Below are 72,089 nucleotides of genomic sequence, written 5' to 3'. Positions count from 1 at the left end.
AAAGTGACAAAGAAGAAATATTTGAGAGTCAGAGGAGTTTGATGAACTCATTACGTAACTCAGGTAATTTACAGAATGCCTCAGCGGGTCTGAGAGAATCTATTATCCTGGCTATGCGTAACTCGTCCAATTCTGATGATGGTGTCTGCCAGTCTCTCCCCGAGGACGACGTAAGTCAGTCCTTGGAGGAAGATAAGGGAGCAGATGGAGATATAGACAGCGACCCAGAGTATAGCGATGCAGCCTGGACTAAGGGGACTATAGAGTTTGACACAGAAGATTCCAATCAAGGTTTATCTTATGTTAGATTCAAAGCTGTTCTTCTTGAGATTGGCTAACATCATATCACTTCCTTCAAAGCATCACAATCTTTCTTTATTATGTAGCACTCGTAATCTCATTTTGTCTATACTCAAGTAGTGCTATGCTGATGCTAGCAGTATTTTCGGAATTTTTCTGAGATCTTGCTGCTGTAAGTAATTACATTGCTGGCTGGCCACAAACAGGCCGTTACAAGATTAAAGAAACAAGCTTCTATTGCAGCTACATGACTATAGAGGTGTATTGCTACTTGTTTGAGTGATATTTGTCAAATGAATCATTGTAGAAAACTACTTAATGTCACACACTTTGTGCTAAAGTAGGTTACTGGGTCAAGTGAGACAATGTTTAGTTTGATTAGAATCTAAACATTAGACTGTTATATAAAGTTTGGAAGGAATTTCAGTACTTGACTAATGTTATAATTGTCCTTACAGAAAGAAGACAATTAAATTGACAAATAACTTTTAAAATAATATACTTTGTTTCATGAGAAAAAAATGAATGTATAATGCACTAATGTTTCTGTGTTAACAAATGGCTAAACATTTGAATTTTGATGCTAACATTTAAAGAAAAAAAAAATTAGTACAAATGTATATTGACTATGCAAGCAGATTTACATCTAAAGTACTTAACACGTTTCTTTTTGCATGGAAACATGGAAATGTGCAATTATATATATTCTAATTGTTTACATATTACAGTGACATGAATTTTTTTACTCACTGGAATCTTATTAATCATTTTCAACAAAATATTTACATTTGTGCTGTAGTGATATTTAATCTTTGAAGAGTAATAAGCCTTATTTCATCATGAATTTAACTGTATTTACTGAAATATACTTGTATTTGAGATCCAGAATTCATTGATTTTTTTTTTTTTTTTTTTTTTTTTGGCAATTTAAGATAAATTTTTGATTTAAAGTCCTGTCATCATACAGAAACAATACTGCACTATTAATACACGTGCTTCATTTTTAAACACAATGGGCAATTATTTTGGTGAGTATGGTGTAAAATTAATGTATAACATGTGAAGTCACCAGTGAAATGATATTAAGAAGCTGTTACGTTTTACAGAGGGTGTTGGTTTGGAGATTCGTAGAGGAAGACATCGTACCAATTCCGATTCTAGTGGCAGTGAACCCGACACAACTGGTGACGAGGACTTTGTGGCGGAAGATTTCTTTGTTAACAATAAAAAGCTACAGAAATCTCCAGCAGTTCATAGACGATTTAGAGACGATTTGGGGATAAAGAAAAGGCCCACACCACAACCAGTGCGTCCCCTCTCCATGATTAACTATCCACCATCACAAAACATTTATGAAAATGAAAATCTCGATTTCGTGTTGGATCCAAGGCTGCAGGACCAGTTTCATGGAGATGTCGTCAGAAATAAAGAAATACCGCCAGCTCAACCACTTACGAAAGACAATAACTACAGCTTTGTACGTCGACAAAGGCTGTGCAGCGGCGATACATCCTCCAAACCAGAAACTGATGGCGATAACTATGAACTTGCAAGAAATCCATTTACTGAAGAATTTAGAATTCCCGAGAGACCACCTAGTGATCCATATTTAGACATGTGTGACGCGGACAGAAGTAGGACTCTTACCAAACCTTCATCTAACGTACATCAGCTAGATGACGGTTATCAAGTGATTAGATCTGAAGATGGTGAATCAAAGTTGGTTGATTATGAAGATATGACTGCTGATATGAAGGATTTACGAGTGTTTTTGCCCCCTTGTGATGAGAAGAAACGCCAAAGTGGTCTTAGTGATGCAAGTACACCTACTAGTAAAGAGAGTGGAAGTGTGTTCCTAGGATCAAGAGATTCATCCTCCAAAGAGGACAACTTATATGCTCCATTCCCAGTGTCACTTGATTCCCAGGGTTCCACAGCTAATGTGGAAGACATTCCTAGTGTGCCCCCTCCACGGACTAGTGGCACTGAATCACCCAAATGTTCTAGTCCAGACAAACCACCACGCCACAAAAAAGGCTCTAGTGTGGTATCCCCTCCACACTCAAACAGAAATTCGCGAGAATCTGACTCTCCACGAGTGGCCAGTCCTGTTCCTCCTCCATTAGATTCTATACCAAGCAGAAAAACTCCACAAGACATACCAATGCCAGATAACATGCCGAGCAGTGTCCTCCCTCTCAGATTTGGAGAATTCGTACCAGGTCTATCCAATTTTTCACGCCCGGATGATCCGGATAAAGGCAATTTCTACTCTGTACAACCTGTTCCACCTAAACGGAGAAATGTTCCTCCTCCAACTGATTATGCATACGTGACCCCAAAACCTGAGGACAAAGGCTTAATTCCCGAACTCCCTCCTCCCCGCAGACAACCATCCAACATTCCGGTGGGTAAAGGGCTAAATTCTCCACCACAACAATCGTTTAAATTCAAACCAGGCCTTTCAGAACCAGGGCTAGAGAACCACAGTGACAGCAATGATGAATATGAAGATGCGACAATGATGAATGGTCAGCCCCCAAGACCCCCACCTAGGAGGTCCAACCTAAAAAATTCTAAAAGTTATACTTCTGAGGAAAAGACAAATGTTACAAGAGATGACATGCCAATAAGACCAAAGAGTATGTATTTGCTTAATTATACTCCCATAAACAAAGTGTGTTGGGGGGGGGGGGTGTATAATGAAATACCCATGTCTATCTGTCTGTCCATTTGTCTGCTAACATATTTTGTTTTGAATTTATCTCTGAATGTCAAACTTTGTAGATTTAATATATACATTATAGACTTGTACATCTGATATTTTCAGATTAATTTGTCAAGTTTAAAAATAATAATATGAATATTTTAAGATTTTATTCTATATAATTCATTGACAGTATAATTAGGAGTGAAATTTCTGTCTGCACACGACTTTGAAACCAAGAAGTTTTAGATCTAGAGCCTCATATTTGATACAAAGGTAGCTTGTGACCAGAGGTGTGTCTTGACTCTGTACTGAGGTCATTTTGGCAAGGTCATGGGTGCAGAAGTTTTAAATTATTGTTCTAGCCACAAAGCATTTGAAGGTGATACTTGAGACAAAGATTGTTTGTGACTCAAGTATATATCTTGACCTTAACCCAATGTAATTTGTACAAGGTCAAGGTCACTGGCTTTAGAAATGTATAATTCTTGTTTCGGCCATAACTTTGAAGTGGAGATTAACATTAGTGGATTACATGTAAACTAGGCACAAAGGTTGCTTGAGATAGAGGATGTGTAACAACCATGGTTATTTGGAAAAGGTCAAAGTTATTGGATGTTAAGTGTAAATTTCTTGTCCTTAACATAATTTTGTAAGGAAATAACTTAAGAAGATCATACCTGACCACAAGGTTAATTATGATCATAGGATATGTCATGGGCCTGAACATGGTCATTTAGACAGGGTCACAGAATTCAGAAGTGACATTTTAATCCTTGGACTGTGGATGGTAACATTTTTTGCACTCAACATAGATAGGTGTTATCACATTTTTGTCAATCAATACATCTCGGCAAGATTCAGGCCATGAGGATTTGCAGTACCTATAATGTTTTAGTCAGATGGCAGAGTTTTTCTCTAAGCTATTTTAACTGAGCCCCATGGGGGTAGTAGTCCTATTAGGACAGATCTAGTTACACTTGCTCTATTTAAATGCACTAGCAAAACAAGAACTCTTAGATTTGGCTTGTTGATTGCTGATCTTTTTAATTAAAACTAAATATCTATTAACTATTAAGAAGTTTTAGCAAAAATGACCACAGGCATAATTATGATCATAGGATATGTTATGTCATATGACAAAATGTAGTTAAGAAATAATTTTTTTGTCTTGTACATATATAAGTAATATAAAGTCACAGTTAATTTATGGAAATTGATAAGCATTTTACGAGTTTACTTCATTCTAGGTTCAGTGGTGAGACAGCAGTCCCTACAGGAACGCCAGAGGATCAGTCAGACAGTGGGGGTTATCAATGTGGTCCCCCTCAAACAGAGCCAGGTGGAGCTCCTACAACAGGAGCAGAGACACCCCTTCATCAACATTACCATCAACAGGGCCTGGGGAACAAAGATTGGACTTGTTGACTGCTTTGACAAAGTCTGGTTGGTACTAGCAATTTTTTTTCAGTAAACTTTGTAGAATTTACATTATTTCATAGAATCAAATTTTAAAATTTAAAGAAAATATTATATCAAAAACTTAATCCATCAAATAATGTCAAAATTACAGAAATTATAATTGATCAATGTTGTTGACTTAATCTGTGCCATCCCTTAAATAAATGATTTTCTAGTGACCTTGGCTTTTAAGATATATAACCTTGAATCAAGATGGACAGAATCCATTATGTTGCCCTCTTTTAGGGGAGATATAATTTTTGCTAATTTTCATAAAAAGGGTTGCAGGATGGGACATGAAGACATGTCCTCGATTAAGTGACAAATTACACATAGGAGACCAGTTACTGAAAATAAATGACAAAAAAGTCAAAAACAGTGCAGATGCCCAGCGGATGTACAAGAGTGGTGAGGAAACTGTTGTTCTGACAGTCCATAGATTGCCCTATGCACAGGTTATAGCCATTCATCGACAGGAAAACAAACAACCGATTGGAATCCAGAGAGAGGGGGGAACATCGAAGGTAACCAATCAAAATCTAGCTAACTCTCTTGTTAACATCAAGGAAACTTTCGTTAAAAAATAAACGTTTTTACTATGGTTTAAATGTAAATGGAAAATCTTTACGCATTCTATGCTTCATTAATTTTCAATTTTTAATTTTAATAATTAACACCTTTGCAAAATATAATGTATTTTAGCTTTCTTCAAATTTAAGTCAGTCATGTGTGTTTCATTTGCATCATGGTCCATGGAGATATAAATCTCAAAGTTCTAATTTATTTCAATGTGCTGAAAACATTGATACAAATATAAATGAAGGTTAAAGTTGTGATTTCGTTGCCTCTTGTTTTTTGACTCTATAAATGGCTACTTGTTTTGGACTGACAATCTGTGTTGATTTCTTTTTTGTTACTCATTGAGAGATTGACTTTATTTAGATAGTGTATGTGGATCCTAATGGTTTAGCAGCACACCATGGACTCCAGCAACGGGCACGCTCTGTGCTCGTGGGCAGCGATTTTTGCTACTGGTGCCTGACGGAGATCAACAGCCGTCCCCTTGATTTGTCCTTTAAGGGGAATGAGGTCGGTCAATCGGGAGAGGGCCTGGTGAATTGATTTTGATTTTTAGAGTGCATGAAATCAGAAGCAAGGAATGCATGCACTTTAAAACAAATAATTTTTTTTTAAATGTTATGAATCAGACTTAGCACAATTATCCATAAGAATAGAAAATAAAGAATATAGATAATAAAAAAGAGAGAACTGTATGAATGACATTGTATTACATTTTGCAGTTCAGGTCATATTTCAGTACATGTATAAGCATGATTGTTTGAAATGGCATCAGACAAGTTTCAGTAATTTTTAAAAAGAAACAAAAAACTTATTTTAATGAAGATAAAATAAATTTTAATGACATGTTTGTAGATTGATCATTTGTTGAATGCTGTGGGAAGGGATATCTCCATTGTTGTCCAGCCGGAAGATTTTGTCAAAGAATTAAAGAAGCAGTTGAAGAAGCTTAAAAACTACAAAGATCTGTTAATGAAGTATTAGGTCTACTGAAAGTTTGAATTCCAAAGACAATGTTTATCTGTAATTTGCCATTGCTTTCCATATTAATATTTGTCATATGTGATATGACTGTGTGTATTAATTAACTATCTTAGTGCTACTCCTGTAATGAAAATTTTGGTTGCAATGTTTCTTATGAAATGTTCTGTTCTTTTTCATTCTGTATTAGTGCTGAAAGACATGTGATGTAGATTTTTAATGTAGATGTACTATTTATAAATAGCTTAGACTTTAGTTATTAGAATAGAAAGACTAAAATAGAATAGATACATTGACCATAGAGATTTAGATGGCTTGTGCACAATAATTCTGATTCATAGTGTATGTAGTACATATTTTTGTATTGTTTATTGAGAACTTGACAAAGATAATTCCAAGTAGCAAAGAAAATACTTTTCTTTATGTTTTTGTCCATTAAAAATGATTCCAGAATTACCATATGATTGCTATATTGGTGAGTTAATATGATACAGTGTAAAAATAAAATCAGATATTGTTTGATGATGTGTGATTCAAGGCAAGGTGATCTACAATTTTAGCCATAACTTTTGTAACTCTACAAATTTACTGTAAGTGTTTTAATGTTAACCATGGGTGCTATAGATGTTTCTTTAGTCTAACAAATTACAATGTAATATTGATCTATATTGTAATGCAGCCATAATATTTCTGAGTTACATTTTTTTCACTTTTTTGTGACCAATCATGACATATTTCATTATTACGTGCTCCACACTGCACTGCTTAGATATGCTGAACACCAGTATTGTACATGTATGTAGAATAATTGAAAGAATAAGATCTGCTATATGCTTTTTTGTCTCAATTGTTTTTTATTTATTTGTTTTACATTCTGTTCATCTGAATAAGAGTTGTTCACAATCGGTATAGAACCAGTATAAATTGTCTCACAGTTCTGCTGTGTTTAATAAAAAGCTGTCAACTGCTGATTTTTGTTTATGTGTATTTATACTTGTTTTCAATCACATTTCTCTGTATAACTGCTGAAAGTTAATAACCTGGATGTTTATGCCTGTATCCTTAAGTTTTTATGAATCTGTCTACACGATTCATTATGTCTGTCTGTCTGTGTATGAGTTCATTTATGTGTTCTTTTACAAATACCATCATACTTCACACATTCACTCTTACTTGAATGGATTGCATCATCTCTATAATCAAAATATTTTATCACAAAAGATCATTTTAAGCTGACATTTTGTCTGGACCATATACATATACATGTACGTTAATGTAAAAAAGAAAAATAGAGTGATACATACTACACTAATTTATTGCTCTTGTTCACATTTGCTGTGACATGACCATGGATTTCAAGGTCAATTGTTTCTTCTCTTTTTGTACATAGACTGCAATGCCTTAAAATAATTATAATGAATGAGAAGGGAATTTTGTGTTCTTCATTTGATGACAACTTTTTTTATCTCCAACATTTATTCTACATTTAATTTATAGGTAGATCTCAGATCTTTTTTTTAGAAGGGTCTAAACAGTTGGAGCCAATATTACCGTATATTTTCGCCTATAAGTCAGCTTTTTGGGAGTTAAACTTTGGTCCAAATCTCTTTATCCGACTTATACGCGAGTTATAACAAGATTGGTATTTTAGCAGGTCAATTCCTCTAATTTAAGCTTAAAAAATACAACTGACTTATTGGCGGACCAACTTGCAGGCGAGTATATACAGTGAATAAATGCAAGGTTTTTATGTTTAAATAATAATAAAATTGAAAGATTTTTGCACCTTAATAAATACACTCTAGTGTTTGATGGTTACCATTCCAACAGCCAATGTATACTGAATATTGCTATGTTATCAGCTGTACAGTCAGTGTTTAACTGACCATGCTTATGTCTACTCAACAGAACCATCACTTCATTTGACTTCATTCAACTGAGCGTTTTTTTTTTTTCTGTAACTTCTAACCTGGTTTATTGTTTACATGTATGTATGGAAGCTGACTATCCATTTTGCCAGAATCCCATTTGTAATCACCAATGTACATTGTAATGTAGGCATCCTATACTGATATGCTATATGCTGGTCATCTAGCAGTGAAATTCAGAATTGTTTCCAGTCATTTAGTGACTAATGCATTATATAAACAGAATTCATTTTTGTACACTAACAAGTTGATGGTTGATAGATTCAAGTAATGAATCAGTCTGTGCGCTTGTTGAAGAAGAGCAACTTTTTGAAGATTAATATAATAAATATGCATGTATTTGTATGCCACTTTATCATGCCAATGATCAATAGAAAAATTTCTAAGACCTCTCAGTTCTTTAGGCTCATATTAATATTCTGTATGTATAAGAAATTGATTGAAATGATAAATTAGAAATGTAGAATAGTGAATAGTATGTATGGTGTATTGAGGAAAGGATTTTTTTGTCAATTTTTTAAAGATTTGATTTTCAGCACATCATATATATTCAGAGCTTACTACGTGTATATTGAATGTTTGTAAAATTAAGATAACTTTAAAAATATTTTCTTTTGAAAACATTTAACAGGGTTTGTTTGTATGGATAGAAAATACATCATTTTTCATCATGACTCAATCATTAATTGATTAAAATGTACATTGGTATTAATAATAATGATTACATCATAAAACCAACCAGAATACATTCTGTTTGTTGTATCAATTAACTTCAACTTGCTAGGATTATGCTCTTAAGATCTTTTGTATTCTATACACATTTTTTTATTAGTTAAATAACTAAATGATACCAAATGCTTACAAATTCTGTAAATGTGTTACGTTTGGCTCTGTATTCTATTTAGTGCCTTTGGCAGAAAGCAGCTTCCCTTAAATAAAGTACATGCCGCTAAATGCTTTGTTAATGTACCCTTTTTATCTAGCTTATTCAGGAACCAACCAGTACAAATCTACAATAACTTGTTGAAAAATCAGTATCTAGCAAGTATCCTACATGCTTAGTATAATAAATTTATAGAAGCTTATTTAGTTTTTTCGGAATTTTCTCCTGTGATAAGTATATACTAGTCAATGATTGAATCACTTACTTGTATCTGAAATTAAATTTGAAATCAGCATTGAAAGACACTTTCAATGATACTTTAATATTTATTTGGAATTAAAAAAAAAGAAAATAGATTAGTTCTCAATTTATTGTTAAAAAAAAAGACAGATTAAAAACTAGTCATGAAACTTACCTGGTAACTATGGAAGCCTGAAGAGCACCAGGTTCCTAGAATTACTGTTACTTGTTGATTAATATATACAAATCTGAAATCCAGGTACTATTCTTGATTTTAGAATTGATCAAGTTACTTGTTCATACTTAGCTTTTTTTCTATTATGATGTATTATGCTTAATTGATGGTGTTTGAACTTGTATCAGATTTTACAAGTTGTAACATGTATAAATTAGTCTCGAACAACCAAGCTCTTCTGGCCGCAACTTAACTAATGTCTCATCTCTTTGATGTACAGTAAGTCATGGTCAGGATAGTCCAATTGATCGTGACTAGTTATAAACATGTTCTAAATAAAATCTATCAACATGGCAGACTGTATTGCATGAAGATTTGGCAGAGAGAATGTACTCACAATGTGTTATTTTATAATTAATTGAAACATTAAAATGTTTTTAATCATCTATTTTTTTTATTTTTTTTTTTTTGAAAAAACAGATTTGCAATTCTAATTGTTGAGTAAAGAGATCAGTAATGAATTTCCCTTTTTAGAATTACTGACACTATGAATTGACCTATATTTCCAATGTGAACTCTTTCTTTTTTTTTTATACGCCTGTCTTAAGATGGGATATATTATGGTATGGTGTTCATGTCCATCTGTCTGTCTGTTAGCCTTTTCATGTCCAGCTCAGGCCTAGAATAATCAAACTGATACATCTTGGGTAGAAGGTGTAACACACATTAATAGTAAGTTGACCTTTAATTAAAATGATATGGCCAAATAAGGCAAAAAATCATGTCCACTTATAGTTGGAAAACCATTGGACCTAGAATCATCAAACTTGGTCACCTAATGCATCTTAGGTGGAAGATGTGTCACATTCTACTTGAAGATCACTGTGACTATTAATTAAGGTGAAATTTAAAAAAAAAGAAAAAGGGAAAAATATGTTTGGGAATTGTGCAGAGGAGTCTGGCCTCTCTATTGCAATTGATAGCATCTGTCAAGTTAAAATAGTTCTTATCGGCTAGCCATTACTTTCAAAATGAACTTGGTGTAAAGTTTTGTTTTTAGTTTGATAATGTATAATATAATATTTTTATTTTAATTCTTTATATCTCAACAACTTTGCAGAGTGTCATATCTCACTAAGATGACAGTTTTACAGTCTATGTATAAACAGAATTATAAGGTTTTTGATATTTTTTTAGGCTGTAGCATTGTTCTTAATTCATAAAAAATACAATGAACAATGCTGCAGATGGGCATTTGTAAATATCTTAAACAACCAATTGAGAAATACATATACGTATGATTTATTCTTTGTTCTTGGTAATTAATAAAACTACACCATACGAGATGTACATCAAACTTTAGGAATGGAAGAATCATTGAAATCTTTCTACCAATGGTGACATGATTTTCTTCTTTGTACTCTAATCTGTTTATGATAATTGAACAATATTTGACGGGCGTATCATGTACTGTGGCAGTCCACTTTATTTTTAAATGATCTTTGGTAAAGATAGTAGGGGGAGGGGGTAAAATGAGACTTCTGCCTGTGCTGATTGCAATAGGGCCTCATTTCACTGTCCTGTGTCATGCACTGTGCATTGTTTGAACACTCTCAGATTATATGAAATGACTGAACCATTTTTAATCAATTTATTCACATACATGTATACCATATAGTCTCTGGGGAACAAAAATTTTGAACTCTGTATAATCTCAGCATCTAGCAGCCCTGATGAATCATTTATATGTATATTTATCTAATCAAAACATGTCTCCTATACATCATATATAGACAAACAATAATTATACCCCACGCAACAAGTTGCCTGAGGTATAATGTTTTTGACCTGTCCGTCCGTCCGTCAGTCAGTCAGTGTGTCAGTCAGTCCTTTTTTTTTTTTTTTTTTTTTTTTTTTTTTTTTTTTTTTTTTTTGTCAGCGCAACTTCTCATAAACCGCTGCACAGAATTTCGTCAAACTTTGCAGATATTTAGCACACAATGTGTAGATGTGCATATTACCAGGAAATTCCGATTCCTTAATTTTTTCTGGGAATTTCGGCACTTTTCATCTTAGATTTTTGGCAATATCTTGAATATAGAGATGAACAGTTTGTCAGCGCAACTCCTCATAAAAAGCTGCCTAGAATTTCATCAAACTTTGCAGATATTTAGCACACAATGTGTAGATGTGCATATTACCAGGGAATTCCGATTCCTTTATTTTTCTGGAAATTTCGGCACTTTTCATCTTAGATTTTTGGCCATATCTTGAATATAGAGATGAACAGTTTGTCAGCGCAACTCCTCTTAAACCGCTGCACAGAATTTCGTCAAACTTTGCAGATATTTAGGACACAATGTGTAGATGTGCATATTACCAGGAAATTCCGATTCCATTATTTATCTGGGAATTTCGGCACTTTTCATCTTAGATTTTTGGCCATATCTTGAATATAGAGATGAACAGTTTGTAACTCCTCTTAAACCGCTGCACAGAATTTCGTCAAACTTTGCAGATATTTAGCACACAATGTGTAGATGTGCATATTACCAGGAAATTCCGATTCCTTTCTTTTTCTGGGAATTTCGGCACTTTTCATCTTAGGTTTTTGGCCATATCTTGAATATAGAGATGAAAGTTTGTTAGTGCAACTCCTCTTAAACCGCTGCACAGAATTTGGTTAAACTTTACATACATTAAGTACACAGTGTGTAGATGTGCATATTACCAGGAAATTCCGATTCCATTATTTTTGCCTTAAGAGTTTTTGCCTATTATTGAAGAAACTTTCCAGCTAGGTAATAAGGAAATCCACTGGAATCAGCTTTTGTAATGAAATTTTATGTGAAATATTTTATGACCTTAAAAGACCCCTATTGATTTTGAGATCAAAATATTAATGATTTAACACACACACAAAATCTTGGATAGTTCTTTCTCACCCCCCCCCCCCCCCTCAAATTGGTGCTTTGCCTTAAATAATTTCATAAGTACAGTATATAAACAAATTCATATGACTACTTTATAATTTTGTTTCCATCAATTATTTAAATGTGTAAATTGTCATGTGTTGGACATGGACTTACACTCATTAACAAATCGAAATCACTGAGGAATTTAAATAACAGTTTGTCAGCATAACTCCTGCACTGAATTTCCTGAAACTTTGTAGGTATTTAAGACATAATGTATAGATTTGTATATTACCAAGAAATTTTGATTCCATTATTTATCTAGAAATTTCAGCCCAATTAAATTTGTAACATACAAAGATTTGAATGTCCTTATATGCAAGAAGTTTTGATGTGATGATGTTTTGCAAGTAATGCCCCTTTTTGAATTATACTGTGTATTAAAAATGCACTGTGCCATTCATTACGTGTTGTATTGTCGAGTTTTGGGGGAGCGTGGAGTATGTGAGCTTGCTCACTTTTTCTTTCATTTAAAAGGACATTTAAAGCAGTGGAATTTAAGTGGTTAATATTCTCGTTCCTTTCCATTCAGCCTCGACCCTAATGGATGGAGCTAAAACCATCAAAATTAATCCAATCATCTTCAAAAATCAACTTGCAGGCAAGCTGTTTAACCTAGTTTTAATAAAATGTTTCCCCTCTACCAAAACTATAAAGTTTTCGACATTGGATCAAGGCCTTTGGGTAGGAGGGAGCTAGGTTGGTCCATGTATTGCTTATGTATTATTACTTTGAAAAACCATTACGAGCAGGCAAGTTCCTGAAAATTATTTGCACGGTAAGCCCTCTCCCATTGAAATGAAAATCTGGATCCATGGTCTAGGGTCCAAGAATGGTTCATACTTGATCAAATATTGATGAATCAAAAAATCTCTAACAAGAATCTTTGCGTTGTGCTTTCGAGTAGTTTTTAGTAATCTACAAAATTGAGGAATTTCATGACCACCTTTATCAATGGTTCAGACTCTAGGATAAGGCTTAGTTGGTGACACATATTGAGGATGCTCTATATCTTTGAAAATCCTTTACTTTACATATATGCCTGTAAAATAAACAGGCAAACAATCTTATCGATTATAATGAGCAGTTGGTCATCTATCAAAGTTTTGAGGTTAGTTTCACCAGGGGTTATCGAAGGATTCAAGTTAGTGCTAAGTTGGTCATATTTTAAAAATGCATGCACACTACCTGATATTTAAAAATCTTCATCTTTACCTCTAGGCATTTGTGAAGCAAACTCTTGAAAAATTATTGTGAGTAGTTAGTCCTCAACCAAAATTGTGACATTCATGACTAGGCTTTAAGCCTCATTGTGATGCTAAGTTAGTCATGTAATGGTTTGGGCGGTGGATCTCGGCCTTGGTAGCTCAGTCGGTAGAGCACCTGACTAGTGATGCTGGGGTCCTGGGTTTGATTCCCGGTCCAGCCATATATTTTCTCCTTTCCTGTTACAGTCATAGATTGAAAACTCATTATACACTTGAAATTCTTTATTCCCAGACATCAATCCATTTGCATGATTGTTATTCTTAACAAAATTGTGAAATCAGAAAGGAGGGGCACTGAACCTTCAAAATATTAATAAGAATCATTTTTTGAGTTTTTACAATTTTTCAACATACCTCTCCCCCCCCCCCCATCTTTCCCCCTCTTCTTTTCTATCTTTTCTTAATCCCCCCAAAAATAAAATTCTTTCACACATTTTTTTCCTTATATATATGGCGTGTAAAACGTTGCTTTATTCGATAATCTTGTGATGTATATTCAAAATCTTGTGATGAATGTTCAAAATCTTGTGATGTATATTCAAAATCTTGTGATGTATGTTCAAAATCTTGTGATGTATATTCAATATCTTGTGATGTATATTCAAAATCTTGTGATGTATGTGCTATATCTTGTTATGTATATTCAAAATCTTGTGATGTATGTTCTATAATCTTGTGATGTATATGCAAAATCTTGTTATGTATATTCAAAATCTTGTGATGTATGTTCTATAATCTTGTGATGTATGTGCTATATCTTGTTATGTATATTCAAAATCTTGTGATGTATATTCAAAATCTTGTGATGTATATTCAAAATCTTGTGATGTATGTTCTATAATCTTGTGATGTATATGCAATATCTTGTGATGTATATTCAAAATCTTGTGATGTATGTTCTATAATCTTGTGATGTATGTGCAAAATCTTGTGATGTATATTCAAAATCTTGTGATGTATGTACAAAATTTTGTGATGTATATGCAAAATCTTGTGATGTATTTTCTATAATCTTGTGATGTATATTCAATAATCTTGTGATGTATATGCAATAATCTTGTGATGTATGTGCAATAATTGCATTTTGGGTAATATGACGCAATAGTGTTCTAGTTAAGTAAGGACAATTTTCATTGGTTGAAAATAACGCAAGTAGTGGGATGATGCATACGTAGATCAGTTGGACTTTCATTTTCGGTTTGATCGCCGAAAACAATAATTATCAATCAGTCTCTCGTTTTGATACAAAGAAAAGAGACATAAGATATGGATTATATATGCAGGTATATCAGTGAGGAAGATATAAATGTAATTAACATGATAAATAGAGTGAAGTCCTCAAATCAATAGCTGTTCATCAAGTTTTTTCTTCTCCTGTAAAAGAGCTGATCGGTAGCCTAGTAATAATGAAAACACAAAAAAGATTATCTTCTTGTCATATTAATCAGGGTGATTACTTCCAGCATAAATTTATATTTGGAATATACTCATGATAAAGAAGAGTATATATAGAAGTTTAAGGCTTATCTATAATTACAGTGTCAACTACACTTTATCTTTTGTATGTTTTTTTCTTCAGTTCGCAGTTACTGCATACATCACTGTCATATGATTTTCTCAGTGTATTACACATGTAGTGGGACAGCTGATTAGGTTTGACATGAGATATGGTGATTGGTCACCTACAATCATGATCGCTAAAACTGATGACCAACTTGATGCAACCCAGTGTTTAATTAAACCTATATGACCTAAACTTATCTCACAGATTTTTTGTAAGCCTTCCAGTCATTTTTAAATATACAATGTACATGCATGCTTCACATGGAGAGTTGTAACTTGTTAGAGGAAGTCAGATAAAACCCCTGATTTTCCCCTGTCAATTGAAAAGCAAAATATCACTGTCTAAATCTTCTGCAGAGTTGTATCAGCTACAGCCTTGATAGATGCTATTAAAATGACACAAGACATTCCATCACATATAGATATGCTTGCAATGGCTTACATCTCTTACATAAATCATCATACTTCATAACATTTTGCTCAAAGCTAATATATCCTGGCTCAACATCAGATGTTTGTCATAGTCCTACATAGTGAGGTTCAAATTCTAAAATCAGTGCAGGAGTCCTTAATTATCTTACATGTATCTGATGAAAGATTCATCATTCACTGAATCAGGACTGTGTCTAAATATACCTGCTTTTCTTTTTTTCAGAGGTCAGTTCACTTAACTAGAGGCTGCATTGTGCTTTAAAATTGCCAGTGCACAACATCACTGCCACGTGCCAATGAAAGGATCAAAAACTGAAATATTTCATTTTTTGTTTATTTTCACAGATATTTCAACTATGTTCATCTTGTTAACTTGCAAGTCCCTCTTTTGAAAGAAGTTGCATACCCGGGTAATTTAACTTCAATGTTATCCTTTTGTCACCTGTTCAACAATTATATACATGTACTTAAGTCAATGTTCTCAAAATGTTTCTGATGGAAGTTTTGTATTTTGTAGATTCGTTAAGAGTGAAATTGACCATTTTCTGTGTTTTAAAAAATTCTTACACTCATCAGGTTGCCCGCATGGCACAGTGCTTAGAGCATCTGCTCTAGATTTGCGTGGCGCAGTGGTTAGAGCATCTGCTCTAGAGTCCCGAAGTAAGGAGTTGATCCTTATGTTGTGGGTTCGAATCCCACTGTGGGACATGGAGACAGGTCCTGCGGATGAGACCGTACAAACCGAGGTCCCGTGTCACAGTAGGTGCTGGTATGAAAAAGATCCCTCCCTGCTCAATGGCCCTAAGTGCCGAGCATAGGACAAAATTTGCAGCTCTCCATTGGCAAGTGTTGGCACCTCCATATGAGTGAAAAATACTCGAGAGGGACATTAAACAACATACAAACAAAGACACTTATCAGTTGGACAGCAATCAATGGCAAGGAGTACTTCACTTATTCCTTTGACAATATAAGTATTTTAAATACACAGGTTACTTGTTGCAATATTTAAATGATCATGTTTTACAAATGAATGATTAAAAATTAGACATTATGCAGAAAGTGTATTTTTACACGTCACTGAACTACATGTGTATGGAATTTACTACCAAATTTTGTATGTCCATGCACTAAAAAGGTACTGAATTGAAATTTTATTTTATTTTTATTTTTTTATTTTTTTACAAAATCTCCTTCACTTTATTAATCTCAGATTTACATTGTCATATCAATTACTGAACAGTACAGAGACCAACATAGTTTGTCAAAGTTTCTAGTTTTCTCCTGGTGCTGGAATAAAGGTACTGTAGTAAAAATTTATAGCAGTGCAATGTTTTTAGTACATTCCTTATCCTACACAATTCTTATAATAATGACACTGTTGACCAGGGTCCCAACCAAGAAGATGCAACATGTCTTGTTACACATGTGTTGACCTTGAATCTGGTGGTAGTAGGCAAGGTCAGTTTTCAGATGTAAAGAATCTTCTTTATTCTGAAATATGAAAATATAATTAGAATTTATGTAAACTAAGGTAAATTTTTTACACATAAATTTCGCCAAGTAGTCGGTGATAGCCCAAAGGAGCACTGGAGTAATAAATCTTTTTATAATATTATAAACAATAACATGTACCTAAGTATAAGTCTTTCAGGTAATGGACTGCATCTTCAGCTCTTAATAGTGCAGAAGAGTAGGTACACTTGACTTTCACAAACTTGGAAATTGCTGTCCTAGCATACAGAGTCTGGTAAGACACTTCACAGAGAGGATGATGCAGAACTAAATTATGTGAAACACCTTCAGCACCCAATCAATTTATCGAGCCAAATTCCTGAAAAGTAAACCAAAATATTTCAATCATTGAAAACTAAAACCATGTCCATAGTACCTACATGAATGCCCTGCCCAGTGTTCATTGTAATGTAACATGAAAAGAAATGTGCTTTGCTTCTTTGTTAAAGACGAGGTAAATGAGAGATATTGAGGTCAAGGTCACAGTGAAAGTTAAGTCAGAAAGATGTGACACAGTTGAATAGCTGTGACCAATTTGTGTTAGTGAATGAGGTTTAAAGAAATTCTTGAAAATAGTTTCTTTCAAACTAATATTAAAACAAGACTATTAGTAAAGTCAAAATGTCATGGGGAAGGACAAGGTAAAAAATAATGGACAGAGTTGATAAGTTTTCACCAATAAGTTTTATTATATGTGATAAAGATAAAAATATCTTTAATGGTTTCTTTTAAATTGAGTTTAAAATAGTAAGGTAAAAAAGAAGGTAAAACATAGCTAGTCTGTAATTAATTAGTTTTTGCATAAAACAAAACAGTTTTATCTGATTTAATTCATTGATTTTTTTATAAACATTTAAATATATAACATTACACTAAAATTTAAATTTCATTGCATTAAGGACCCTCTATACACTAAAGGAAAAGTTTTTTTGGACATTGAGAAAATTATAGTGTGTAAAGGTGTAAATGTTGAGCTTATCTATTACATGTTCAACATAGTGTACCTTGCATTTACCCCCCAAGAAAATGTTCATAGACAATGAAGTACTGATGAACAAAAATCACTGTTGTTTACTTAAATGGGCAAAATACCAGCAAATTAAAGTGTTCAATCTATTTATCTTAGCCTATTAAAATGTTATAAATGCTTTATTTGATCACAAATTAAGAAATAAACTGTACACATCAATTTATCTTATTCTAGATCAAAGGGCAGATTACTCTATCTGCATAAAAATACCACAAATCAGAACTCTTTAGTGTGCAGTGTATAGAGGAATCTTAAATTGTTTGGACATGGCTACACATACTTTTTCTACACAAGTTCAGACACCCATTTGCAGATGTGCACGTGCATTACCTTTTTCACTTAAAATTAAGCACAGCTTCAAAGGTGGAGACGGTTATCCTTTGTGACAGTCCTCATGACTTTCCCCATAAGATTTGTTCAATACCCTTTTGGTGCCTCTGTAGTATTTGGACAGAATCATTGCATAGCATAACCAGACAAATGGAGCATCTGCTTCAGTAAATTTCAGACAAGTCAAGGATCCTCTGTCATAGGAGCAAGAAGGATCTGGTGCTCATGTGTCTCTGGCTGCTGAATCCAATCCATAGCTGAAAATATTAAAAAACATTTAGTTGATGGTGCCAATTAATATTTTAACTCTATAACCTGTGGTTCATAATCTAAAACAAGAGGCCCTGGGGCCACATCGCTCACCTGAGCACTGTGGTTAGGAAAAAAGCAAAAATCAATTTAGTATTGCAATGCTTAAATGCATTTATAAGTGGTCCCGACCTACCCCTAAAAAGGAAGGGGGGGGATGATTTGAACAAAATTGAATCTTCACTAACTAAGGATGCTTACATATTTTTTTTTTTGACTAACTGTGACTTTTTTCCTACAAGTTTAAAATCTCATTGTGGCACCTTCCTACCCCTGAGGGTCACGATTTGATCAAACTTGAATCTAAACTATCTGAGGATGCTTCCATATAAATATGACCAATCATGGCTTTGCTGTTCTTGAGAAGAAGATATTTTAAGATTTCTCCTATATATTCCTATGTAAAACTTTTATCGTCCATTGTGGCCCCACCCTACCCTGGGGGTCATGATTTGATCAAATTTGAATCTACACCACCTGACGATGCTTCCATATAAATATGACCAATCATAGCTTTGTTGTTTTTGAGAAGATTTCTTGAAATTTTTCTTATATACTCCTATGTAAAACTTTGATTGCGCACTGTGACCCCACCCTATCCCAAGGGGTTAAGATTTGAACAAACTTGAATCAACACTACCTGAGGATGCTTCCATATAAATATAACCAATCAAGGCTTTGCTGTTCTTGAGAAGAAGATTTTAAAAGATTTTCCCTATGTATTCCTATGTAAAACTTTGATCGCCCACTGTGTCCGCACCCTACCCCTGGGGGTCATGATTTGAACAAACTTGAATCTATTCTACCTGAGGATGCTTCCACATAAGTTTAATATTTTCTAACACAGTGGTTCTTGAGAAGAAGATTTTTGAAAGATGCCATAAATTTTTCATGAATTCGCAATTATCTCCCCTTGGATGAAGGCATGGCCCTTGATTTGAACAAACTTGAATCCCTTCACCCAAGGATTCTCTGTGCCAAGTTTGGTTGAAATTGGCCCAGTAGTTCTGGAGAAGAAGATGAAAATGTGAAAAGTTTACGACAACAACGACGCCGTCGACGACAGACAACGGACAAATTTTGATCAGAAAAGCTCACTTGAGCCTTTGGCTCAGGTGAGCTAAAAAGTATAAAAATTGGGAATGTTTGCAAATTAATGGTTCTAATGTGTTACTTTTCATTCAAAAAAAATCTTACATAGTTCCATGCAAAACTTTGATCCCCTGTTATGGACCAACCCTACCCCTAGAAGCAACAAGTTATTAAAACAGATTAGAATCTACACTACCTCAGGAAGCTTTCTATAAAGTTTCATTTTTTTTTCATAGTAAGTTGTTCAGTAGAAGATTTTTAAAGACTTTTATCCCCAATTGAAAGGCCCCATCTTACCATCCAGGGGTCATGATTTGTACAGTTTAGAAATTTCAAAACCTCATCACAATACATGAGATGCTTAGTTAAGCTTTCAGGTCAGGTGAGCTAAAAAAAATTAATCATTCATACAATGTTCCAAATTTTAACAATAAACCTGACAAGCCTTGCCAATATCTTTCTAAGGAAAATCCTGTACTTATTATCAAATGACATATCTAATGCTCTTTTATTTTAATTTAAAATATACAGAATACTATAATTAGAGTGTTTCAAAGAAGTGTAACCTTCCCTATATTGCATCATTAAAAGTGTAAATAATCTTAAGAGTGGTCAGCTATTTATTTCCTACTAGAATTATAGTTCTTATTGCCTGCTAAGAAAAAAAAATCCATGAATAGTAAAGTGTGTAAGACTTTGATAGAAATATATGAGTATTTAAATTTCAATGTGTGTGGTAACTGTACATAATCCAGCAAGTACAGTGTCATGAGCTCATAAACATGTATAAATGCTAATTAATTATCGATACCCTACCTCTAAAAACTAAAAAGGCACACATGTATGTTGAATTAAATGTCTGGAGTATTTTTTGCGAGTAGGTCAAAGATCAAGGACATGTAGACTGTTCACATAATGTTGGTATTGACAACAATCAGTGCACATACTAAATAGCATAGACTTACCTCTTAAATATCAAAAGCCTAACTGGATACATTCATTATGAACTATTTAAAAAAAGTAGTCAAAGGTCACATTCAATGGTCTCAAAGTTTGTAACTATGGTATTTTACAAAAGTCATTGTGCGATGCAAATAATTTGTGCAAAATATCAAATCCAATGTGTGACAGACAGACACCGGGTAAAGTGATCCCTAAGTGTCACTCTGCTTTGCAGGCGAGACAAAAATAGCAAGGATGATTTGTTTGTTTGTTGAAAAGTGATTGAAGGATACTTAAAAGTAGAAATTTTTGTTCATTAATGTACTGTAATTTTTACCTGTATTTTAAAGGACTTGTTTGACATAACTTATGCACCATGGTTTTTGTGTTCTTTCTCATTGATGTCTTCAGATTTTTAAGCCACCAACACTTTACATATGTTTTACATACACAGCATGCATCTATATCTGAAAATGAAAATAAAAATAAACAAGAGGTACTGTGAGCACTGAGATCACAAAATGATACCCCTGCCTCCCATATTATTATATTGGCAAAGTCCATATTTTGCTATGGGAAACCTGAAATATGTGTCCGATTAAAAGTAAAATAGGGGTTGCAAAATGGCACTATGTAACAAAGATTTTGTAAAACTCTCATCAAATTTCATTAAGTGGTATAAGAGGAGATGCTGATAAGAAATGGGTACCCCAAAGTATATATTGATGGTTGTACAGAAAGATGGACAGCTAGACGGACGGACAGACGGACGGACACTCCCATCATTAAAGATCCCCCCCCCCCACTTTTCAACCAGGGAGTATAATAATTATAATTAATTTCATTAAAACAAATTAGTACAGAATACACAAGAATAATTAACTGATTCAGTTAATTTATACAGTTTCCATTTTAACCTCTTAACTGATCGAGGGAAAAAAAATCAAAATAATTTCACTTTACAACAGAAGTAGGTGTTCATTTAAATTATAAGTACTTTACATGTAAATCTTAATGCATATTTTATAATTACCCATACAACAGAGAGGTACAGATGTTGTTTCAAATTGATGTCATATGAAGTTATCCAATGGGCATTCACAGTACAAGCAGATACTGCGTAACTAGAGTTGACTGGAATAAAAAAAAATATAAAAATCATAGTGAAAATTTGGAAGTACTGTAAAGTCCTGTCTTGATCCACCCACCTCCGGGGGGGGGGGGGGAGGGGGGGTAAAATATATCAAGAAATGAATGTAATATTTTTTTCTTTGACCAGTATCAAACAAAAATTTGGACAGAAAACGTCATCAATGCGCGTAGGATGAAAAAGTTTTCCATCCAAATTTTTGTTTGAAACTTCGGTCAAAGAAAAAATATTAGGCTACATTCATTTCTTCGATGAAAAAGTCATGGAAAAGTAAATTTACAATTTAAAAGGGTTAATCTAAAACGCGAAATCATGTACGCATACAATCACTTTCTCATAAAAAAAAATGTTTATGATCGTGATGATTCCTTTTTTATCAAAAGTGCACTCCTATATACGTACCTACCTACAGTGACTTTGTACAACTTTCTTTTCATCTACGCCTGGATGGACATGCAGAATTTCCTCGTTGTATAAAAACTTTAGGACATGTTCACTGTGTAACAGGACTCTCAGATTTGCACTAAAGTTATCGACTTTATCAGTGTAAAATAAAGTTACAGACCCCAAGCCCAGACTGAGGACTCTCCTTTTCACAGCGTTTCTATTTTCACTTTGGAGACCAATGAAAAAAGTCCTTACAAAGGTTATCGAAATTAAGTCGAATATTACCCACAATGCAATTATTGCACATACATCACAAGATTATAGAACATACATCACAAGATTTTGCATATACATCACAAGATTATTGAACATACATCACAAGATTATAGAACATACATCACAAGATTTTGAATATACATAACAAGATTTTGCACATACATCACAAGATTATAAACATACATCACAAGATTTTGAATATACATCACAAGATATTGCACATACATCACAAGATTATAGAACATACATCACAAGATTTTGAATATACATCACAAGATATTGCACATACATCACAAGATTATAGAACATACATCACAAGATTTTGAATATACATAATAAGATTTTGCACATACATCACAAGATTATAGAACATACATCACAAGATTTTGAATATACATCACAAGATTTTGCACATACATCACAAGATTATAGAACATACATCACAAGATTTTGAATATACATCACAAGATTTTGCACATACATCACAAGATTATAGAACATACATCACAAGATTTTGAATATACATCACAAGATATTGCACATACATCACAAGATTTTGAATATACATCACAAGATATTGCACATACATCACAAGATTTTGAATATACATCACAAGATATTGAATATACATCACAAGATTTTGAACATACATCACAAGATTTTGAATATACATCACAAGATTTTGAACATACATCACAAGATTTTGAATATACATCACAAGATTATCGAATAAAGCAACGTTTTACACGCCATATATATAACTGTGACTGTTTGTATTTATAATTTGTGTGATTGAAGAATAATAAAAAAAAATTGTGAAATCAATGTCCTCCTTAATATGCAGGAACATAAGGCATCAGAATTGAAGTATTGGCAGAAACCAAATGAATAAAGGATAATGCACAAGTAACTATGGAGTACATCAGGTCAATAACAAACAACTTCCTTTTCAAAAATCTTGCGGTGGTCCCTATTGAGACATTTTCTGAGAAAGAAAGAGAGTGAGAGAATTAAAAAGCTTTAAGATTTTTTTGACAAAGAAACAATTGCTTTTTTGTGGGATAAGTATGGAAACAAGACACCTGTTTAACCACACTTGAAAAAGCAGGAGTTCTTCACGTTCTTCAGCGTAAAAGAAATTAAAAAATAATTATCCTTGTTCTCTTAATGTAAAATATTGTATTTTTTATCGGACAATGTCCAGAACGACAAATAATTGATATAACGTGGGAGACTCAAATGTTTACAATTATTTGAAAAATTATTCAATAAACATGATTGCCTTTGATGTATTCAGGACTTCAACTAGCTAATTGGTATTTTAAAAAGAAAACTGGTTTCATTTGCATGAAAAATTACTTTCAGCAAGACCGTTGAACGACTAGTTTTAGAATGATTGTGTTCTCTGTTATCCTATCTTGTAAGTAGACACTCTAAATATCATGACAGTTCTCTGCGTTGAATTTTTTCTTCATAACACCCTATAAGCAGAAAGTGATTTATACAAAAACAATTATGTATATATAAATTGCCAAAGCTTTAATTCTAATTTCAGTTTTACGGACCTCTTTTGGTGAGTACACACACTGTATTGCCTTTGTCAGGCACATCTTTGGAGAGTTTCTTAGTCTTTATAAATTCAACTAGTGCTGCTTGAATTAAGTTACAATTCAAAGTCTGATATATTACATAAACCTATTTCTATTCTAGGTATGAAGTGTCTTAATGTCGGCCTTCAAACAGGGGGGAGTTTTCTGGGATGTGTCTTTTACGCTAATAGCGACGCTTTGATGGACTTCCAAGAGGCGTCGTCTGCGTGTTCTGCGTACGGGGGATCCCTCCAAACATTGTACAGCGACCACGACATGGAATTACTGGTCCATACTCCCATATCTAACTGGAAGGGAGGGTGGGTCACCTATTTCATCAAACTGGTCAAGTGATATATTGGAATATTGATGTATTTCCCGCTGAGAAGAGCTAAATATGTGGTTTTATATTCAATCTGAATTGTCTCACTCTGCAAAAGGGAACCAGACACAGTAGCCTAGTGGTAGGGCGTCCGCTTTTCGACCTCCGCTCCGCGTCAAACCTAAGACGTTTACATATACATTGAGGTAGCAACTGTTCCTTCGCTAAGCGCCCAGCACTAGAAGTGAAAGTCACGGATCTTTCGGACGCGACCTTAAAAACCGGGGCCCCGTGTCACGGTAGGCGTTGGCACGATAAAGAACCCTCACTGCTCAATGACCCTGGTTGCCGATTATAGGTCTAAAGAAGTCCTTCACCGGTATATGGTGACGTCTCTATCTGAGTGAAAATTTTTCGAATGGGACGTAAAACAACATACTATCAAGTATCAATCAATCTATAAAAAGTTAGGATCATGTTATTGATTGAGGATATAATTATATACAACAATCTGTTTAAGATAAAACTCACATTCTATTGAAAAAACAAATCTAATGCAGACAAGCTTTCTTCGATTTTCAATGTCATGGATATTGTCTTGAATATACAGGAACCAGAAGTCTCTGATGAGACTGTAGCTCTACTGGTTGTATTTATAAAGGAAGATAAAAGTAGCACTTGGACTTGAAACTTTGCAACAGCAATAAATAGAATAATTATCCTTGGTTTAGTCTCTTTTTGGCAAGATTTATTATTATATCAGACTAAAACTGTAGGAGTAGCCTTTTAAAACAATTTTACTGAAATTTTGATTTAAGTAACCATGGCAACATCATTCAACAAAATCAAAAAACAATAACACCAATTATGTATCTCTGTAGTCTACTTGTATGCCACATTATTCTGATATCAGACAAAAAGTGTAGGAGGAGTAGCATTTTGAAAGTATTTCAAGAAAATTTCTATTTTTAGTAACCATGGCAACACCATTCATCAAAATCCGAAACTGGTACAGAGAATTATGTATCTTAGTGTAGTTTACTTGTATGCTAAGTAATACTAAAATCAGACCAAAACTGTAGGGGTAGCATTTTGAAGGTATTTCAAGGAATTTCTATTTTTAGTAACCATGGCAACAATGTTCATCGAAATCAAAAACCGATATACAGAATTATGTATCTTAGTGTAGTCTACTTGTTTGCCAAGTTATATTGAAATCAGACCAAAACTGTAAGAGGAGTAGCATTTTGAAAGTATTTCACAGAAATTTCTATTTTTAGTTACCATGGCAACACCGTTCATCGAAATCAAAAACCGATACACAGAATTATGCATCTTAGTATAGTCTACTTGTGTGCCAAGTTATATTGAAATCAGATCAAAACTGTAGGAGGAGTAGCATTTTGAATGTTTTTAACAGAAATTTCTATTTTTAGTAACCATGGCAACACCGTTCATCGAAATCAAAAACCGATACACAGAATTATGTATCTTAGTGTAGTCTACTTGTGTGCCAAGTTATATTGAAATCAGACCAAAACTGTAGGAGGAGTAGCATTTTGAAAAATTGTTTACAGACGGACGGACAGACAGACAGACAGACAGACAGACAGACAGACGGACGGACGACGGACACATTACTATCGCATAAGCTCTTCTGGTCTCTGACCAGTAGAGCTAAAAATGAGTGGTGAGGAATAAAATTTAAAAACAAAATAAACAAACCCCTCCAAAAATACTAAATTAACTGAGACAAAGATAGGGGTCTTAAATGGCCATCTTGGTCAGGGATTATGGCTCAGTGATGATGACACCCGCTTACATATCATGAATGTGGGCCAAAAGGAAAATTTGTTAGACAAGAGTTCATTATTCGACACTCAACTATTTAGGTACTAGTATTGTGATCGACTTAAGGCCCCATTACACATATTGCGATTGCTGAGTAACCCATGGGCAATGTAAAACTTATTCAATCTCTCAGTGATTTCTGAAAGCCTTGAAAAGTTTTTCTCTTTATTAATGCTATAGAGAGATACAAAGACGCTTGTTGTGTGCGATACAAAGTCAGGATATTGTCATTTTCATGGCGATCTGTCGAGATTAAAGAATGGTCTAGCCTTCAAGGAGCGCAAATTGAAAGATCCTTCAGAGATCAATGTTTACATTGCCTATCGTAATAAGAGTTTGCTGAGTGATTGCTTTGCGACTATTCCAGGTAACTGAGAGGTCTCTAAAGATTGCTGAGAGATCAGGTAAAATTAAAAGCGATCACTTAAAGACTAAGAGGCCACTGAGGCATTTCTAGGCATTCAAAACCTTCAGCGTTCTTTAAACGACCTCTGATTGGGAGATTGAAAAGATCTTTCAGCGATCTTTGGGCGTTCTTGAAGAGATTGATGACCTTTGCAATTGTTAAAACCTCCTTTACACAGAGGTAGCGACCTTTGAGAGATTGCTCAACGTTGCAAAATTGGCCAGATCTCTCAAAAATCTTTCAATGGTCGCCTAATCATCGCCATGATCTCTCAGGATCTCCAAGTCTTCACAGTCTCAATTGTTTCTTCAAAGCTTTGACTCTACCCAAAACAGTTTATTGACGATCGCGTAGGTCATTACTCTCCCAAAGAACGCCAAAAGAGAGCAGAAAGATCGCACAACGATCTCTCACAATGATCTTTCAATGAAATATGGAGATTACGAACAGTACTCTAGCTCAAAGTCCATTAAAGCAATACGAATCGAAAGCAGAGCAATCATGGACCTCCAAAAACATCAGAGGTGGGATCAGGTGCCATGGAGGAGTGAGCATCCCCTGCCGACCGGTCACACCCGCCGTGTGCTCCTTGTCATGATCTGTAAATAACGGAAATATCCGTCGACAATTCAGTGTGTAAATAATGGCCTAACAATTAGTATGAAAAACGACAGTCAGCATATGACTTAATGATAGATTGTATTTGCTGACAAGGTCATTGTATCGACCATAGAACTTACGAAATGATGACTGTAAACGAGACTGTTGATATTCTTGTTTCATCAACTTGTTTGTCAATAATTTACCTCGTTTTAGAAATTGTTCATACGTAGAGCGTATCGAATCAAGTGAGAGATATACGACCCATATGCAGGTAAAAGGGTATATTGCTGCGTAAGTAAGGGAAGTTGACAATTGAAAAGTAAGTCATAAAGCTTGATTGTTACATTGTCATTAACGTCTTTTTCTAGTAAAATATCCAAATATAAAACATGTGTGTCAGACTCTGTGGTATCTCAAAGAAAACAACATGTTTTGAACACATAAGGATGTCTACCGGTATGTTGTTAGACGGGAGTTGTGTATCCGATACATACAATTTTTAAATTCACAATGTGAACTACTTTCAAGGGGCATGTGCAATATTTTTTTCTCAAAATATTTGGTGTAATATCACTCACAGGTTGCAGAAGCGTTTCAGACCGACATAATATAAAAGCATTTTTAAAACTCCATTTATCTTATAGTTATCATAAATAAATTTTGGGCGTGTTTGATTGCCATACTTCCTTGCACTTTTAGCCTTAGTCTTTAAGAAAAGTGGAAAATCTCTTGTGTATTATAATGAATGTCGATCGTTGTCATTGAATTTCAAGAATTTCTATGTAAAATCAAATAATAAAAATGAAGTTATTAGACAAGAATGATACGATACTTCAAGATACTTCAAGTATATATATCGTGATTTACAGAGCTCTATTAGACAAGAGTTATATGTCCTTATTGTGGTTTAAGAAGCACCAATGATTGTATAATTATGCAATAATTGTGTATGAAATATGGAGATAACAAACAGTATTTAAGTTTAAAGTCCATTTAGACAATACAAATCGGGAGCAAATACGGACCTCCAAAAACATCAGAGGTGGGATCAGGTGCCATGGAGGAGAGAGCATCCCCTGCCGACCGGTCACACCTGCCGTGTACTCCTTGTCATGATCGGGAAAAACGGAAAAAATGGTCTAACAATTAGTATGAAACCTGTATCTTATACTTAAGACAATTTAAGTATACATTGAAGTTTGTTGACTGTAAATTGGACACTGAAAATCAGTATTTTGTCATTTTAGCAATGATTTGTAAATCTTACTGTATATTGAAGTCATTTGTTATTTTGTTTCTTCAATATTTAACTTCATATTATATAGTAGAGTGCAAGCGTAGAATGTTTTCTTACAGAAATGTTGCAGATTATATCTGGTTACGATCTTTCAATAAAAGCAACACCGACTGTGTCGCCATGAACAGTAGCTCACACTTTTGGGAAAAGAGAGATTGTTCCGAAAAGATCGCCAGAGGAATAGTTTGTAAAACTCAGTTCAAGGGTGCGTTTTGTACTTTAGTCACTATTTAAAAAATAATAAGATTGTGATTTTGAAATAGCCCCAACTGAGCCCAACACAGGGTCCTGATCTCCGACTCTGGGGCATAAATTCTATGATTTTAGGTCACCTGTGTCACTCATTTGAATATTTTCAGCTTCTTCTCTGGAACTGCTAAACCAATTTCAACCAATTTTGGCATACAATATCTATGAGTGAAGGGGAACAAAAATTGTGATCCCTGTCTCCCTATGGCTTTAGGGGTGAGGCTAAAACCATCAAAATTTTTAAGAATCTTCTTCATAACTCCTGGATCTCAAGCAGTCAAACTTTTGCCTGATTGTTATGAGCATTTAGCTCTCTACCAAAAATTTGAAATTCATGGCCTCAGGGTCAGGGGTTCTGGAGTTAGGGTGGGGCCCTTACATGTATGACCAACTTAGCCTCATCGTTGCCTCTGAATTTTACAATTTTGGTAGAAGTGTAAGTTTTTACCATAATCATGAAATAGTTTGTCTTTTAGATGTGGATCAGAAAGGAATATTTTACGAAGATGTAGTTCTAAATATATGTCCAAGTTACCCACACCCTTGGGATGAAAGCTAGATTCAGAGGACATGAATTTATCAGTTTTAGAACTTTATGTCCTTTACAGAGGATTTTCAAAGACATAATGATCATGATTATATTTTCAATTCATGACAAAATTAATCTCACCTGGAACCTTGAAGCCAATGAGTAGAGAAGATTTAAGTTGTAAAACAACTAAGCCCAGGTGGGGCCATGGATTTCACAATTTCGGTGAAAGGTCGAGAATTTATTATTTAATCATCCAAACAGTTACTTGCCAGATATCTATGAGTAAAGTATAGCTTTTATAATACATAATGCATTATCAATTCATCACCAAATTAGCCCCGCCCTGGAACCTGAACCCATGGGCCATGAATTTTAGGTCTTTGTTAGGGTTCATTGCTTAAATCATAATTAACGAAACACTACGCCAGCTATATATCCAAAAGTAAAGAAGAAGGCTATCGAAGATTGCAATAACCTCAGGAATGGAGGCAGAGCTAAAAGATGAAAATTGATGTTGTATAACAAGACTGATTGACTCAGATTGACCTAAAGTTACTTATACAACCATATCCCTATTTTTCTCTTCCTATCACCCAAACCCCCAGAATATAGATGTAGTCAAAACATTATCTTGCATTTCAACTTCATTTTATTTCATATTTTATAAATTAACATTTTTACTATCAATAGGTTTAGAAAGTGCGAGGAGGCAAGGCTTCGATGAGCGGTATTTTCAACGACATGTCTCATTAAATGGATATGTGTTTTCAGGTGTAATGTTCAGCCTTGATCTCAGAGCTTTAGAGAACTGTATAATCTTTTGTCAGGCCAGGACTGAATGCAAGACAGTAGTGTGGACTTCAGATAACTTTTGTCACGGATACAACCGAGTTATTACTAACACTGAAATCAAAATACCGTGTCCTGAAGCCCGATTGTTTAGTTTTGAGTGAATGTGGTCTTTTTTCCCCCTTTAACATTAAGTACAAAGAAACCTGTCTAATCCGACATGCATTAGAAGACAAATGTTTTGTCGGAATAGAAAGGGTGTCGGACTACACGCTGTTAAAAACATAGAAAACATTAAATTGTGAATTTAGATAGTGTCGGAATCCACAGTGAAGCGGATTGCATGGGTGTTGGATTATACAGTTTTCACTATAGTAACATGAATTCCCTACATCTCAAGCTAGAGGAACTACAGGTTTTATCTCAGTCAGTCTAGTTGTCCATATCTCTCTAATAGTTAAGAGATGCAGAGCTGTAGTTGAAGTTTAAACATTGTGAGGATTATGACGTGTTTTTTGGACAGATTTGCAGACCATTATCAAGCCTTTAACATTGAAGAATGTATTCTTTCTTTTTAGGATTTTTTTTTTTTTGAATTTGACTGCATTTTGTTAAAATACTGGACACTGCACGACTGTGTTTCATCTGATCGTGTGATTTTCAAATATAATAACCTTATTCTCTTATACTTTATTCTGTCCACGTGGATATAGATTCTTTTATGTATTTAATTTTGGCAATTTTACAAAATGTTCTATTAGGAGAAGACTATCTAAGTTTTTGAACTTGCTAATCCTTTTGACTCTTTGTCAGTAAAAATATGTTCAATTCAATAGATTCTTTTAGACTGTGTCCTGCAACTCTAACGATGACTTTTTCCCCATACATTCTAATAAGGAAATTGTTAATATTATCCTCTCTGAGTGCGATTTAAAGATTATTGGGTTTGTTAGGGGACTTGAATGGCCTCCTCAGTCTTCTCAGAATAATTGTTTAATAATTAGTTTATAAGTAGATAGCTTTTGTTCTTTATTTGTAAATAGTTCATAAATTGTCATAATTTTCACACAAAGCAGTTAATTGTTTATTCTATTTGATAGCCTTATGTTAACCATGAATGTGCTGGTAATATGTAAATCTTTTAATGGGAAAGAAATATATACGATACATTTTTATACCAGATTAATTTTTGAACAATTTATATTTGAAATATCTTTATAATATTTAAGGAACAATTTAAACTTAAGTTGGATTTCTTTAAATAGAATATGTTTGTTAAATTAAAATACCTTGTCTGCCTTACTAAATTAAAACCATTTTTGAGATGCTTAATCAATTTTAATTCTCTGTAAGATTGGAATTTTTATCTTAAAAATGAAGCTTATCAATGACAATTTATCAACATTTAGGAAATGTAACTTTCTGAGTATGCTGTTTTAACCAAGGCAAAACCACTTACTTTAAACTTTTAATTTGTATGAATGTGAATATGAAGAGCTTGTTAGTATTTTGAAAGAATATATGACCACAGAAGAATTGAAAAACTAACAAGCTGTACCCAGTAATTGATTTCTGCAAATTTTGCGTTTAAGTATTTGTATTCATTTATTTATGCAAGTACATTTTCTTTTGTGCCGTTTATCCTTTTTTTCATTTGCAATATAAACATTTCACGCATAATTTTTTTTTTTCAATGAGCAATGCAAAGCTTCATTAACGTTATGGAAAAGAGACTAGTAAGTCAGACCACAGGCGCCTGAAGTGTGGATCGATAGCCTTCCCCCCCCCCCCCTTTAATTAAAAAAAATGTAAGAGCTTATAATTTCTCAAAAATATAAAATCACATCCATATGTCGCTCTATGCAAGTAGGTTGTACTTTTTCTTACGTTAGAGAATGACCTTGTACGGTATATAATAAAAATACACAACGTACAAGGCTACCCTATTGTGTAGGAGCACTGAGTTTTACAGAACTCGGAAAATGGTGGCCGAAGAATTACATAACAAAATTTAATTTTAAAAATATTTAAAAACAAATGAAACAAGTTAAATTGATGCAAAGCATCAAATCGCCCGCAAAATTATTATTAATCAGTTTTAAGTATTTCCACAAGAAAGAGCCCCCCCCCCCCCCAAAAAAAAAAAAAAAAACGAGTAGAAAAAGTATATGAAACAATCTTTATACTTGCTGTACTTTGTGCAATTTTTGAGCTTTAATGTTCAGTGATCAATTGTTATCTATTAAAATGTTCATGAATGTCTGAATGCTGACAAAAAAGAAAACTGACAAACTTCACGTGCTGATACCCTGGATTTGTCACGTGATAATGCCGATCAGTGTTGTGAAAGATATGAATGTGTGAAGTAAAAAAAAAAAAAAAAAAAAAAAAAAAAAAAAATCATTTCACTTGCAAATTCAGTGTATTCAAAACAAAACTCAGTTCTTATTCCAATTTATTAATTATTTTAAGCACTGTGATTCATATCCGGAAACTCAATACGTTTTATTTTTACATCTTACGCACGCCCATATTGGGGAGCAGTTCATGAAACAACTGTAAAATCATTAAATTAATGAATACTTGACGAGAATGGACATAATAACAACCATTTAAACTTAGTATTAAGCAAATTTTAAAAAATTTATTCTTAACTTTTATATATGTTGTCAATAAGGAATTATTCCACCGAAGCAATGGGAAGAATAATAACTCCTCATTTACACATTCTAATACAACAACAAATAGATTGGCCGCTGCTGCGGCCGATAATAATAGTATTTCTGAAAAAATGATTGTCATCGACGTATATGTTTTTTACATCATAGACAACTGCTTCCTCAATATACAAGCAATAACATGCTCCACGTACGACCAATTTTTTAAAACGAGGCAAGCTATTAGCCAACAAGCTGATGAAACAAGGATGTCAACAGTCTCGTTTGAAATCATCATTTCGCAAGTTCTGTGGTCGATACAATGACCTTATCAGCGAATACCATCTATCATTAGGTCAAATGCTGACTGAAGTTTTTCATTCTAATTGTCAGGCCATTATTTATACACTGGAATTTCTACGGATTTTTTCTGCTTACTCGATCATGACAAGGGGGCACATGGCTGGTGTGGCCGGTTGACAGGGGATGCTTACTCTTCCATTGCACCTGATCCCGCCTATGATGTTTTTGGAGGTCCGTGTTGCTATGCTCCTAATTGTTTTAATAGACTATGAGCTTAATACTGTTTGTTATCTCTACATTTCATCTAAAACTTTATATTTCCAAGTATTCCCCAGTTTTGAGAAATTCTGTACCGGGACGGGAAATTTATCTTAACAAAAAAAATCCATAGTAAAGTATTTTCAAAGTTTTGACTATATAAATCAAAGTATTTTTACTCTGAATTTCAAATTATTATCTTTCATTTTCCCCAAGTCTTACATGCATGCAATTTTTTAATTTTAAAAGAAAGTATAACGTATTAATTCTAACATTTACTTCATTGATGTGTAATTAAAGAAATATTAAGACTCTTATAATCTTTTTTTTTAAGTTCGAGTGTGAAGTTTCATGGTAAATCAAAGTATTTACTAAAGTTAATTACACTAAACTATAGTTAACTGTAACATTTTTTTGTTAGGGTACTTTCACTGGTATTTCCCATCCAACCCTGTTCTGAATCCCGAAAAGTGAATTAAGAAATGAATCTTATAATTTTTACTTTGATCTATGTATCAAAGAAATTTGGATGGAAATTCATCAATGCGAGTAGCTGACCAGTTCAAGAAAAGCGATGGAAATGGATGGACCATGTCTTAATAATGAAAAATATCAGATATACCTAGGGTAGCCTTAAGATGGACTTCATCAGGAAAGCGAAGCAGAAGGCGACCAAAGGGAACACAGCGGCGATCCATAGAAAAAGAAATGAAAGACCGGGGATTCATCATTGAATTGGGGAATGATACAGCATATGTCCGCTGACAGAGGTAGTGGTCCCCGGTGCAAGCCTTTTGTGCTCCAAACACAAAGAGGACTAAGTCTAATATTCATGTAATATGTATTTATTTTATTTTAGTCCATATATGTCGACCGGTATATCCCTATGAATTCAAAGTAAAAGAAACCACAGGGCTTACCACACATTTTTATGCATGGTCATAAGACTTAATTAAGTACCCTTTATGTTACATGTACGACCCACTGGTTCACAAAACTCCTCTTACATTTTATGCAGTAGTCAAATCAACATTTAGAACGTGATTGGTGGTTTCCTGTAGATATACAACATGGTTTGGAATTTTCTTTTCCACACAGGATCGAAATTTTTTTTTTTTAAACAAAACTTTCTTTCCCTAACTTATGGAATTCCATATACGACAGCCAACTGCTTACTGTCAACTGCTCACTGCTTACTGCCAACTGCTAACTGCTTACTCCCAACTGCCGCACATATTTGAATAAATTTTCATATTTATATTGATATTTATGTGAATTTTCATAAAACCAGGTGCGGATCCAGTGATTTTTTCCAGTAATCCACCCCAGTAAAAAAAATCCAACCCAGAAATTTCTGGACAAGAAAAAAAAAAACAAAAACGTAAACTCCTTTCCTAAACGTGAAAAAAACCTAATTCGTGGGGGGTGGGGGTGGGTGGGGGTGGTTGACTTCTTATGCTTATACCTATGAATTTTCATACCAACTTAACACGGATCCGCGTTTTCTAGGGGGGCCGGGGGGGGGTCCAAGGTCACTTTTAGTTGGTTTAGTATATGCATTAAATAACTATACAAATTCCGAGGGGGGGGGGTCCAGACCCTCCCCCCTCCCGATCCGCGAATGTTAAACATAACTTATTTAAGAAAACAAAGAGATATAAGTCTTTGATTTGAGAAAATTTTTCACTGCAGAAATAAGTGGAAAGTGGAAATTTATTTTCAAAACATCTTCCCCCGCGAAACAACAAATCCTTTCTTTTTTTTAGTTTTATTCATTCCAAGGGTTTTGTTGCCTCACAGGGGGGGGGGGGGGGGCACGTGTTTAACGATTTAAAACAGGAAAAGTCATTTTATTACCAATTTCCGTATATGGAATTCCATACTAGCTCTTTTTTAATACAGAATTCATGTTATAAAAAAAAACTTTCTTTCAATAACTTTTTTTTTTTATTAAGGATACACCAAAGGTTTCCAAATGCCAGAATTTAATTTGCATGTAATTCTTTCATTATCAAAGATAACATGATAAAAGTATATATCATTTGAAAGCTTGTTAAATTTACTATTTAATTATCCTAATTTAAACTTAAATTAATAACTTATTCAAAAATTATTTAAATATTAATGTAATTCTTAGTGCTTAAATATTTTATAAATCAACTTTTTTGTATTTAACCCCTCAAAGTGGTCATTTTACCTCAAGGTAGATTAAAGATTGAACTTAAAAACCGTATCTCAGATTTTTGATAAATCTTCTAATTCAAAAGTTACAGTCATTTGCCCTTCAATGTTACCAATTTCTTGGCCTAATTTGACATTTCCCTCAATAATTCCAAAACTATGCTAGATATCAAAAATCTGAGATACGGTTTTGTGAACACACATTTGAGAAGCAACCCATCCAATTTTCAGAGAAATTGGTCAATAAATAAGGGAGCTGAATCCTTTGAAATAATACCACAAACTGTCTGATCTTACTTTACAGTAGAGGGCAAAAACCCATTACACAACAAAATCTGCCAAAGCTAGGAATATAAGACACCTTGGAGATTCAGCTTTGGATACCTGTCACTTAGCCATATTTCCTATGCATATTCACAAGAATGGGAGGTTCTTTTCTGTATTTAGATGCTTTTGATTAAGTAAAATAGGTTCAATTCTGAATCAGAAAGATTTCCCGGCAAAATGGCAAGAGCTAAGCTCCACCTCCTATTTTATGGTCATCAGTGATCTGTTAGATCTCTTTCTCTAAATCTAGAGTCCCTGTAGTTTAATTACTGATAACCTCTGTGTGGCTAGTGAAGAATTCCCCAAGTGGTCACAGTGATTTATTGCGTCTTTCATGAGCAGGCAGTCACAGATCAAATCAGAAGCTTCAATAACGGAACATTCACATGTGGTAGTGTTTATGTTTCATTATTGTTAAATAATTAGAAAACCATTTCATAATTACCAAGAATTTTACATGCATTATAAAGCAGTGATTAACTTCTTTTTCTTGGCCAAAAATCTCAAAATTGTTGAAAATCTTGAAAAAAGCCTTTGGTGTATCCTTAAAACAGAATTTATGCTTCATTAATTTTTTTTAGCTTTGCTTCTACATTAGTTACCTATTAACGAAGAAGAATAATTTTCAGAGGCAGACACTTATGTGAGGATATTCACTAGTAGATCTATTGTTTTATGAACTGATAATGCTAGCATGAAAATTACTTCGGGTTCGGTCAAATTTATATCGGGCTCAAGGAATTTCGCCCTTGACAAAATCCAAAACATGCCACTGCCAGTGACTCGACGTGTTATGTGACAAAGTTAGTGACCTATATTTTGCCAAAAGGTGAGGTCCTCTAAAATTGTAATTGTGCAGGTAATGCTTATGAATTTATAAGTTCCAGACAAATAGACATATTATAAACCTCAGTCTAACGTTAAAGATTGCATGATTTAAAATATTGTTCCGTAACGAGCAAGAAGGTAAACAGTGGAAACTGTGTATTTGATTTTTGAATGTAAATAATCGTTTCCTGTTAAAAAGATATGGGGCACAAAGAGAGTGCTGCGTTGTTTCGGTCAAATGCAAAATGTTTAATTGAAACTGAATGCTTCTTAAGTATGTCATTGTGCTTTGCATAACCTCAATATAAGCAGCTGATAAGTGTATCTGTTTAATAACCAGTTGACAGGAGGAAGATTTTGCTTTAAAATAAAAAAAAAAATTAAATTAAATGAATTAGCCCCTTCATGATAACTGTATGTATATTAAACAATTGCTTTTACATCATATTTCACCTAAGTACATCATGTATATCATTTTGCCGGTGTCGGGTGGTTACGTTCCGATTCTGTGTTTGACCCGCGTGGTTACAACCCAAGTGGTTTCGACCTACTCTAATGTATATCCCTACATGTGAATACCTGAGTACAGGGGTATACACTGTGCGGTAAACAAATGGATATTCGGTAGCTGTATACTGTATGGCTTCAGAGATGTACGTGTCAACAGGCACCTATATACTAACGTTAGTATATAGGTCCCTGGTGTCAATAGGTAGTTGTTTCCGTATAATGTGTAGTCAACATGCAGTGAGAAGGTTTCCTAACATTTTTTTCTACTATCGCGGAGCATGGATGTTGATGAATTTGATTTAGTAATGAATTATATTTGAACAGTTTTCCATAAAAATTAATCAAATACTTCATCAAATGTACCGTGATTACATATGCACTGTCTAAACATTAATGTAGGTTTCTCCAAATTAAATTACATACGATAATTAACATAAATATACGTGGTCGATATAAAAAAAAATGTAGACGAAAAAATAAAATGTAAAACTGTTGAAAGTGTTAATTAATTTCGTTCGGAAGCAATTAATTGTTAATTAATACGTTATATTTCCATTAGTGAACTCTTCAAAATTAGAGGCGCGTTTGGTCGTCTGACAGGGACAGCATGGCGTTGCGGATAATACAAAACATGCCAATCTCAATCCGATTTTTAATGTTAAATGTATTTGTCATTCCAATTAAAGAATGGAAGAACTAAAAGACATATGTAAGAGAGCGAGAACCCTAAATTTATCATCCATTAATAAAAAATACGACTTTTCCGAGGCATGTATATTGTATTTAGATGTAGCATACGATAAATAGATACATACGATCAACAAAATAGATATAAATTGATATCGTTGTCATTCCTACTCTTGATGTATATAAAGTCCACAACAATAAAATATTTCATTTGCATTTTCTTAGGATTTGTTCATCGACATTCAACATACTGTTTACATGTTTACGTTACGTTTGTCCCTGAAATCCCGCGAGATTTGTACATTTACCGACTTTTTCACAAAAGAGCTCACTAAGAAGTATAACTCTTCCATAGTGGAAATAGAACGTATTGCTTTGGAACGAAACCACTCGCGTCGAACATGGATTTGTGTCGAAACCACGCGGGTCGAACAAGTAGTCGGAACGTAACCACCCGCATTCATTTTGCCCTACAAAAGAGCTGAGTACCCCAGTTATCGTGAAATGATCTATTATAAAACTGAAGGATCTGCTGTCAAACAATCCCATAACTTTCAAAAATCCTTTTCAGAATGGCAGAACCACCAAGCTCAACGCTACAAGTATTTCCCAAATTTACAGAACTGAATGATCTTGTGAACGAGAAGGTAAAATTAAGGAATATATATATATATATATATATATATATATATATATATATATATATATATATATATATATATATATATATATATGTATATGTATATATTACATGATTGTAAATTGAGAATGATTCATCACGTATGATTGTATATGTTTATTTTAAGATTAGATGATTTTACTGTTATCAAGATCGCTATTTTGTTGTAGGGCTGGGATGATATATCGAGTTATCAATAATATCGATTCTGTGTGAGGACGATACGCATATAGATACATATGAAGAAATATCGAAATATTGCCAAAAAAAAATTTCGAATTATGTTATGCTTTGTTTACTTAAAAATTTTGGGTTTAATATACAGGTGACTCTCGATGGCTCGAACTCTGATCTCTCGAAGTTCTCGATCTCTCGAAGTGAACCTCCGGTCCAGTTTTTTTCCTCTATATAACTAAGCAAATTTACTTCTGATCTCTCGAACTTCCGATCTCTCGAAGTTCTCTATCTCTCGAACCAAGACCTGGGTCCCGTTACACAAATTTCATTGTTTTTTACTCTCTATCTCTCGAAATTATGATTGCGCGTGTGTACACGCCAATCAAGCGTAAAATCAATGCAGCATTGACTTACCTGGATAACAGTGAACACCTGGGGAAGGCATGGAGATGTTAATTGGGTGTTTACATAAAACTATACCTATGAGTATCCGAGTATCGATATAATAATTAATTGGTTATAATTGGTAAATCATAAACGAATTGCTTCACAACCTATTTTGACTTGACAGCGAGACAATAATTTTTAGAAAATAATTTAAGAGACGTGTCAATATTTTTCATAGATTTTAAAGTTTTATTAGAGTCTACATAATCCCAGTATGACACGTCAAACATTGCACAAGAAATCCTATCTCAAGAATACCGATTTAATACGAGAAATCTGGTGAAGGACGCGATCAAGCCCGAGGGGTAGCCACACCGACGATTGCTATTCAGGTTTCATGTAATCATGAAATGAGAACAAATAAATATGAAAGTTAAAGAGATCGTTTTATTTATTCAAAATACTATTATTGTTGTTGAAATCAAGTGAATTACCTGTAAAATACGAATGAAAACATGCAATGACATTATCAACATATACTTCCGGTGTTTAATAGTAGAACAATGATGATCGGAACTGAAAATTCCGGATTTTATTCACTTTCTATTTTCGAACCCCTCGATCTCTCGAACTTTTCTTGCGGTCCCTTGAACTTCGAGAGATCGAGAGTCACCTGTATAAAATAAATATGCTAAATATAAAAATGAATATGAAATACATAATAATTAACACCACTTAATATGTAAAATAATTTTGTTTTACAAAAGATATACAACTTCTTTGAATAAATTATTCTTATAAGTAAAGAAAAGTTTTTTGTTCCTTTCAATACAAAAAAAAAATCTTATAACCAGTTAAACATATTGTGATACATATCGTATCGTGGCTCAAATATCGTGATAAGTATCGATATAGAAAAAGCCGTATCGTCCCAGTCCTATTTTGTTGTGATGATAACCTGTATGTTATTGTAGGTCGGAGGGAAAATCCTTTACGCCACTGATGATTGGTTTGCTGTGGCCGAGAATTTGCTGAAGGTACAAGAACTCTTAATTAAGTTTGAGTACTCCAATTAGGTGTGGAAAATAAAAAACCTGTCATTTATGCAGTGAATTTACACATTCCCATACTATATAAATAATATATCATTATATGTAAATTAATATTAAAGTTAGAAATTGTATAATTACATTTTTTTGCTAAGCTGTGAACTTTTCTGATCCAAAAGTGTGTGGAATTTGTCTGTTTGTCAGTTGTCTGTTTTCTGTCATTGTAAAACATTTCACATTTTATCAATTTCTTCACCAGAACCACGGGAACCAAACTTGCACAAAGCATAATGATTTCTATGGTGCATAGAATTCAATTTTGTTCAATTGAAGAGCCATACCCATCAATAGGTATCTTGTTTTTAATATTATTTTTTTTTCATTTGAAAGTCAGAGGACCCTGTGTTTAAGCCTGGAGTTTTTACAAAGTATGGGAAATGGATGGATGGATGGGAAACCAGAAGAAAAAGAATCCCAGGGCATGATTGGTGTATCATAGAATTAGGTCAGTGTCACCAGAATTAGGTCAGTGTCACCAGAATTAGGTCAAATTTATGACAAGTCTAAAACAAATATATACAGGTACATTCAATCATGTAAATAGGGTAAGACATCATCAAAGAAAAAATTCAGTTTGATATAATCTATTAAAGTTAGAAAATTTGAAAAGTGTCTGCAATTCTTCAAGCACTAAGTCTTACATTATTTCAATAAAAACTTTGAGCTTATCAGCTTTTTTTCTAGATTTAATAAAATGATTCCTTTTAGTAATTCCTTGCAACAGATGGAGGGTTAAAATAATGTTGATAATTTAAAAGAAAAAAAAAACAAATAAAAAAATTCCACATTTATCAAGTTATCATTTATGATATCCATGGAGTAAGACTTGTTTAGGTTTAAATATTTGTTGTCACTGTTATTACAGGTGTGCCTGGTATTATAAGTGGGGTAGATGTGGACACCTCCTTCTTCACAGGGAACTACTCCCCACAAGTCTCTATCCAAGCAGCTGTCCTTTCTGGAGGTACACCATCAATCAAGCATTAAATTACATCTTTATATAAGTAGTCATAACCAGGAAGGCAGGGATCATTATCTGTATTACTTAAAAAAATATATACAAAGATTTTCCTCATTTAGATATATGTAATCATGGTAACAGTTTGATGTGTAAACACTGATAAATGTCAGCATTTATGATCCTTGGTACAGTTGCTGTAAAAATGTTCTGCTCCTTGATATAGTTGCTGTCGAGAGTATTCCAAAGAGGAAGAGTAAGATGGGGACGGCGACCACAATGGTGATGTCGGATCAGATCAAAAAGCTAAAATCTGAGGTGATGTCAAAACAGTCAAATAACTGAAATTCTAGTTGAGAAAGAATTTGTTTTAGACATTATTGACAGAAGCTCAATTTTGAAAAATAAAGCAGATATACTCAAATCAGAAGAAAATTTATGTTTGCTTAGAAATATTTTTGCAACAAGCTGAAATATTAAAGATATGAAGCCAAATTTTACAGCTTTAATCTGATCAAGCCATATCTCTAAACTTTATAAATTCATTCTAGAAACACAGAGATTAACCTATTTTAAGTAAGCTAAGTAATCAAAGTTGTGTTTAGGTATATTTTTTGCAGCCTTAATGATTGATTTTATAGGTAAGGGTACATTATTTTTCCCATTTTAGTTTGGCCTATTATTTTTAGGAATGGCAAGAACTGGTTCCACAAACTCCTCTGAAGCCAGGATACAAAACTTCATGCCACAACTTCTTTGAGGTTAACAGTAATGAGAGATGGACCCATATACGACTGAATATGTACCCTGGTATGTCTGATTTAAGAGTGCAAAGTTCACACTGTTTCAAATGTGGTAATAATAGCTTTTTTAGAGAGTTCTGTTTATCCTTTGATTTCCAGTGTTCATCTTTAACTGTTTAGAAATCCTTTGTTAGGTACTAATTGTTGTTCTGCATCCACTGAATATTTTTGATTTTCAGATGGTGGCATTGCGAGGTTGAGAGTTTATGGACGGTCTGTCCCTGACTGGTCAAAAGTGTCCAAAAATGCAGTAAGTTTTTTGAAATGATGAAAAAATAAGTAACATAACCTGCCAAGGAATGGACCATGTACTTAGTTTATTATGAATGCTTATTACTAACCTATGAAGTTTTCAGTTCTGTTAGTTTTTTTTACCTTAGTAATTAAATTAAAATTGAGTCCTGGGCTTAAGCATTGTAAGATGACTTGTGGAGGTTATCTCCCTTTCTCCAGTGAACCTAGATGTCAATTTTACTGTGACTGAAGATTTCTCTTTTCCACCATTTCAGATTATAGACCTGGTGGCAATGGAGAATGGAGGCACATGTATTGGTTATAGCAATGTCCACTTTGGTCATGCTCGTAACTTGATTCAGCCGGGAAAGGCAGAAACAATGGCCGATGGTTGGGAGACTGCTCGCAAGGTACTCTAACATTGACGATTGTTGCCAACAAATGTTTAATACCAATAAATTCTTTTGATTTCTGAGATGAAGATAGATATTTTTTACCATGATATACCAATGTAAGAATTCTTTTCCATTTGCTTGTAAATTATATATTAATAAACATACTGATATTTTGTCTTGATTTCCAGCCTGATAGACCAGCTATTCTAGAAGCTGATGAAGAGGGCATTCTTCAAGTACCAGGTATTTTTTTCCCATTAATTACAAATATTAAGGCATTTAGAAAAAAAAATAAAGAAAGAAAGCACTTTCTGAAAATAAAGTTTTATTGGCCAAGTGGTCAAGTGGGTCATGTTTCAACTAAAAGCCTTTAAAATATTGGTATCTTGAAACAGCTACTTTATGACCATGTAAAAATGATGTAATAACTTGGGACAAAGCATTTTATTTGAATTTTCTCAAATCCTCATTGCAGTAAAGTAAGGCTGAGAAATGGGTTAACATTGCATAGAACACTCAACAGACATTTTGTCCAAGAAACGGTTTCTTCCTTTCATTCACTTACAAGCACAGGGACTAAGTTAATCTACAGCTCTATAGATGTTACTGGGTTGAGTTTTGATTTTAGAATTTTGTTTCATACCTGTATTTTGTAGGAGATGACTGGTGTGTTTTTCGTCTAGGACATCCAGGAATTGTAACAAAGGTAGAGTAACTTTTCCGCTATGGGGTGTATAAAGCCTTGTAACTATGGTAACTAGTACAAAGCTGAATCATTCTAACACACTTAACTGGCTAAATTTCTGAGATTTCTGGTTTATCACACATTTATGTTTGCATTGCTTTTAAATGTCCCAGTAAAGATTACTGAAATGATGATTTCACATGTAAACAATGCCTTAAAACTTACTGACACCTTAATGTATGCATGTACATGTTTAGTGGTGGTACAATGTTTATATTTCAGCAGATTTTGTTTTTTGGTTAGTTTGAGTATGCTTAATAGTTTATTTAAGGAATAATACCTGAAGGGCTTTATGGTAAATTTGATCTCACACCAACCCGTATTTATATCCTGATAGATGTTTAAAAATGATACATTATTACTTATATTTACATTTATGACTTTTTCATATTTTATATTTTCCTGATTATAAACTTGTGAAATGTTTTATTTTTCAAACTCAATGGCACATATTTGATCCATTGATTGCATGTCGACACTTTATGACATCACTGAGAAATTACGCCGAACATTTATGACGCGAGGAACCCGTGTTTATACAGATATAGATATGCATTGCTTTTAATAGTGTTATATAAAAGAAAACATTTGCAAATGTAAATATATTATAGTATATTTTATATTTGAGTGCAGTGGTTAAATAAAATAAGTTTTTATCTTATTTCCATGTGAAATGCTAAAGCAACATATACGTCATGATATTATACAGAAAATTTGAAAAAATATTAACTTCAAATCTGTGTCTAGGCCCCTTTAAAACAGAACACATTTTCAAGGAACATTTTTGACACACACACACAAGAAAAATAAACATATCAAGAAAAAACATCATATATTATACTGTGTACTACATGTACATCATCAGTTTCAGAGTATGTGATATGGATTCAGAAAAACAATAATATGGTGATCCTTAAAGTCGGATCACATGGTCATGTGATTGCATGAAATCAACAGTAAAATTGTGTGGTATACAGTTTGGTGTATGATGTAATCACAGACTATTGAACTGTGTATCCCAGCTTTCCAGTGATATTTGGTTATTGACAGAAATAATTAAATAAATCTATGTATCGTAAAGATACATGTATATTGCGTGATTTAGGCGGATTTACAATATAGATGGCTCATTTAAGATTAAAGGATTTCCTCTGTTTATAATGAGGTGACACTAGTTTGATCTGTGAAAGAAATGTTCCCTAGAGACAAATGCTGCACTGAGGGAGTGTGACTATTAATTTTAAATGACTTGCAAAGCTCATCGTTTGTAAGGCTGTCTGAAATTAATTCTAAAGGTAACATTACCTAAAAGTTCAAAAACTTACAAGGGAAGGAGAAGAAATTTTAACACAAATAAGATTTGAAATAAAATTTGTGAATCAAAATTTTAAGAATGAGTACCGGTAACCTGTATAGGCTTATTGTTAAATGGTCTTCTTAATTAATGATTGTTTGTTAAAAAGATCGCCTCTAAGAGGGTGCCAAATTAATATAGTTTATAAAGGGCCCAAGTAATGTCTAGATGTGTGGAATGCAGTTTTAAGTTGATCAATGTGAAACCAAACCTGAGTGAATTTTTTTTAAAGTGGGATTTGTTTGGTTTTTTTTTTTCAAAATGGCAATTTTCTCTGAAGCCTACACATGCAGGTGATATTAACATAGAATTAACTTTAGACAGCCTTACAAGTCAGTTTTCAGGTGAAGTCATATATAGATGTATCCGTTCATTATTACATTATTGGAGTGTGAATCACCAAGATTATTTTCCTTGATTAAATGATCAATATTTCAGTAATAAATAAAAAGCAATTTTCTAATCATAAAAAATATTGATACTGCTGTTTTCTTTACATCAGATAATTCAATCCCATTAGGGGGAATATGAAAGTGAAAATAAATATTGAATATACTGGTCTAACAATTAATTCACCTCACTAGATAAAGAGATCGAATTCAGAACACTGAATTTATGCACTGCTAAAACTGCAAGATTATACTGTAACAAGCTATTGTTTTATGTAACAGTTAAATGGTGGAAGGTTACTTATAGCTATTGATTTAGATGTCCCTGATTAGTAAAACATGTACTATTTGAAGTATATGTACTTCCAAACATCATATGATCACATACATGTATCATCTCCCATTTTTAGGAATAAAATCTATTAAGTTGGCCAAATATGCAATGTAACTTCAGATACATTTCATGTACATGTGTATACATAAGTACATTTTACTTTCTAGGTTATTATAGACACAAACCACTTCAAGGGAAATTACCCTGACTCTTGCAGGATAGAAGGTAAGATGTCATGTTGATGATAAGGTTTTGTTTACAATATTCTGTTACCTCCACCAGTAGCGCTGGAAGGAAATGTATATCCCTCCACGTAAGTCTGTCGTCGTGTGCACTAAACATCTCAGAAAGTTACAAATGGAGATCAGTGATACTCTGGTAAAAGATGATGATTAAAAAAGGAAGGACTTATTAAATTTTGAAGATGATAATGTTGAGCTCAGCAGGATTTCTAAAGCAAAGGATCTCTTTGGAAAAACAATTGTCTAAAGGCATCTGGAAAAATAGAGACATGAAAGAAAACATTAAATTTTAAGTTAGTTTGATTTTGATGTCCATGTATCAACTTTTGTAAATCTTTGATGCAAAGTTTTATTCTGATGTATTTATAGCAGGTATTGGTTGGTCAAAATTTCCTATAGGGCATGTTTGAAAAAGTTTGGTATCTTTGGAAAGGCTCTATAGGCCTAATCACAGACTATTGTTTCCCCTGAGTGTTCCTTTTATCATATACACCAGTTGTTTACATAATACATGTACCCCAAGTAATGTAGGGGTTTCAATGAATAAGTCTCCCCCGAGACAGGATTCTAATTTGCATAATTAAGATTGTGTAAATATCCACATTTAAAGTAACAAAGGAGGTGTAATGAAGTGTCATTGTTATTACAAAAGCTAAATTCACATCAAACATTTTAGTGATAATTCTATTGAAATGAATTTCTTTTATTAAGCCTGCAACATCACAGAGGAGGAGGAAGAAGATGCAATGAAAGAGAGGAATGGGGGGCCATGGAAGACCCTCTTACCCCCCAAGAAATTGTACGCTCACCAGGAACACGAGTTTGGTCGTCATAGCATTCACAACTGTGGAGTAGTGAACCATGTCCGGCTCACCATGGCTCCGGATGGTGGCATTAGTCGTATGAGGCTGTTTGGGTATATCCAGGATCCGGTAAAATCCAAGCTTTGATGTTACTTTTATAGGTTATGCAAAAAGTCTTAGGTGTAGGGAGTTTCCAAAGTCTTAGATGTAATGGGCTAGATTAATATAAATATATGTATAGTAAAAATAAAATGAAACTATTCACTGGTAAGGGTATTTAATTTGTATTGTCATTGGCACTTTAAATCACATACCTGTTTTAAAGTACATCTACTTTCTGTTTTATGCATTTAATAAAAAAGTGTATATTATGCTTAAAGTCAAGTTAATTATGATTTTTAAGATTGTTCAAGAAGGGACTGTTTTGATATTCTCTTGGTTTCTAAATTGTACTTTTCGCCCTTTTCTATGTAAAGTAAGGAATTGATCGGTGTTGGGGATGGGGTGGGGGGTGATGAAAGATTGGGGGGGGGGAGAAGGTAACATCATTGGTGACTGTGTGAAATATTAATCTGTGGAGATCTGTAACTTCACCAGCTTGTCCTGATCACAAAGTCTTATTCAATTATTTTTATTAATTATTTGATTTTCTTTTGTACATTGTAAATGTTGAATATGATTTCAGGAGTTGTCACCAAAAATTTTTTATCACACTTTAAAGATATTTTTTATGGCTTTTCTAACAGTCAGTAAGAATTTTAAATATGTTAAATGTTTGTATATGATGTTCATGTATTTTTCTAATTTTACAATTTGATCTGTTAAAAAAAGAAAGAGGGCATAATATCGATTCCTGAAGTTTTTATTCACAGTATTGATTTTTTTTTTTTATTAAGTGTACGAAAGTGAGTCATTTTTACATGATTTTATTTCTGTAAGCAAACAGAGTATAGATATTATACAATTAACGTTTGATTCTATGGTAGGTTTTTATGTTTACAATCCATCTGTTTCTGTGAATGGTAGGGATGATAGACTTACTGGAAAAATTTTTTCGCTTTGGGTAAGACTTTTTACTTAAATCCAGGTTTTCTGTCTTGATTAAAAGCCTCTGGGAAAATATGAATTTTCTCTGTCATCCCTTTAGTTCACAGAATTCGTCATAATATTTCTGATATATTTGTATTTTGTATATGAAGTATGATTACATTTATTGTCTGTTAGTGTATTATGCAGATGTGTGAAAAATCTTGAATCTCTTTTACTCATGTTTCCAAAATGAAGAGATTAAACTTTTATAACACTGGATTTGTGTTGTGTTCTCTTTGTTTATGGTAAATCATAGAATGGACATTTCAATGCCGGTTCTAAGTGAAGATTTTTCACACATTTGATATTTCCTTCACTGTTTCTCCTGTCACCTGAGTGGTTTTTGTGGTTGTCTCCCTTTTGTGTGACTTGTATATCTACAGTGACCCAGCCCTTTCATGGTGGATCCTTTTGTTGTAGGATGATCCTGAAGGATCAGTGGTCATCGGTGATGGACTAGCAGATGACAAGGACAATGAGGAAACTCAGGGTAGGATTTACTCTGATATAAAGCCTAAATAGTGTTGCAGTGTGCAACTCAGTTTGCACTAATATGTAATTTTTGAAAAAAAAGTAAAGTCAAGTAAAAAAAAAATATGCATCGCTGTAACACTAATCAGACAAGGAAGACAACTTGTACTTAACCGGAGCATTGATACAAATATTCATTCATACAGAACAGATACAGTTGAACTTGGGTATCTCTAAAACTGATATTTTGAATATCATGGATATGTCGAAATGATCATGAAGTCCCTAACACTTATCTCTCAAGTATCTTGAACCCAGATCAATGTGGGTCTTTTTTATTTCATTGGGAGTTTTTGATGTTACATATTATTGCAAAAACTGGAAGGGAGCTGAACACATGTAACTCATTTTCTGCAAAATATGAATTTCTGACCTTGACTTCTGAATTTTTAACCTCAAAATTAATTTTTTTTGACTTCAAAATGGATGGGGGTCTTTTTAAGTCAAAGGCAGTTATGTAATGAAAGTATTAAATTGCAAAAGCTTAAAGAGAACTGAAGTGATTGCTGGAAACCAATTTATGCAATTTGTGAATTTCTGATTTAGTTTTCTGACCTAAAAAATCATAGAGTCTCGTTTAAGTCATAATAAAGTTATATAACATTTCATTGCAAAAGCTCAAACAAGTTAAAGCTAAAATTTTTATTTGGAAAACAATTTATTCTATATATGAATTGCCGACCTTGACCTCAGAATCAGTTGGGTCTTCTTTTGGATTTATGATGCAAAGTTTTGTTTGAAAAGCTCAAAGATAAAAATTTTCGTCTGGAAACCTTTTTGTGCAATGCTAGCATTTTTACTGTGAATTTCTGACCTTTGACCTTTTGAACTCAAAATCAAATGGGGTCTTTGAGTAATGGGAATTTGTGATATTAAATTTCATTGTATTGCTCAAGATTTTTTTTTAATGGATCAGGAAACGAACGCGTTACAGACAGACATAATGGTTGTCAGACAGACAGACGTATGAACAAATAGACCAAAATTAATATCTCCCATATCTAGTGAACGTGGGTGACAAAAGTCATTTAGTGGGATGGGTTTACAGTACCTGTCTTTGTTTTTTTTTTTTTGTCTTTCCAAAAATTTAATAAATACAAGTGTATAGTAATTTGTGAAAAAGAAACAACTTTAGTTCCAAGTTTGAAGATAAATATTATTCTCAGAGATTACAAGTCAATTTTATGGATTTTGCAATTGCTAGAGCCATTGATTATCTTAACAAATCTTTTTTATTTAAAGGGTAATTATGATATATTTTTTCCCCTCAGAAAACGACGAATCGCCAAAGAAGAGAAAGAAAACGACCAAGTAGGAAGTGGTTGAGATAAAAAACATAGCGATTTATACTTCCGGTCAATGTTTTCAGTATTAGAGGCTGTTTTACTCTGCCATAATAGCTAAGATCTCGAATCAACGAAGTATTCATAGTATTTTTTGTTAGTGATATTATTTTTATACGTATTTTTGTGACAAGTTGGGCATCGCATATCTGTTGTATTTTAAAGGTCGGTATTCATCATAAAATAATGTTTAGAATGCATTTTCCTGCCACTGCCATAACTTAAAATAACATGGCTATATTTTTTTCTGTTTTGGCATGTTTTCTTCAAGTACGAGACAAAGTATTTTTAACCATATACATATGTACGTTTTGTTTTATAATTTGAATATTTTACTTAATATATGGTGTGCAGAATTATGATATCTAGAATATTTATCAGTTTCCTGGTGCTGCTAGTGATGTACCCGTATTATTGCTAACTATGAGCTCCGGCTTCTTATTATCAAATAGAGTAACCTGCTTGAGGGAGTTGTTATGCTTTATTATGAAGAACTGTATTATATTTTATTATGAACGAAGCTGAATAATATACAAGGTTATTTTTATATGAAATAAATATTTTATTAACCAGATTATCCTGATGTATGTACATTTTTTAGAAGAAATTGCGAAAATAAAAAGGAAATTAACTGAAAACGAACTACTTTTGACGGTCCATCTTTTTATGCAAAGTGGCTCACAAGTATTAAAATGTCGCCCCTGCAAAGTATATAGGTATGATAAAAAAAAAAAAGTGAAAATATGGTGACGTTATATTTTTCACTTCATTTAAATACAAAATTTCAAATAAGATATTTTTTTTTAAATCTGACAGTTCACGACTTAACTGTGTGTACGAAAGCTTTCCTTTATTTAAATGGTACAACTTTATGGTTGTTCAAAGTAAATATCCTGGATACCATGGTTGGCAAAACAGCATTTAATTATGTTTGACGCAAGAATGTAAAACAAATACATGTATATTCATAAAAATATATTTTTTTTCTCGAGAGCAAGACAAGTTTATTCTGTCACAATCTTTTTAGAATGCAGTTTAAGGCACCAGAGCCACTATAGGATCCAGTCTATCCTCGAGCTTATGGAAAATAGTTTTTGTCACTACACTACCACTGATTTTAAAACATTTCAACTTTGATACCAAAAATTCATGTTTAGGGAAATCTAATGGGTAACTTGTAGTCTGAGTGTAATCCCCCCTTCAATTGAATGTTTGGATTGAAATCAATAGATGGATAAGTTTCCAGCATCAACTCTAAATTTAAGAAAACTTTTCTGATGCTAGACATCCTTCTGGAGAATATCGTTAAGGAAGTCACGTGACTTTAAGCTTACAGGCCACACTTTCAATGGAATTGTATTAAAATGCATAAAAATCATTGTATTTTATCTAGCAAACAAAGAACACATTTAATGACACCGATTTATTTCAACTCTAGGAGAGTCAGTTCTTTTAAAAATCATCTAAAATCAACATATTCATGTTCACATGTAAGTTGAAAATTAAAGAAAGAATCGAGTCCTTTTTCTGTTGTTTTTCATTGTTGTTGATTTTATGCCATTCTTTAAAAAAAAAACTTATATACCTTTGTCTTCGCAATACCTTAAATTGTACACAAATATGTAAATGTATTAATGAAATAATGATCATAATTTATGAAGCCTTCAGTACATGTGCATATATTTCATTTTGTTGAGGTACAAAAACTCTCACGATTCACAGTCTCTTGCTCTATAGATAAGCTTTTCTCTGTATTCCGTGGTCCTGATTATCTGAGGTGTACCATTTGTTAAAACGTTTTGTAAATGTTGGTAAATACGACGGCTTTTACCCTTTGATCAATTCTGTGTTTGGCATTTGCTTGTTAAAGCAAAACACTAAATCACTGAAAAGCGATCTACAAGCGAAAAAAGTCTCCGTCACGGCATTACATTGCTTTCTGTAATCGCGTTCGCAATCATGCAACTAATATCTGTTCATTTCTTCATTCAACATGCAATTTATTTTGCAGTAGTAAACAGCGTGGGTATTTATTATATTGAGATATCATTTTGCGATAAACAGCCCGTGTTTCTTCACTGACTGCTTTTGACCCCATCTAATAGAGCCTAGTTTCTGCCAAGTCTGGCTTTATCATTCTTGGGGTCGTTTAGATGTTCCAAGCACCTGCTCCACACTGGCATCCGACACTTGATTTGTAATTTTTGTTCTTATTTTAAAACATCTACAGATAGATATGTATTGAAGAGGGAATTTTATGACAGAGATAAGACAAATGATTAGTTATAACCATAGCAACTGATGATTGATTGCTGTTTCCAGGGTTTGGCGCGAACAAACAACATTATGGGAAACGTTTTCCTCGAATTTGTGTTTCTTAATGACGCATGTGAACAGCAAAAATTCTCCTAATTGTTTAAACAAAGTCTGTCCATCAAGTATGATACATGTAACCATATTACCTTAAGAACATAGTTATATTTTGATATTCACGTGCAGAAGGATTCGTCCTTAAAGGGATTCTTTCGTTGATAATTAATGTAAGACGGAAAATGTAACTCATTTACATATAATATTAAAATGTTTTATTTAGCAATGAAATATATGATGCCAGTGTGAAAATATAGACTGTGCGTAAAAACCGTGGATAGATATCAATTCAGGGTCCAAACAAAAAGTAATGTTAAAGTCTTCTAAAATCTAGAAGAAAGGAACATGGAGATAACGAACAGTAATCAAGCTCAAAAGTCCATTAAAAAAATACAAATTGGGAGCAGAGCAAACTATCATTGTACGAAAGATTTAAAAAAAAAATACAAAGCAAAAAGTCATATTGTAATTTGATAAGGTAAATTTTATTCACAAACATTTAAAATACTAGAAAATAATATCAATATGTAGGTACATGTACATATATTGAACGATTGCACTTCCTTCCTTAATTTAACAAAATACTTGTATTTGCAATTCTGACCTAGAAATTTACACCAGGAAAATTGATGACACATTGATGGAAACTATATGATTGTTCTTTTTCACATTTTGATCTTGCTTCAGGAATATACTATGACCTTTTTTTTTTTTTTTTTTTTTTCTTATGATTTGCGGATTACAAATTCAATCTACTGTACATTGAGAGAACAAATTTGCTCAAATCAAGAATTAAAGTAAGATTACCAATTGTGCTTCATTTGGATAAAAACGAATCATGAATCTGCACTTGGTATACAATACAGTCCCTGTGCCAGACAGAGTGATTGTCTCTCTGTACAGGACGTGAACCCCTTCTAATGACACGTCTCCGTGATAAAATGTAATACGCTCCAAAACGAGCGTGTCTTTTGCATCCAATTTGTAACGCCAGCTACATTTTTGTCTCTATTCTGTCTAATCATTTGAGGACAAACCAGAGAGTTCATTGGTTCTGCTACATGCCATGTAACAACAACATGATGTATTGCTCTTGGACTGTTATTAGAAGAATTTCTGGACATCTTTGTTTTGCTGTCTAACAAACACAGACAACAATTGATTAAAAATCTGACAGTCATTGTTTCTTTCATATCGGATGCTGGAATCATGCAAGCTATTAAAATCTTTATTTTTGCTGTATTCTAATATAACTTGTCTTTTATTTGTCAAGATTTTTTTCAACCAATTTATTTATCCCAAAAATCGTCCCTTTTTAAATTAGTATTGGTATGTCTAGATCTTTGACTTCCAGGTGTACGCATTTCTTGTATTAAAGGTAGCGGATAACAATTTTCCTGTAGGATACTAACATCATATTCAGATCCTTTGTGATACTAGAATGTTATTCTTGAGGACCTCCATCATATATTTTTCATTATTAAAAAAAATGCGGACCTTCATGTATTCACCTCCTGATAGACAACTTCCGCTTTTCCATATTTTTCTTTGACCCCCCCCCCCCCAAAGAGAAAAAAATAAGGAGCTGAAAAATATTTTTAATATATTTACAATAGTCTTCAATGAATACACTACTAGTATTTGATATTGTATACTAGTCATCTTCAATCAAAGCAATATTTGATAATGTACACATAGCCTTCATTCCATGCAAAATTTGATGTACATATTTTCTATCGATGTAAAAATTTGATATTGTTCTTTGTATTAAAAAAAATGATATTGCACATTTGAATGTATTCAATCAAAGCAATATATCTAACATTGTATACAGTCTTCAATCAATGCAATATTTCTATAGTCTTCAATCAATGATTGTACAAAATCTTGTTTATAAATTAAATGTAATTTAATAGTGTCTTCAGTAGGATTTTTATATTGATTGTAATTACAACAACTTTTTTTTTGCCTTTTTAACGATTTAAATACTCTAATTATTTACATAATGAAATATTGTTTAAATTAAAATAAAATAAATTAACACTTACAACTGTGTAATAGATTGGTTTGGTTTGAACATATTTTATTGTCTATAAACTTTACAACTGGGATTGGGCAAAAGTTCTTAAAACTTAATACGCCCTCTCCCTACATATGAATTATACCAAACATATTTACATATATGGGTTTCAGCTTAAAATGAATAAAATACAGAAAAACATAATAATCAGAGAAATATTATACAATACACAAGCTGTATAGAATTTGCAAGAAGTAATTATTGCATCAACCAAAACGACCTGACTCTTTAATAAATGTTTGTACAATAGAAAATAGGTATTCATTTTCAACATCGTTTAACGTTTCATCTTCCCAGAGTAATGTATGAGTATCGACAGTATGTAATTTTCCCATTCGCAGAAATTCATCGAAAATAGATTTTTCAAGCGAATGTCGGATTTCTCTTCCATTTCCGGTCCATTTAAAACATTTAAAATCCAATTTGAATGAATGAATGACTGTTAAAGAAGGTGACAAAGAAAGAACGACTGGTTTGAAAGGATAATTAAAATCTAATACAGGTAAATTCACTTTATTGACTACAAAATTGAATTGAGTTAAAAAAAAATAATGACAGAAAAGTCAAAAAGTAGACAAATGTTCAGAAAGTTAGCTCCTACACAATTAATTAGAGGCGGTCAGTCAAAATGAGCCTGAAAGATTTTTTTCTTAAATACATGTACATCTTTTTCAGGGAAGTAAACCTTTGATAGTGCATGGGACAGTAATTCCTACATTACAATCATTGCTGGTTCAATCCTTACTTATTTGAAGTGATTTTTGTCTCCATTTATAATGAAAAATGTTTTGCATATTATTATTCCTTGTTTACTTGAAGAAATTTAAATTCTTTTACTTTTTTTTGCATTTTATCGATATATTAAATTCCATATTGTTAATGGTTGCATAACAAACATGTAAACACGAGCATAATTTATTAAAACATAGGTAAATTGTATAGGATTTTATCTTCCAGGGTAAGAAATTTTATTTCTTCATTTCATTAACACGTGATGTTATTTTTAAAAAAGAATACTTTTATGTATATAAAGTTAAAAAAAATGTTTTTGTTGTTTGTTCTATTTATTAAGTTATTTATTGGTTTGTTTTGTTTTGTTTTTTTTTATCCACAGATATTGTTAAATGCGTTTGTATTTGCCCACGGTGAATAGTCATTGAGCCTTGTTTTTGCTACATGAATTTTAGAGTCATATTTTCAATATGTATGTGAATTTGGCTTTATATAAACATGATGAGTATTAAATCTATTTACATGTACTACCTATTTGAACCATAATTTATTGCAAGTTTATTGTCCCCCTCAGGACAGTACTATTGCCCTTGACTGACTCTCCTTAAGTAGTTGCCGTTTTGGGCAATAAACCTGCTATTGCCGTCAAATCCGGAAAAAATAAGTACATGTACTGAGTATGTACATATATAAATATTTTATCTATTTGAAAAGAAATTCTTCACCATTGTCGGTACAATGTATATCTCTCCTTTTTATCTATTTGAAATTGACAGATACTATAATAAAGAAGCTCATGAATATTCATGAAGTAACTGATATTATTTTTTAAAAATAATATGTAAAAACGACTGTTAATTTATTTTACATAGATGTAATTACATTTCAAATAATAATTATTTACTTTCATTGACAGAAAACGTCAATTGAAATAGATTCTTGTTTTAATATAATTCATTTTAATTGAAGGTTTTATTTATTGAAAGAAAAAAAAATAAACATTATATATATATACATATATATGAAAATTAAAAATAACAAGGCAACAATGTTAGTAAAACGTAAGCGCTTTCATTATACTTCTTCAGACGTTTTACAATTCAAAACAATTAATGAGCGTTTCAGCAAAGACTTCATCTTAGAGGCTAGTAAAATAGTATTGGAAAATAATACTTTCTCTTTTAACGACAAACATTATGCACAAAAGAAAGGAACGGCAATGGGTACAAAGATGGCCCCTACTTATGCCACCCTTACACTAGGATATCTAGAGGAGAGGATGTATGAAAAAACTACTCAGTACTTTGACCAACAGACTTCAGAAAATATAAAGAACAATTGGAAAAGATACCTTGACGATTGTTTTATCATTTGGAATGACAGCGATGCGAATCTAGCAGTTTACCTAAATATTATAAACGATCTAGATCCTGACATCAACTTCACAATGGACGAAAGTTTACAAAGCATTCCGTTTTTGGACGTCCTTATAGCAAAGCATGGAGAATATATTTCGACAGACATATACTACAAACCGACAGACACACATCAATATCTCCATTTCAGTTCCTGTCATCCAAGTCATACGAAACGTTCAATCCCTTACAATTTAGCTAGAAGAATCTGCACTATTGTTAGCGACAAGAAAAAAAGAGATGAACGTCTGAATGAATTAAAAAAATATCTGCTTGAACAATGCTATCCTCTTGGAATCATTGAGGACGGAATCAGAAAGGCTATAGAAATCGACAGAGATAAACTTATTAATTCTTCAAAAAGTGACACATCAGATTCTGCAATATTACCGCTTGTAACTACATACAATCCAAAGAACAGGAATATAACCTCTACAGTGCGTCACCTCAACAACATTCTACAGACGGATGAGAAAATGTCCAAAGTACTGGAAAAATATAAATTCATCAACAGTAAAAGACAACCTAAAAACCTCCGAAGAATATTGTGTAAATCTACATTTCACCAACGGAATTTGTATGTGGTCAATAAATGCTCTGATTCACGTTGTGGAACCTGCCAGTATATTAAAGAGGGAAGTACTTTTACACTCGGAAATAAAGAATTTACTATCAATGCAGATATGACCTGTGCATCTAAAAACGTTATTTATTGTATAACATGCGCTGGATGCGGACAATTATACATAGGAGAAACGGGGACCACACTACGCACTCGTATACGCATACATAGACAACATATCAACCAACCCGAGTACAGAAAAATAAAACTCAGTGAACATCTTGCTACTTGTGGACAGGGACAATTCTCAGTTTATCCCTTTTATAAACTCAAAACAGAAAATCTTTTAGAAAGACGGGAAAAAGAAAAACATTTCATCAAGATTTTTAAACCGTCCTTAAATAGTTTAATATAGACTGTTTCATGACTTTATTATTTATTACGCTATTAATGAACAAAGTAATTTTACTTAGACTCTATAATTGTTTCCTCTATAAGCATTGTGACGTCATTGCATTGTTGTTGACGTTATCATCAGGTAGCGTTATAACGTCACATGTTTGAATTGTTTTGAATTGTAAAACGTCTGAAGAAGTATAATGAAAGCGCTTACGTTTTACTAACATTGTTGCCTTGTTATTTTTAATTTTCATATTAATTACCGGACACTGTGATATTTCTTTTCATTTTTTGGATATACATATATATATATATATCTCCAAACAAACAAAGCGGGGAGACAATTCAGATTGTATTCAAAATGACAAGGTGTTTTACCATTATTACCCTCTATTTCCTGACAATATTCCATCCAAAAAAAATAATAATAAAAAATAAAGATAACATAACTTTTTAAAAGTGTTAATTAAAATCCAAATGATGCCACCAGCTCAACTTCTTTCTGTAATTTCTCCCTTTCAATTTTTGACACGTAGGTGTATTTCGTTGATTGACTCTAATTAACGTTCTGGGTCTTTGACTCGTGTTGACGTTAATTTGAATATTTCGTTTCAAGTGCAGACTTCATACTTTATCAATTTGTGTTGCCTTTCTTCAGAGCCGTTGCATATTGATCGGGCCTATTTGTTCTCGTACATATCAATTTGTCGGCGGCTAACGATAATATTGACGGCGCGTGTTCGACTTGCGATTCGTGAATTTCTCGCACGTGTTTATGCAGATGTCCGGAAATATTTGTTGCAGATTTGTCAAATGTGTTTTATTCGGGAATTGACCCAGAAAAAAGGAACAATTTCATACTTGGATGGTCAGAAAGGCGTGTTTTTATTGAAATAATTAGACATGTACGTAATCTGTTGGTAACAACATCAAGTTGACATTATCTAAATTGTCATCCATTTTCTATTCCTCTCTTATGCACTTTAAGGTTGTAAATGGTAAAAAAAATTATGAATAAATGCAAATATAAAAAATAGTTCTTTTATTATTTCGATTGAATAGTCTTATACTTTGAGTAAATAATGAAAATAAAATCCCAAAACATTTAACATGAAAGAGGTGAAGATAACGAACAGTGATCGATCTCAAATTATGTACAAACGATACAAACCTGTGAACAGAGCATAAAACACGGAGCCCGGAAAGGTGGGATCAGGTGCCTAGGAGGAGTAAGCATTCCCTATTGACCGGTCACACCCGCCATGAGCCCTATGTATTGATCAGGTAGGCGGACTTGTGTACTCTTCTCAACCTATAATTAAAGAAGAGAAAAAAGTCCAATCCGTTTGTGTTGAGACAGCAGAAAACCTTTCCATCATCATAACAATTATATTTTCAATGGAAAATATATATTTGTCTGAAGTGTTCCATTGCCACTTTCTTGTATTATCCCCCATCCACTCCATGTAAAAAAAAAGATATCAAAATGTTATTTTTCAATAACGTCATTAAAAATATGTCAAGTTGAACAAGCTATTATATAGTAAGAAAGTTAACTTTCTTAGTGGGTGTATATGTCGAGATAAAAATCATTTATATTTCCATCTATTATTGAATGTTGACTGCCGTATTTCATTCAATTTGTTATTTATTTTCATACTGAATTGTCTACGGATTTTTCTTTTTCCCCGATCATGACAAGGAGCACACAATGGGTGTACATGTAACTGGTCGAACTTACTCCTCCATTACACCTGACCCCACATCTGATGTTTTTAGAGGTCCGTATTTACTCTGTCGCCAAATTGTATTGTTCTAATGAACTTTTGAGCTTGATTACTGTACGTTATCTTTGTATTTCATTGTCAACTTAATTATTACATTTTATCATATAATCTATTTATAGTCATTATTTATAGTTTGTTTATATTCACCATTTATCCATAGAGGTTTATAGCATATATCATAAGCAATACGATGCGAGGGGTGATTGTGACGTCACAAACATGTCAAAGAAAAGGCTGACTGTTAGATTTTAAAAAAGTAATGAAATTTTCGGAAATTCAAGAAAACCATATCACTTAATGATGGTATCAGATCAATTAAATTTGACCGTTTTATTTTAGAAACAAGTTCAGGTCAAGGACATTGTTTCTTTCTAGACTAAGAATTAGAAATTACCTTTGCCAATCATGTAATGCCTACTTCTATTTCTGGAGAAGATTTTTTTTTGTATAAAACATGATACAGCACAGGGTCTATAAGACGATGCTACCAAATTGAAATGAATAATTTGACTTAAATAGACATTGCCTAACCCGAATTTCCTCTATTCTTCTTTAATTTTTAGGGAATTATAGTTGTTTTTAAAAGTGCTTCGTATATTTAGTTTTTTCCATTTTTCACATATGATGAAATAGCCATAAAAGATTTTAAAAAATGATACAAAAACATTTTTGAAGTTTGACCGTTTAATAAGAGAGAAAAAAAACATGTTTTACGGGATTTTTGCTCAAATCTGTTCTCGACTGGGAGCTTTCCAAACCTAACAAGATTGAACTTCCTCTGGAAAATCATATTCATCTGATATATTTCAAAACTTTAGTTCATCATTAATTTCATTTACTTTATAAAATTCCTTTAAGCTTTTGATAGTATAAAAACGTTTGCTAAATTCATTTTCTGTAAGTTTGAGAAGCAGAAAAAGAGATATTTTCATACGCCGCCGTTCCGCCAAAAGCATAGTTCCTGCTAGATTTCAAACTCAGATTTTCCCGCAGAATATATAGAAGACCTGATCTCTAAACACTTAATAGATATTGTCAATGAGAAACTCGAGCATCTTTATAATATCAGCTTCAGAGTACTTGTGTGTGTACAATCAGAATATTTTTAACAAAATAATTTTGCATGACCAATGACAAGGTAAGTTTTATAAGTTCCATATCTATTGAAAAGACAGCTGTCTATGATGTCAAAAAACCTGGACTTTAATTTATTCGTGGAGAATGTTGGTTTAAAGTGTTGAAAAGTCGTACGTTTTGATGTTGTTGATTTTGGTAAAAATTTTTGATTTCAAATTTTCTAAAAGTCCCCTTTGAGTTTTTAAGTATCCACATCTGATTAACACCACTTCTCGAATATACTGTTGTACAGTACTCCTGAAGTTTCTCCTTCACTGCTGTAAATATTTTAGTGAGAAGTAAAGAAAGAGGCTTGGTGGAAAATTTACTAGAATCCGCTATGTATCTCTGTCTGTAAGAGTTTTTATGGAGTCCTGGAATCCAGTACAGCAACCCAAAATATTATATAATATCAGAAATGTTGCCCGTTTGAATTGGAGAACATAAAATACATGTATAATAATCTGAAATCTATAGTGATATTACTTTGATTTTCTATAGTAAGAACTTTGAATACTATAGTAAAAACTTTGATACTATAGTAAACTATAGTTAACCATTGTATTTTTTTAGGGAGGCATTGCCACGATAAAGAAACCCTACTGTTCAATGACCCTAAGTGCCGAGTATAGGTCTAATTTGAAGCCCTTCATCGGTATATCATTTAATTCTGGATATGACACAGTATTTGATTGAATAAAAAGATTACTTTATATCGTTTAAATTGGGTTGCCTACGTCACAATGGCTTGCCTAAAAAAAGTATCAATCTGCCTGACGTTACATTAAATTGTTCATTTTGATGTCATTTCTTAAGGGCATTCATCTTCTTTTTTTTTCTTACATGAAATGAATGAAAATTTAATTATATGCAATGAATTTAATAGCTACCCAATTTATACGGTTTAAACTGGGTTGGAACAGTTTACGCTTTTTTATAAACTGCTTTGCGGTTTATAAAGCGTAAACTGCCCAAATCAAGTTTATGCCGTATAAATTAGGTAGTTATTAAATTCATTCCTTAACTGGTGACGTCTCTATATGAGTCGAAAATTCTCACATGGGACGTAAAACAACAATCAATCAATCAATCAAATCTAATAAATTTTTTTTTATTATATTTACATTTTATACAAAACTATTCACTATTAGAATTTGAAAAACAAGATTATGTCTCTTTATTTAAAGAAAAAAATCTAAATACGAGTAAACAGAATGTAATAGCTCTATTCAAATTAATTTCTAATTGATACTATGATGATGAAGATTGATAATTAGACTACAAAACACGCACACAACCTTTTTAACATCATATTCAGTATAATCAATATAGAAATAGTCATGTTATATGAATTTTATTATATAGAAGTTTATATGAAAGGTAACATAATAAACAAATTGACAGGTATTTCTGCGAGAAATACTGTTGAAAAAATCCCGCTTAGATGATAGGCAAATGCATAAAATACCACAATTTGATAATTATACAAAAAACCCAAATAATTGTAAGATTTTATATTGACGATATTTTGCAATTTTAGTCTCCAGAAACCCCAAGATATTCCCACAAAAGAAAGTTATCTGGCCTAATCTTTAGCAATGTTCAGCTTTATTCTTACATGAAGTGATACTTTTGTTATAAACTTCAACAAATAATAGCTTATTACTTCCTGTTTTGGGTTTGTTTTTTTATGTGAGTATAACCAAATGAGTTCTTTCTAATACCCAGACAGTGAGTTACTGTTAGAGTCTTTCTACCTTTTTATTAAAATCTCCTAACAGCTTGAAATCGTCAGCTTCCCCGATCACTAGATTTTGATACGTGTAGTTCATTTGGCGGCAATTGCTACCAATTTGCTACATGAATCAAATATTTGGGAGATAATTGGGGTGGTAATCTAAGGGTTGTTAGTAAGTTGTCTGTATCTCCCCGTCATTTATCGTGTAAGCTGTCATGATAATACTGACTTCATCGATTGCCAGTCTCTGATACATCGGCCATAAATTGGAAGGTTCAAAGGAAGAACCCACCTCATTTACGGGCTCCTTGTGGAATCGTTGATCCTTTAGTATCATTTGTTTTGGCATAGCCAACTATAGCATAACCAGCTGTTTAAACCGTGGAAATATTTAACTAATTTATAATTCATTGAACCACACATTTCTTTTAGGATACGGAGAAAGATTTGCACCAGAAGAACATACCAAAAACTTTTGTCATTATGGACTCATTATTTCAAGGTTGTCAGAAGTATGAAACATTTAAAGTAAAACTTAATTTGTACACGACTGATTGAAATTGTAACTTTAAATATAATTTTTGAAGTCTGGAAAAATACAATATATTTATTTTTCTAAATTAAAAGCTCATTTATTAAGTCCTGTGACATTAGTGTCATCAAAGGTATTCAAAATAACAACAACAATAAAAAGACTCTCAAATGACATTGTAGCAAAAAGTTTCTTTTTTATATTTTTTATGAAGTAAATATTTTACTACTCAAAATGATTAGGAAATATGTAATCATTTCTTAGCACTTCACCTAAACATCAAGTGTAAACTCTATTAGCATGAAAAAAAGCTTGACAGCAAAATATTAGCAAAATATTACAAAATATTTCCTAAGTCATTTTATTAGTTTTTTTAATTATAGGAATAGGAATGATAATGAATAAATATTTTTCAATACATTGTTGTGTTGTCCTTTAAAATAAAGATGTACAGAGTAAATTTCTTTTCACATTTCTCTGATTGAAAACGATTTAATATCTCATTCTGAACTTTATAACATTACTAAGTCGATAAATATTTCTCAAAGTGAATTTAATGTAAATATTCAAAAGTTTGGATTTAAAACCTTCGATTTAAAGTAATTTAATTTCATTTATCCAATAAAATATATTGATACACGCTTTCAAAAATAGTAAGTAAAACTCAATTAGATAATTTCAGAGATACAATGCCTTTGAGTGGAATTCCCCATTTTATATATCAATTATTAATTGTCGTAGCTTTTACATATTTAATATGGAATTGGCTGCAATCACCCAAGAAATAAGTCAGTAAAATAGAAAAAAACATTTAAGCTTTTTAGTAAATATAATGTTTTGATCAGATCTTAATGCAGTGTGGAAAGAAAATAACACTTTGTGATACCCTGAATACATAATGGCTCATTGCCTTTTAAGTTCTTTTAATATTCAAAAGATCTAAATAGGAAATAGTTGTTGGTTTTAATGACATTAATGTTTGAAGTCACGTTTGATAAAAATTACCATCACAGTACTTGCAATGATATTCTTTTTTGACTTGGCAAACAGTAAGAGAAATGTGATGTCGAAAACATCAAAAGACCTATATCAGATAAGAGTTGTTATCAATTAAAATGTTTCAAAGAGCTAATTACTTATAAATAAACTCGTTCATCTACTGTATATCACTAATTGAGATAGCTCATTAATAAAGCATTCCACCAATTTCTTCTGCCAAGAAAAAGGCAGAATGAATATTTTACGTACATCTTCTCGCTTTTCTTTGACATTTACATTGAGACAAATAAGAAACATTTCTTAGAATATTAGAATAAAATAGAAATGGAAGATAATATTCTCTATTTATTGTAGGATTTTTACATTATTCTTAAATCACTTATACGTGTATGTTCATTCTTGTTAATTTTCAGTGATGGAGACACATATACATGTAAAGTTTTTTTAAAGATTCTTGGCAAATTTGTCTTAAGAAAAAGAATCATTTAAGCATTATTATTACCATTTGACCCATTGTTTTTGAAATGATTTTGATATTTATTATAGACTGATATAACATTAAAACAAGAATTACAAATAAATGAAATAATCGTTTAGTATTTCTTTTCAACAAATTTCGACAGAGAGGTTTATACTTTTTTCACAATGCCTAGCATCATTCAATTGAAATAAATCCATACTTGCCATCTAATCCTGAATTATAAATGTATGAGATTAATGTCAAATGATAATTCACTTTTTCTAAATGCATATGTAATTTCTATTTCATTTTTCTAAATAACTCACTTAAAAAAATAAAGCTACGGTATCTTTTCCTTTTCATCGTTTGTAAGCCTAACAGAAGACTGCAGTCCTATCCAAAGAATTTTTTTTCGATTTTAGTTTGTGAAGATTTCGATACATCAGTAACCTCTCCCCCCTCTCGTTCAATTTAGAAATGTTTCTGACAGATCCTAACACTTCTGAGAACATGTAAAACTTGCATATCTAAATATTGAACAAATGATGCAAAGAAAATTCCCATGGTTCATCATTTTAAGAATGCATAATGTGGCTATTTTTTACTTGAATTTTAACCTAGAGATTTTATTTAAGTCTTAACAATCATGCATGCATTTTCTGTATTATGGAGACAAAATTTATAATAATGATAAAATTTATAACTCTAAATAAGAGAAAATATTCGTTTCATTGTATAATTCTCATAGTGATCCACCTTATGTTAAATATATTTGTTTTCATTACATGTTTATTTAGTATTTTAATATATCAATATGACAATACTATATCAAAGTTGTTACTTTTTTATTTCAAAAATTTCAAAGAAAACAGGGTGTAATCAACGACGTGCTTTATTAATTTCAAAAATTTATTTGATTCTTCCATATTAAGTTAATTCTTTTTCTCTCTGATCTTTCCCTTCCTTTCTGTTCCTTTGATATACTGAGTTTATAGCCTCGGTGTCTTGGGAGTAGCACAGACTACTCAGATAGCATCGCCAGTGTCGTACAGGTATTATAAATGACGCCTCATTTAAGACGTTTAAATATGAAGAAATGTAGCTACTTAAGGACAAATTTTGAGAACTAAATGCTTTGTGAGTCATTAGCTACAGTAGAATTCATTTAGCAGATAATTGATTTATGAAAGTATAGTAGAGTATACCAATAGAGTTACGTATTTATAATCCGAGTAATATTCATTTAATTGGTTATCTGATGAATGGGGGGACATTATGCGCTTATGTGGAAAATGATTGCTGCAGTCTAGCCATTTAGGCGAGTTTGAGATTAAACTGTTTTCTGTCCTACAAGCAGGTAATGCTGTCCTATCTAAAAGTCCCATCGCCCTGGTGACAACAAAAACTTCTAATTACACTTAATAGTTTAAAATCTTTGAGAATTTTGTTTGAAAGAGAAATTTTATTTGCATTGATTGATTTTCGAGCTATTTATTAAATAGATATAAACCAATTTTATTCTTTTCAGAAATGTTCTGTTTTCTTCATTTTTTTCTTTAGTAAATTGCATAAAAATTTGATTGCAAAATTTATCTTCCTAAGAAAAAAAAGATTGGAATATTCCTCAGATGTGGAAAAATAAATGTTCCTTTACCAGGATATTTATTAAATATATTAAACTCATGTTTATTCTCGCAATATTTATTCTGCTCCAGATTACATTGAATTTAAAAGTTCGGATTGTGAAGTCAACACTTTTGCTTTTTCTAAAGGAACATTCCTTTACAAGAATCATTTGGACAAAAGTATCAAAACGTCATTATATGCAATCACAATGCAAATGACTTCATAATAAAAAAAAAGCAAAGTTACAGACAAAATAAAAAAATAAAATGAAAAAAAAATATTTTGACAATAAAAGCACAACAAGAAATACTGAGTTCATAAATTTCTCATGCAACAGACATTGTGGACACCCTTTCTTGTAAGTACACAGAGTACATAAGAACACATTTTAGGCACTCACTAAAATTCTATAATAGCTTCCAGTTCATATTTCTTTGGAAATCAATTCTGGAACAATGTTGGCTGCTGCTATATGATAATGATTCTGTCTGGACACCACAATACATCAGAGGGGAAAAAAGAGAGTTCTAACCTTGGTTTGAATAGGAAGTATAGTGGTAACATAACTAGTTTTGATCAATGGTCAAGAGTTGTGGGGTATAGTGGTAACATAACTAGTTTTGATCAATGGTCAAGAGTTGTGGGGTATAGCGGTAACATAACTAGTTTTGATCAATGGTCAAGGGTTGTGGGGTATAGCGGTAACATAACTAGTTTTGATCAATGGCCAAGAGTTGTGGGGTATAGTGGTAACATAACTAGTTTTGATCAATGGTCAAGGGTTGTCGGAGGATTGTAGTATTATAAAGATAAACAGCCAAGGAATCTGGTTATCTACTGTACATGCAATGAAATATGGAAATATCGAACAGTATTCAAGCTCAAAGACCATTAAAACAATACAAATCGGAAGCAGAGCAAACACGGACCTCCAAAAACATCAGACGGGGATCAGGTGCCATGGAGGAGTGAGCATCCCCTGTCTACTGGTCACACCCGCCGGAAATAACAGTATAAACTTGAAAAAGGAGATGCTGAATACTGTAAAAGTCTTACATTGGAGTGTGTAACCTATTTAGCACCTTTTACAGATAGCAGATTTTACTAAATCGAGTACGTGGCTAAATGTCTTGTACATGTATAGACATATTTATATCTAGCACATTTAGAAATAGAATAAATGAAATCTACGCTAACTTGGTAAATTATCAATTTCCGCTAAATATTATACTTGCTAAAAATAATACATTTAGAGTAACTGACAAGAATTTAACCGAAATTTATAGATAAAAATATAACCCCCTTCAAAAAGAAATGAAAAAGAAAAAAAAATAAAGTTAATAAATACAAAAAACCAAAAATTCACAAATAACATAAGAACACCAGGTATGTATCAAACAATTTGTGATGATGTTGAACAAATTTGACAGCTTGAATATCTTTGTTTCCCCCAGAGAACTTATTCTCTATTGTTTTTTTTTTTGCATTTGAAAACCAGGGATAAAGGATAAAAAACAATAGGTACACTGTACTTAATGCATTAATTCTTGACGTATATATATTGTGTTTTGAATTAATATGGTACCATTATCATTATTTGGTTACAATGCCACAAGCATTATATATCTTCTAATACTGCCACTTTATTTTGAACTTTGATGATATTAAGGTTAATAATTCATGATTCACGGATGTCTTTTCTTTGCGGATGAAATCGTTCATAATTAATTTCATTTGAAATTTTTGATACTAAATGCTGTTTTATCTCTCATGTGAATAATTAACATTTTGCGACATCCAATTAAAACAGATTCTTTATTGTTGACTTGAGTTCCATAACAACAGTTTCCACCAGAAAGTAAATCAAACAAGCATTCTGAGAGTATTGCACTAGCAATACCAGTCCCCTACCGGCAAGTGTAATCTGGTTCCCGTTAAGAATTGAAAATACCATAATTCTGTCAAAAATCAATGAAGCGGGACGAAATGCAAACTTGATCTGTAACTCATCAAGATACACTCACATACCAAAAATCAGCTCAATATCTGAAAGCGTTTAGAAGAAAATTGCGGAAAACCCCTAAAAATTGAAAGGGCCATAATTCCGTCAAAAATCAATGAAGCGAAACGAAATGCAAACTTGATCTGTAACTCATCAAGATACACTCACATACCAAAAATCAGCTCAATATCTGCAAGCGTTTAGGAAAAAAGTGCGGAAAACCAAGTGGGACAGACTGACAGACAGACAGAGGGACAGACAGACAGACAGACGGACAGACTCAGAGGAAACCTATAGTCCCCTCCAGTTTCACCGGTAGGGGACTAAAAAGACAAACGATGGGATTTAGTACATATAATTCAATACTTTTACATAAAACATGCAGAAATAGTTTTATTTGGCACCTATATGTCATAAAATATTAATGAAGATCTGAGGACATGTATCTTTAATGATCAAAAATCAAAATTGACTCACATGTAGAAGATAGGTTGATATATTTATAAAACATACACTATTTTTAAAAAGAGATAAGTTTAGTCCTATGCATGCATAGTTTTTGGTAATTCATGTGTAATATGAAAGTCTACTAAAAGTATCACTTTTTGAATTGTGTTTCTCAAATTTATATCAAATAAATTCGACATATCTGTGCAGTGGACTGCAGCGTCTCATAATAGACGCGAGCGTGTCTTGCTAATTGTCTATGCAAATTAAAAACTTAATTATCTATCGATATAAAAATGAATGATTTATGAAAGGAAATGCTTAGTTTGTCATTTACTCATATGTTTTATAATAAAAATACACAGAGTTACAAGAATCTTCTTAAAATAAAATTCTTTTAGATCAGTCTTTTGAAACAAGTAATTTTAATTTTTAATGTACATTAATGTGTCAAAATTTCACTCATGTCGGTTTGTTTCACTGGTATAGGTACATAGGTGACCAGTTGCTGGCTGTTTTAGTGTTTATCTATCTTCTTATTTACAAAGTTCTAAATTCTAGTTTGAATCTGTTAAACCATTATCTACATTTGGAAAACAACAGAGTTAAAGAAGATCAACTTAGTCAGAGATTCAGAAGTATTGTCAGCAGTGAAGTTTCCCTTACATAAATGATTTATGAAGAGTCACAGATTAAACGTTTAGAAAATCGTTTCCTGGGGACAAGTGGCTCAGACTGAAGTATATATTTATACTCAGACTTAATGTAAGAATAAGCTTAGACTTAAGTATATGGTCGAGCTCAGACTTATGCATATGGTTAAGGTTTCTACACATTTATAAATAATGCAGGTCTTAACATTTCGCACGTTAGAGAGAGAGAGAGAAGCGGATCTTTACCATACTGTTTCGCAAAATTTGATATTGGTTCGTCAAGGTTATCAGCATCTTAAATATTTTCGTGACTTTTGATCTCAGCCAAAGTCTCACTTTAACAAATTTGAGGAGATATGGAAATGTAATTTTCATATACTTTTACTTTAAAATGCATTTCACTCTATACCTTATAATAACAATAATTGATACTTATCGAAAATTTCTTCAGTGCCCAAATTCATTTTCCCCGTAAAGACTCCTTGAAGATGTAGATTTTCATTAATATTTTATGTCAATAAATGTACTTATGAAATCCATTTCTCTGAATGTCTTTGAATTTGTTTATGAATTCCCATTCTTCTTATCTTTATTTATCACATTAGATGCTAGAGGCAACAAATACAAAGAAAATATATTTGTTCCTCTATCTGTTTTATGTTGATGTTTTCAAATAATACTAATGCTTCAAGTTATATTTGTCAACGTTTTATTATCATTTTCAATTAAGATGTTTCAACCTAAAGTCAATTGAATTTGAAGTTTGTTTGAAATTCGAAATTGAATTATTTCTTTGAAGATACATAATATATATTATGGCATTATTACAATTGAAAAGAAAACACTGTCAATTTTTTGTAAGTTAACTTTTATTTTTATCAATCATTTACTTTAGATCTCGACAGAAAATCAAAAGTGTCTCCATAACTATGGGTAATGTGTCTCGTTTAATTTACAAAAATCTTCTCTATATAGCTTTCCTCAACAAAAATCAAAATGCTTTCAATAAAGCTTTTAAAATTTTATTCTTAATTTAATATGTGATCAGATAAGATAGCCCAAAATGTGTGAAATTTACATTTTATGAGATGTTGGAGGCAGGCACTGCTGTGACTCGGTGCACACTCAATTAAAGAAACCGACATGGCTCGTGGTACACATCGTGAGAGATAGTACCTACCCTTGACGAACCACATAGTTTACGTGTTGCACAACATTGACTGCAAAGTTGGGTCATGTTACAAAAATTTGATGACTGTATGGAATTTCTAATTGCTTGATTTCTCAATTGGTTTCGATCATATATTTTATTGCAATTGGCAGCTTTCTGGTATGTCTGATTTTCCGATTTGTAGTATTAGGTAATTAAGAAATGGATTTTAAAAAAAATCTAACAAACAATTACTGAACATTGGTCTCTGAAGTCAATTCAAAATCTATAAAAATTATCGAAAATGGTTTCCTACGACTAATTATTACATTTATATAAATTGAACTCCCAGGAGTTTGTCACAAATTGTTTGCACCGGAAGTAAATTATCAGGTAGTGATCAGATAACCCCCCCCCCCCCCAAAAAAAAAAAAAATGCAACAATTGACTAAAAATTATTTTTATTCTGTTTTATAAAAATTCATATACGTCAAATATACATTGTAATCAAGCTCAAAAGTCTATTGAAACAATACAAATCGGGAGCAGGGCAAACACGGACCTCTAAAACATCAGTGGTGGGATCAGGTGCTATAGAGGAGGAGTAAGCATACCCTGTGACCATTGTTTACATACTGTCCAGTTCTATCATTTATGTCCATAGATATTATTGCGTAGACCCTGATGTTCACGTAGAAAATACATAAACGAGGTTAAACCGGATGCGATGCAGAAATGTAGGACTGTGCATTTCGGAATGCTAAAGAGTTCGCCCTTAGGACAATTCGTGCCACTTGAAAAATAACTCGCCCATCATTAAAAAAAACTTGCTAAAATTTTGTTCATTTTATTCATTTTTAGCGTATCCAAAATCAGAATCTCCTCTTATGTTGTAAGAAAAAGATATATTCTACTAAAGTTGTGTTTATATGATAAAAAGTAATATTTTCCAGTTTACACCGGGTTTCTATGGTACAAGCATTTTCAAAAGGAGGAAGATTTCAGATGGCTTCACAGTTTAAATTTAGAACTTAATTTTAAGCTTTAAAAGATAAGACATACTTCCAGCATCAGTTTTGTGCATCCAGGCAGGTAGTAATAAATTTCAGTCGGTGAAAGAGCACAAAATAACAGAAATTATTGACAAACATAAAAGGTATTCTGACGTTTCTTGAGGGCGAATAACTGTAAATTAGCTTACATTTCTGTTGTATAGTTTCTACTGGCAATACTATAGAGGGGGCAGAACTGTAACTTTCTTTTCTATAGTAAAGTATATACCGGCAAATTACACCTCCCCCTTCCACCCTTTTTCCGGTGTGCCTGATATTATATACTATCTTCAACAGTGATGTTTGCTATCGTCAACAGATATGTCTTCCCTGTCAAGGAGAGCAACACTGCTTTAAACTAGACAATATTTTTAACTCTGACCTTTCAATAGCAAAACATTTCACATATACACATATACAGGAAATTGTGATAATAGTACATGGATGACCCACACATACTTCCAACATTCCAGTGTTAAAGGTCAATGCTATATTAGATACCTTGATCAAGCATAATTGATATCCAGTTTTAGTAATTAAACTATTACGTTAAATCATAATGAAAATTTACATGTTTCATGATGAAAGAAATCTTTTTTGCAACACATTTTCTTTACGACACAGATTTTTTTTTTATTAGAAACACATGCCTAAGGTTCCACGTATTGCGGTGCTTTTTGAAGGGCAGCAACTTGTTTTCTATAATAAGTAAATGAGATCCCCTATGTAAAAATATACTTCAACTTTTCTGCTATCATTTCTTTAATATTCATTTGATAAGCTACTCAGAAAATATACCTTTCATTCATTTTTAAGCACTTTTCTCATTCCAACTATACAAGTATGAAGAGTACAATTTCCTGGCAAAAAATCTTTTAAAAATAGGCGTTTTATTCCCCACGATAAATAAAAGTCCAGGCTTTTTGACATCATTGACAGCTGCTTTTTCAATAAAAATGGAACTTAAATTTACTTACCTTGTCATTGGTCATTTGCAAAATTATTTTGATGAAAAAACTGATTATACACACAAATACTCTGAAGTTGATATTAAAAGATGCGTGAGTTTCTGATTGACAATATCTATGTGGTTTTTGGAGACCAGGTTTTCCAACAATCTGTTGAAATTTCCATGGGTACCAATAGCGCACTGTTATTACCAGACCTGTTTTTGTATTCATATGAAGCAGAATTTATTCAAAAACTTCTACATGAGAAAAAGAAATTTCTTGCTGTGGTCTTCAACTCGACATTTCGATATATCGACGACGTATTATCAATTAACAGTAGCTATTTCCATTCATATGTCAACACGATATATCCCAGTGAGCCTGAAATAAAAGATACCACAGAGTCTGGCACATCTGTTTCATATTTGGATATTTTACTAGAAAAAACGTTAATAGTAACCTAACACCAAAGCTTTATGATAAACGTGATGACTTTGAATTTTCAATCGTCAACTTCCCTTACTAATGCAGCTTA

General features: G+C 32.6%; 2 protein-coding genes across 5 annotated transcripts in view; both read left to right on the top strand.

The window, feature by feature from the left end:
- Positions 1-9,700, top strand: part of LOC133194135 (serine/arginine repetitive matrix protein 1-like) — a 19,427-nt gene extending 9,727 nt beyond the window's left edge. Inside the window, exons 5-10 of one of the 3 annotated variants that reach the window (XM_061330133.1) lie at positions 1-63; positions 1,407-2,942; positions 4,258-4,453; positions 4,749-4,992; positions 5,411-5,581; positions 5,903-9,700. The exon at positions 1-63 is cut by the window's left edge and continues 148 nt beyond it. In XM_061330133.1, the coding sequence (XP_061186117.1) occupies positions 1-63; positions 1,407-2,942; positions 4,258-4,453; positions 4,749-4,992; positions 5,411-5,581; positions 5,903-6,031 (2,339 nt within the window). In that variant the 3' untranslated portion in view covers positions 6,032-9,700. Of the gene's footprint in view, positions 292-1,406; positions 2,943-4,257; positions 4,454-4,748; positions 4,993-5,410; positions 5,582-5,902 lie in introns of all 3 variants that reach the window. The other 2 variants (XM_061330126.1, XM_061330119.1) reach the window with 2 other exon arrangements.
- Positions 9,701-36,631: 26,931 nt separating this feature from the next.
- On the top strand, positions 36,632-50,058 carry LOC133194120 (allantoicase-like). 2 transcript variants are annotated; one of them, XM_061330099.1, is made up of 15 exons: positions 36,632-36,716; positions 38,484-38,559; positions 40,130-40,192; positions 40,595-40,709; positions 41,130-41,228; positions 41,449-41,540; positions 41,912-42,032; positions 42,205-42,275; positions 42,535-42,669; positions 42,843-42,897; positions 43,311-43,360; positions 45,644-45,701; positions 46,430-46,650; positions 48,031-48,100; positions 49,413-50,058. In XM_061330099.1, exons 2-15 carry the CDS (start codon positions 38,485-38,487, stop codon positions 49,454-49,456), a joined length of 1,269 nt encoding a protein of 422 aa, XP_061186083.1. In that variant the 5' UTR covers positions 36,632-36,716; position 38,484; the 3' UTR covers positions 49,457-50,058. The 2 variants fall into 2 exon arrangements, with proteins under 2 accessions (XP_061186083.1, XP_061186090.1); XM_061330106.1 differs by lacking the exon at positions 36,632-36,716 and adding an exon at positions 36,728-36,746.
- Positions 50,059-72,089: the final 22,031 nt, after the last annotated feature.

Source organism: Saccostrea echinata, unplaced genomic scaffold (assembly GCF_033153115.1).
Source record: "Saccostrea echinata isolate AGI-Se365-2 ecotype Australia unplaced genomic scaffold, CSIRO_AGI_Sech_v1 ptg000001l, whole genome shotgun sequence".
NCBI lineage: Eukaryota > Metazoa > Mollusca > Bivalvia > Ostreida > Ostreidae > Saccostrea > Saccostrea echinata.
This window is presented reverse-complemented; position numbering and strand designations above follow the sequence as displayed.

What these genes read in the sequence shown, in the direction of transcription:
- LOC133194120 (XM_061330099.1), top strand. Translation starts at nt 38,485, where the DNA reads ATGGCAGAACCACCAAGCTCAACGCTACAAGTATTTCCCAAATTTACA. An exon ending in TTGGTGTATCATAGAATTAG is followed by an intron (nt 40,710 to 41,129) that starts GTCAGTGTCACC and finishes CTGTTATTACAG; the next exon opens with GTGTGCCTGGTATTATAAGT. An exon ending in AGCAGCTGTCCTTTCTGGAG is followed by an intron (nt 41,229 to 41,448) that starts GTACACCATCAA and finishes TCCTTGATATAG; the next exon opens with TTGCTGTCGAGAGTATTCCA.